Source organism: Larus michahellis, chromosome 2 (assembly GCF_964199755.1).
Source record: "Larus michahellis chromosome 2, bLarMic1.1, whole genome shotgun sequence".
NCBI classification, from domain to species: Eukaryota; Metazoa; Chordata; class Aves; order Charadriiformes; family Laridae; genus Larus; species Larus michahellis.
The window spans coordinates 154,786,396-154,858,133 of record NC_133897.1 but is presented as its reverse complement, the minus strand read 5'-3'; the positions used below and the strand labels follow the sequence as shown (position 1 = coordinate 154,858,133).

The 71,738-nt window shown below is 43.5% G+C and overlaps 2 protein-coding genes across 3 annotated transcripts in view; both read right to left on the bottom strand.

Annotated features, from left to right (window-relative positions):
• Window positions 1-16,393: 16,393 nt before the first annotated feature.
• On the bottom strand, window positions 16,394-41,149 carry MAL2 (mal, T cell differentiation protein 2). Of its 2 annotated transcripts, XR_012585789.1 has the most exons (6): window positions 39,587-41,149; window positions 37,241-37,411; window positions 31,996-32,154; window positions 19,168-19,246; window positions 17,945-18,064; window positions 16,394-16,517 (listed from the first exon to the last, which is right to left on the bottom strand). XR_012585789.1 is itself a non-coding variant. In XM_074577719.1 (4 exons), exons 1-4 carry the CDS (start codon window positions 39,719-39,721, stop codon window positions 29,509-29,511), a joined length of 537 nt encoding a protein of 178 aa, XP_074433820.1. In that variant the 5' UTR covers window positions 39,722-41,144; the 3' UTR covers window positions 27,642-29,508. The 2 variants fall into 2 exon arrangements, 1 of the variants encoding a protein (XP_074433820.1); XM_074577719.1 differs by lacking the exons at window positions 16,394-16,517; window positions 17,945-18,064; window positions 19,168-19,246 and adding an exon at window positions 27,642-29,580 and having other exon boundaries at window positions 39,587-41,144.
• A 15,547-nt stretch (window positions 41,150-56,696) lies between these two features.
• The window catches only part of COLEC10 (collectin subfamily member 10), a 20,744-nt gene continuing 5,702 nt past the window's right edge, over window positions 56,697-71,738 (bottom strand). The window contains exons 2-6 of the mRNA XM_074577718.1: window positions 65,037-65,108; window positions 64,016-64,087; window positions 61,952-62,005; window positions 60,589-60,684; window positions 56,697-59,108 (exon numbers count right to left, since the gene is read on the bottom strand). Coding sequence (XP_074433819.1) covers window positions 58,717-59,108; window positions 60,589-60,684; window positions 61,952-62,005; window positions 64,016-64,087; window positions 65,037-65,108 — 686 coding nt within the window. The 3' untranslated portion in view covers window positions 56,697-58,716. The remainder of the gene's footprint in view (window positions 59,109-60,588; window positions 60,685-61,951; window positions 62,006-64,015; window positions 64,088-65,036; window positions 65,109-71,738) is intronic.

Genomic DNA, 71,738 nt, shown 5'->3' with positions numbered 1-71,738 from the left:
ATTTCCAGTGATAAATTGTCCACTAGTCTTTGAAAAGTTTGCTTAAAACTCTTTAATACTGTCAAGTGAGCTATGATCAATAAAATAGAAGTGACATTTAGTTGGATGTGGAGACTAAATACTTGGTGGTGACTATTTAAATTTTCATTTCTCATTCACAAAAATCAGAGAATGGCCCAGCTCATCATGACCTGTCGTTTCCATTTGAAATGACTGCGTATGATCGCCACTTTGATATGAAATGGCTTCTGAATGGTTTTTGTGAAAGTGGTGCCAAATCATAAAAATCGCCATAATAAATGACACACTTATCAGCCATTTTGTCAGTCAGAGGAAGGAATTTGCTGGCCAAGGTAGGTGAAATTTGTTGCTGGAAACAGAGTTAAAAAAGATTAGGCAAAACTGTTATCTGCTCTCTCAAATGTATAGTTTGGGAAAAATGTAATAAATCATAGAATCACAGGAAAATTCATGTTGGAAGGAAACTTAGGAGGTCTCTATCCCAACCTCCTGCTCAAAGCAGGCTCAGCTCTGAGATGAGACCGGATTGCTGAAGGCTTTGAGCAAGCCCAGTCAGGGTCGAACCCCCCCCAAGGAGGGAGACTGCACAGCTCTGGGTAACCTGCTCCAGTGCCTGACTGCCCTCAGGGGGGAAAAGTCCAGAGGTCTGAACATCTCCTTCAGCTTATGTACACCCAGAGTCTCTCATCCACCCACCAGGCACAGCTGTGAAGACCCTGACTCCCTATATTCTTGACGGCCTCCTAATGGGCACTGGCTGGGGGCTGCTGTTAGGTCCTCCCAAAGCCATCCCTCCTCTAGACTGAACCAGCCCAGCTCCCTCAGCCCCTCCTCAAGGACAAGTGCTCCTTGGTGCACCTTGGTGGCTCTCAACTGAATTCGCTCCAGTTTCCCAATGTCTTTCGTGTGTTGGGGTCCCCACATTTGGATCTCAGTAATATATCTCAAACTCGGAAAATGATTTCTGCCTTCGTCTTCCCCACTGTAGAAGAGCAGCTCATGAGGTCACCCTCTGGAACTTTCGTAAGGCAAATCAGGTCTCAGGTGGGGTACCACAGGCTTTGATTCTAGGTCTAGAGTAATGATTTCCTTTTATTTCCGCACTGATATTTCTTTTCCAGTTCTTAACACTCACACTGTTTTTTCCCCCAGACCTGTATGATAAAATCAGGTCAGATTTCTGTCTACCAGTGGTACTGCAAATGTCCATTTTCAATTTTCTTTTCATTAACCTGCCCCCCTGATCCCAGTGTGAATCTTGCTCTCTCATCATGCATCAACTCCCCTTGAGAACGGCAGAAACAGCAGTAGCCAAACAATATTGCTTTGCTTCCAGACTGTCTGCAGAGGAACAGGACCTTTATTCTGTTGCCAGAACTCAGTGTTCAGTATCCTAACGCTGGCCTGACTTTTGCTGTCTTTACAGGTAGTGGAGGGTAGAAGGAAAGAAAATTAGATTGAGCAAGACTTGTTTAATCAGAACTACTTCAGGATTTTAATAAAAAGTCAGTAGAAGCAACACTATCATGACTGCTTCAAAATAAAAGCAGTCCAAATTTGTCCACTTTTTAGGTGCTGTGCCTCCAAAACATGCTTATTTCAGAGTCATTCTTTACTTCTTGGTCTTTCAATGTCAAAAAAAACCCCCAAAACAACTATGTAAGGTCACTAATTGCGTTGACTGACTCCATGCGATGGAGAACACACTAAGTTTCTGTAGCTGGACAGGCCAAACCTGTCCCTGACCTGCTGAAGTGGCTTGGCACATGCTGCCTGGACTTGCTTCCCCCAACCCATGTGGCGGGAGGAGATGCACCTTCAAAAAGCTGTAGGACCGAGGGCAGATCTCAAACTCGCAGCAGGAAAGTGCAAGCAGCTTGTGATGGGCATTGTGGGAAAGGAGGCCAAGGAAAATCCCTCTCTGAAATCAATAGGACTGGAAGGAGCCTAAAATTTCACCTGTGGGTGAAGGGGCTGGGTACAGCATGGGGCTCTGTCACAGCATTGATCCCTGCCATGCTGTCTCAAGCCATCGTAATTTCATAGAATCATAGGATCATAGAATGGTGTGGGTTGGAAGGGACCTTAAGGATCATCTAGTTCCAACCCCCCTGCCATGGGCAGGGACACCTCCCTCCAGACCAGGCTGCTCAAAGCCCCATCCAGCCTGGCCTTGAACACTTCCAGAGACGGGGCATCCACAACTTCCCTGGGCAACCTGTTCCAGTGTTTCACCACCCTCATAGTAAAGAATTTCTTCCTAATATCTAATCTAAATCTACCCTCTTCCAGTTTAAAGCCTTTACCCCTTGTGCCATCACTACATGCCTTTGTAAAAAGTCCCTCCCCAGCTTTCCTGTAGGCCCCCTTTAGGTACTGGAAGGCTGCTATAAGGTCTCCCCAGAGCCTTCTCTTCTCCAGACTGAACAGCCCCAACTCTCTCAGCCTGTCCTCATAGGAGAGGTGCTCCAGCCCTCTGATCATCTTCATGGCCCTCTGCTAGACCTGCTCCAACAGGTCCATGTCCTTCTTGTGTTGGAGGCTCCCGAGCTGGACACAGTACTGCCGGTGGGGTCTCACCAGAGCGGAGTAGAGGGGCAGAATCATGTCCCTCAACCTGCTGGTCGTACTTCTTTTGACACAGCCCAGGATGCAGTTGGCTTTCTGGGCTGTGAGCGCACATTGCCAGGTCATGCTGAGCTTCTCATCAACAAAAAATTTGTCCCTCTGGATTACAGAAGGACCCTCAAGTAGGGTTGACTTCAGTAAATGGAGGTAAAGGTAATACAATCTACTCCACTATTTTTGTTGTATTTTAAGCTGCAGAGGAGCATTATTGTCATCTCATCTGGCCTCCTGAATAGCCATGAGGGAGAAAAGCTGACTGAAAACAGTGCGACGCTAGTCTGAGGGGTGAGAAACGACCGCTCTTCATCGGATCGACGCAAACTGAACCTGAACCTTTTCACATTTCTCCATGACTATCGTAATTAATATTTTGTAACTTTCTATTTTTTCAAAGCAAACTAGAAATAGAAGAGCTGCACGGGGAGCTCAGTGTATGCCCCACTGGTGACTGAGGTAGCTGCACTTCTTTCATGTGGCCATGCTGCCAGCCCACTGTCCAGAGCTCTACAGTAGAGAGGTTTCTTTTCTTGGCCCCCCACAGGGGTGGTTTAGCCTGCAGGATTTTCCTAATCTTGATGCATTTATAGTCATAGAAGTGGAAAAGAAATTCTTTGAAAAGGGAAAGGGGAATGTTATTTCATACTGTGGTGCAAACCATAAAAAGCCTCCTATCTCTGCATATATAGAGAGATGATAATCTTTGCATGAACAGGGAAATTTTTAAAGATCTGTGGAAGAACAACTTTCTACCTATGACAGCAGTTTACAGCTGTTATATTTTTATTAGCACTCTGGTGTAAGTGCATTTCCTCCCCACCCCAAAATTGTCTACAACTAGAAACTCAAATCTGAATCTTCCATTCACACAGAGGTTTTCGTAGGATCCTGAGCTTGGACTCCCATGCAATTCCCATTTCCATCTGACACCGTGCGCTGGAGAGAGGCTGGGGTGAAGAGGGTGCTGTGAGGAGGAGATTCAGCACTGCCATCCTCTAGGCGTAAATGATAAATAATCACTATCCGTTCACCAACCATGTAAGTGACTTTTGAACGGTCACTAGAAAATGTGTTTATTCGTTACCTTCTTATACAATCATCTTTTAGATTCACATTTTCACGTGACCGTACTGGTTAGCGAATGATCCCATGAACCCAGCTGTCCCAGAAGCTGTGCCTTTGGGGGAAAAGAAGCAAATGTTGGGTGACCAGTGATAAAACTGCATTTGCCTGAGCTCTGGAGTGAGGCTGCTCTTCGTGTGGTCCTGGACTCCTCGTGCAGAGGGAGAGTGAACCTGCCGCCTCTCCTGCAGCACGGGGACTTTGGCTTCCGCGTTCTGGAAGTGAGGTGGGGGGATGGACATGCATCCCGGGCCTCATCGCGGCACAGAATGCAGTCATGGCCGGGTTGGACGTGTGGCCTCAGGGGTGAATCAGAGTCCTGAGAAAGACATAGTCTAGGAGCAGGAATACTTGTCACCTGAGTTCAAGCGACGTGTATAGAGTTAGGAAATAAAGGTTACATGATGGACTGCAATAAAATCATTTTCAGGTTCCCAAACGAGAAAATGAAAAGACTGTGGAACATAAATGTCAGCCTTCTTGGGAAATAAATGCCTAACAGTATATAACAGGTTAGTCTTATTTTAATTTCAACAGTCTTTGATGGATTTTCCTTTGTTATGTTAAGAAGTGAACATAAGTATTTCCCAATTCCCTTTACCTGATTTAAGTGCCTTGAGGATTACATACAAGCTCAGGAGTACTGTGTTCCAGGTCCGTAGTTAAATATTGGTCTGGTTCTAGTTATATTCTTCCATATTCCACCAGCAGGAAAATTTACCCTCCACAATTGCAACCAACAGATACATGAGAAAAAGAACTTCCTGTCCAATATGGACCTTTCCTATCTCCTTTAATTTATTCTTTTTTTTTTTTTTTTAAATATGGTATGGTATACAGTGACACCCACTTTGAACATGTTTTCCCATCACTGCTCTACCAGCTCGGAAAACTGCTTTTGTTTGGTTATTGTTATTATCTGCTAGAGACTGATAGGAATGCGGAGTCACTCACGGGGAAAGGGAAACATGGTTCTCATTCAGAAGGAATGCAGCTTCATCCACGCAGTTTACAGCACAGTTGTATTTGAAGTCGAGCCGCGGGATCTTGTGGCAGTAAAAATCATTGTGATTTATAGGAAAATGTCACTCTGGCTGTCTCCTCTATAAAAGCTTTTTACTACTCTTGTTGAATATAAATCAGAATAATGTGGCCAACAAAATGATGGTTTTGGCAAAATGTTGTGAAGACAAAAAATAAATGGGTTTGAATTGTCTTGGCTTTATTATGCAGAGAGATATTACTGGAATTTATTGCCTTGCCAAGATCAATATCCTTGTCCTTAAAAATAGGTGTGTGTAACTGTATGTCTAAATTCATATCCAAATTAATTTAAGGATGTTCACCATGAAGTTTACCTTCAAACCGCAATAACGGTAGATCTTAAGTGCTTGAAATGAAGCTGATGATAGAATTTAAAAATCTCACTCTGGCCATATTTGTAGCATCAGACTTCGGACTCTTTGGGGTTTTTGTCTCCTTCTAGGGGGAAATGTGATCGGTCTCAGCATATCTGACTCAAGGTTATCAAACTTCACCCAGGAATTTAAGTAGGAGATGGACCTCCCCTCCTGCATTGCCTATGAGTTTCATTTCTAAGGAAAAATATGTGAGAAGAAATAAATGATCAATGAATTCCGCTGCTTGTCACAGTTTAGCGTTTCTGCCTCTGGAGTGAAGCCCGTGGAAATGGATGAGCATTAGGGGAAGGTGACAGAGGCCAAAGAGAGGCAACAAAGAGTTTGGGGCCCGTCCTGCACCACCTCTCTCAAAGGCATGGTGTTAGGAGGGGTTGCCAGCCTGTGGCATTTAAGCCACACAGGGTTCCCGGGTGTGTAGTCGGAGTCGTCTGAACCTGGCTGTGGGCAGACTCGGGCTATGGGCACTGCGGGTACAGCATCTCCAGCTTGCCCTGGGATCCCAGCAAAGTCCCAGCTCAAGCCCATTCCCGAGTGGAGCAGAAGGATTCATGGAGACCCAGGGACACCTCTCGCTCTTAATTGTTTCTTGACTCCTCTGGGGATGGTGAGTCTCAGCCAAATGAGGACAGGGGGGCAAAAGGGTTAGCTTCACCTTTAATTGCTCTACCAGCACTTAGGCACGATGTGAATAATGTTTGGAGAAACTCTGCTCTAGCAGCATACAGGAGCCTGGGCTAGACAGCAATTGTAACACTCCCTTCTGGCCTGTATGAATTTATGAGTTCACAGATCCTTCCTTGTACTTAAAAGACCTCTGCTGCTGGTAGCCGAGCACCTGTGCCTGTCGTCTGTTCGTAATTAGTTGTACAGCAGTTGGAACAGACAGCGCTCTCCTGACTGGTAAATTACTCAGCATATCCAGTTCAGAGTGGTGCCCTGATCAGAGGCACCGGCAGAGATGTACAAACCGCAGAAGAGCTTGGGTGTGCAATGGGAGGGCACACAAGCGACTCTCCTGTCCTACAGAACCAACTCCTTGTTTCTTAGAAGTCCACATCTCAAAGAATATTGAGCAATATGGTACAGGGCTGTAGAGGGGCCAGATAAACCACCACTTCCTTCTGTATCAATGTTAATAATGTTCTAAAAAGTGACACGTAAGGAGTAGCCCCAGGCTGGGCATAACCTTGTTCTAAGGCTTTGTTCTTTGTTGGATAAAGTATCATCTAATCCTAACTAGTTGAAAGAGTGCTCCACAGGTAGCTCACAAATGGCACAAAGCATATTTCCATCTCAAGTCATAAATAAAAATGGACTGCAGGATGATTTAATCAGAACTGCAAATCCTAATGCACTTCAGTCTGCATAATCCAGGTTGGACATGGACTTCAGAAGTAGTGTATAATAGCTATAGTATTTAGAAGTGTCAATATATGTGCTAATGATCCGTGATGTACTTCTATTCCATTCTATTCGCTGTGCATGAAAAATGCTGGTAGATCTCTCTGAAGAGTCATTATGGCATTCCCAAAATATACTGGTCAGTTTTGATCACTCTGCTGAATATTCAGGATTAAGTGATACAGATTTGGGACTGCTGAATTACAGGTATGTTGCGTGATGTGTTACATTTCTGCCTCAGTCTTCCCATCTGTGCAATGGAGGTAAAGCTATCTACTATCTTCCTTCAAGGAAGCACTGGTAGGATTAACCAATTAATATTAGGATTTTAAAAATGGAAAAGATGAGACAACCACAAATTGCATTTATTATAACCATGCCTTTCTTGCCTTACACCGTGAAAGGTGTTTCCCTTTGCCTCAATTATCAGAAGATTGCGACAGCCCAGAACATTCAGCAAAAGCAGTCCCAGATGTTGACTACACCCACATATTTCTGAAGCTTTTGGTGATAAGTACGCAGTCTGCATACCTACAGGAATAAGCACGTACTGGTTCCCATAGAAAATTAAGATCCAGCGATTTAAATCAAGTGCTGATGAATTGTGTCTATCCCCCTCTAGCTATTTGCTGCAATAAAAAAAAAATAATTAAATCAGTACTTTTACTTCTTCCTCCATAAGACAATAGGCTTTCATTCCTCTTTCTTGGAGCATGCCAATGTGTCAAAAATGTCAGTGTGGTATCTTTCAAAGTCACTTCCGTGGGATCAGGTATTGAAGATCAAAGTGAGAAAGAAACTGGAATGAAAATCATGTTGAAATTTGAATAATACAGAGAAGTTTAAATGTTAAAACTGTTCAACTCCTGGAGGTTTATAGTTTGCTACTGTATTCTTCTGAGGACTGCTGTATACACAGATTGTTAGCCAACACTTCTGGCAGGAGGGGAAGCAGGAATATGGAAAACTATTATAACATGGAGACCTATTATAAGAATTTCTTCAGTATTTTCAGAGACAGGTTCATGCTTAAATTTGGAGTATGATACACATGATGGATTAATATGAGCACACAAAATGTTCAAGTTTTGGTCTGTAAAATCCAGCTTTTCAAATAGAAGGTTTTATGTCTCCAGGCAAGCAGATTTCATTGGTTTGGAGGAATCAGTCGTTCTTAGACTCTGAAATTCAGAATGTATGTTTACTTAGTAATTAATTCCTGGGTTTGGGAAGAAGATGTTACTCCCCAAAATACAAAAACACTTGGCCATAACATAAAATGCATATGTTGTTTTCTCTATAACTGTCCTTGCTTTCAAGTCTCATCAGTGACAAGAGCCACATGAAACCAGTAACTCAAATAAGCTTTCTAGAACAGTAGTTTTGTGACCACTGAGCCCTTATTCTGCTGATAGGTCGCAAGGTCCCAGGTTCTTGTAGTCAGTTGCAGCCCTGGTCGAGCTTACTTTGCTCCTGTCTTTGCCCTGGCATTTATTAATCTGTTTTGGGCACACAGTTACCTTCCTTATGTTTTAAAACTCCTTCAAGTAGAAGAACCACGGCTCTAGTTTGTGGTTGCTGTCAGATTGCAGAACCTCTTTCTTCCTTCTGAGGATGGAGAGCCCAAGATTAAACCATTTTCAGGAGCAATGTCTAACTGTGTAAAGGAATGTGACAGCAGAACTAAATGAATTTATCAAAACGACTACTCTGACTACCAAAAGAAATGTACATATGCAGGTAAAATAACAAATGCAGAGGTGTCATCATAGGTCTAGTTTCTTTGCCATTGGAGAGTGTTTGGGGATTTTGAATTAACACACATTACAGAGCTTAGAATCCCTCCCCTTCCCAATATGTTATAAATGGATTTTCTGGTAACATCTCCCTTGGTCCAAAAGGTCAGATGAAGAATATTTTAGAAGAATTTCTCTTATGCCTACGTCAACATTATACCTAAACTATCCGGTCTAGAAACAAGCCTACAGCCCACTGTGCTTCCAAGGCCTACAAATTCTTATATATTCATGTATATATATGGATATACATATTTATATCTATATACACTGCTTTTGATTTAATCTCTGTTTATGAGACATAGGAAACCTGAAGAGAGGCTTCAGCAATCTAGGTGTCTTAGCGCTGGGTGTCAGGGAGGTGTCCTAAGAAAGATTTCCCCACTCCGGCTCTTCAGTGGGTGATCTTTCTGTCTGCTCTCAGCCATGAGGTATCACTGCAGGGGGGAAAAGCGCAGAGGAAGGGCGCACCGAAGGCTGATGCCCATTACCTTCAGTGTACCTGAAAGCAGAGCAAATAGCCAGGGAGTGGCACACTTAAAAGAATCCAATGAATTATCTCAGAAAGACCTCTGAAATACTCCCGAGGGCAAATAATGAGGATGAGTGTTGAGTTTGGCCTGAAGCCCAGCCTTCTGAGTTCTCTTGGGCAAGAGAACAGATGTAACCAATAAGTCTGTGGCTGCTCACAATCTTAAGTGCTTCGTGTTTAAGGAAATGGTAGAAGAAACAGTGAGAATGTAGACTGTCAAGATTCATGGTGTCTAATATTTGTAGAGTTTTAACAGAATTTGGGTTACTAGCAGATGACACCAGGATCTTCCAACTAACACTGAGGGAGATATGAAGATACAGATGGAATAGGAAACAACGATTTTTGCACAAAGTGCTAAGAAAGAAGAGAAATCACTGTGGTACCCTGGCTCTGGCCAGGTTTAGAAATGGCTAATAAATATCGGTAAGCACCTTATATTTTTTTGCTTGACCTTTTGGTGGGTCACATAATTGCAGTGCTTTCAGCTGTCCTGGCATTCCATGCAGGGCTGGGTAGGGTACACGTATGTTTTGCCATTAAAAATAGCCTTATGAGAAAGAAAATAACCTTTTGGAATCTGAACTGAAAGAAAAATACATGGGTTTTGCCATAAGTTGACATAATTTGGCTATCTTATTAATCTTCATAAATCAAGTTCTACAAATAGATTAGCAACATGATTCTGCTGGTCGAGGCAGTCTGGCGTGTGCTTGATAAGCATCCGATCTAGAGCCCTGTGTTTTCAGTGCCTTCTTAATTAGTGACTCAGTTTTTCATGCCTCCAATTACGCGAGCTGTGGCTGGGAGGAGTTCTGCCAGTGCTGGGGGCAAAATGTCAGAAGCGACAGCATGACTTCAGCTGTACCTACAGAAATCCGCACGTACAACCACACCCACATCCGTCTTTCACAGCACAGGTGATGGAATTGCAAAATGCATTACCTGGTCTGTTCTCAGGCCGGACATGAAAATAGGAGCCAGAATCTGAAAAGACGAAGACAGTAAACTCTGCAAAGCCAGGTTCCGTCTTTAGGCATAGGCTGTGAGATGGCCCATAACTTCAGTTTCCCTGAGGATCTCAGAGCAGGAGCCATTTCCTCAAGGTCTTATGGGTACGTAGCAAGCTTATTCTGCTGTCATGCTGACTTACCTTCATGGCCAAAACCCTGGAAGCAGGGTCGAGACTGCACCTACTGCCACAGATCTTTTATCAGCAAACAAGGAGCTGAGAGGACCGAGGGGGGTGGTTGTGCCTCCCCTGCTCTCTCCTCATTCACCGCCTACTATTGAGATTTGGAGACACAGTACAGGAAAGTGTCTGTGTAGTTTATGCCCCTTCGTGTCCCTGCAGGCTCTCAAAAGCAGCAGCCACAATATAATTCCAGGTTAAAATGCCATCTTAGAGATATTTGGCGAGAACTCTCGGGTGCTGCTGAGTCGCTTGACTTAATTCTGCCACCAATTCAAATGGAGTGCTGGGCTGCTTTCCTGTCTCTGTTTGGATTTTAAATCCTCTCTGGATCCTGCTGAAATAATCTCTGCCAGAGACAACTTATCGCTAGGTATTACTGAAATACTCCCAAGGAGCACATTTCTTTCTTTCTTATTCTTGGCCTAGACCAGGTCACAAAAAATGGCAGGAATTTTGAAGAAAATTCCCAGAAGTGGACGCCAAAAATACCCCTCTTTTTGCCTCCAAGTCTCATCTTCCCCAGGTTTAGGGTGAGCAAGCCAAGCATGGCTTTGCTTCACCCGTATCCCTGGTCTGTTTTCCAGGAACAAAACAGGCAGCAGTGTGCTTTGTGCAGGTAAGATCACCTCCCTGCCCGGGGACAGAAGTGACAGCATTCAGACGATGTGGAAGGCTGAATAGGCTCTCCGTTCTCCCGGACAGCCTGGGTAAAAACAGACGGATTGTTGCTGGGAATTCCCTTGTTTAAGATGTTGGCAGTAGGCTTCTACAGTGTTGAGATGGGGTGTGTGTGTATATATATATCTATATATGCGTATATAAAATAAGTATTCCACCTGCTGCATTTTTTAAAGGCTTTATGGTAACTAGTTCCATCTTCCTGTCTCCTCCACGACAAGTCCATGGCCAGGAAGCCTGTGCGATACATGAATTTAAGCACTTTTCCATAGCTGCCTCTTGCAGTGGCTTTTGCCAGCTCTGACCATTCAGCAGATCCTTCCTCCAGGGCAGGACCCCAGGGACAGCTGGTGTCGGCTCCACCACCCATCCTACCTCCGCTCCAAATCCCTGGACCCATAGGTGCGAGCGATTTGTTTCCTCTTCCAGCCTTGTCAAGCAGCTGGCTTACAGCTCGGAGTTTGTGTACTGAGCACTTAACCAGAATCCAGGATAAAGTATTAAATATTTGTGATACATGGTGAATGAATATAAAAGTAGGCGAGGGAGGACCATTAACAAACCTTCCTCTCGACTAGCGGAAAGAAAACGGCAAGGGTGAGTGGAGGATTTTCCTAGAGCCAGTACCAAAAAGCCAGAAAGTGTTTAAAGTAAATTAGTGATAAAGGGCTCATTATAGATACTGGAGAAATGTTCTTAAAATGAATGTGGAAAATTCCAGCTCTTTCATTTTGAGTTAACTCCTGCAGGAATACTTAGGTTTTTATCTCCTTTAGTATTTATCAGGATATACTGTATTTACAATGAACAGAGGTTTGTGTTCCTTGTAAAGTAGAAGGTGTTTAATTTGTTGAGAAAATTTGTTCTCAGAAAAATAACTATATGTGGTTTTATAAAAAAAGAGGTGATGTTTTTCTTTACACGTAGTAAACCAGAGTCATTAGGAGCAGCTGACATGTCCCATTTTCCCCACCATGTTTCTCAGTTCTTGAGGTTCCAGATGCTCCTATCAAAGAGCAGGAAAATGTGCCAAACTTACTGTTTGGGATGCCAGCTGGTAAATTCCCCCTGCCAGGAGCAATCAGGGATTCAGTCCCGGGGTCTGATCCTTGCACAGGGACTCGCTGCCCCTTTCAGAGCTCCGTGGAAAGCAGCAGGGAACTCTGCGGTTGCGAAGGTTTGGCATCACTTCTGATCTTAGACTTGCATTTCAGATAGTCTAAAACTGTGTAAGGCTGTTGTTTGGGAAATTAGCGCTATCTACCCACGAAACTGAAAGCAGTGATGCACATCCCTATTCAAAGTGGCAGGGGAAAAGGAGTTGCTAACTATTTTAAAGAAATTTAACCGTAGAAACACCACATTCTTGATTATTCTGTGGCATTCCTGTTCTTCCCCAATAAATAAACTAAGCTTTAAACCATATAAAATAGATTTTACTAGAATGTAAGAATGCATGGGAAAGTATAAACCATTTACTGAAGGAAACTTGAACTTCCTGTGAAATGGAAACAATTTGAGAGCAGAACATTAAGATCATTCATTGATTATATTCATTGGCCTTAGACTCTTTATTTATGGACAGGCAGAAAAGATGGGAGAGGTGCTAGACATATCCCAGCCACAGTGTATATATTTCCATTATTGATGCTAAAATCCAAGTTGTTTTAAAGAGGATTGGTGCCTTCAGCTCACCTTCTGCTTTTAATAAAAATAGCGTTTTCATAGAAAAAGTAATAATGGCTTCCCTTCATTCCTGCAGATTCGAATTTTGATGTAGACTTCAGTGTTGGAGTAGGCACAAGGTACAAGGTAAGACTTCCTAACGATTTCTTTTATGCCTAGCCATGGCAGTAAAATCATACTGCTTTTATATATGTGTGTATATATATACCTAAAATGTACCATATACTCTTTAAAGGTTAGGAGAACATTCCACGAGTTATTGATGTGGTGGAGATACACTACATACTCTGTGTATGTGCTCCAGACATATGAAAGTCAGTGGAAAGACTATGATGTTCCTCAGAGAGAACTGGATCAGGCCCCACATGATTAAAGAAATAGGTTAAATATTTCTGTTGCCCTAACTCACTGGCTGTCAAGAATACAGAAAATGCGTTTCAGTATTTTTCTTTGGTTAAATTTCACTTCATTAGTGGACATCTAACACAAAGCCTCTGAGTATTTTGTAGTTACTGCAAGAGATTAAATGCTTACACCTGAAGAAAAGCCTTCTAATAAAAGACTGGGACAGACAAAGTGTATTTTTGGTGATACGATCCCAACTTGATCAAAAAAGGGAGGAAAAACCCTCCATGGTAGAGATTTGGAAAAACTAAAAGAAAGAACCCACAAAAATACTCAAAGAATGATGAATCACTTGAAATTAATATGGCTTGCAACACACTCTGAGGGCAACAGTAGGACATATGGGTGGGAAATTTCCATTAGCATCCAGACCCAAAGCTGCATCCAGCAGTTCCTGGACTTTGCAGAGAGTATCTTGCTGTGATGAGAGACGATCCTTTACTAGATCAGGTTTCCTAAGTCCCATCCAACATGACCTTGAACACTTCCAATGATGGGGCATCCATGGTCAACTTGGTGTCCACCAGGATCCCCAGGGCCTTTTCTGCAAAGCTTGCTTTCCAGCCAGTTGACCACCAGAGTGTACTGGTGCCTGGGGTTATTCCTCCCTGGGGGCAGGGTTTTGCATTTCCCTTTGTTGAACCTCATGAGGTTCCTGTCTGCCTGACTCCCCAGCCAGTCCAGGTTCCTCTGCATGGCAACATGACCCTCTGGGACACCAGCCACTCCTCCCAGTTTTGTATGATCTGCAAACTTGCTGAGGGTGCACTCTGTCCCATCATCCCAGCAGGTCATTAACGAAGATGTTAAAAAGCCTACCAAGCTGTGATTGCTTTCCCAAATGATCAATCAGGTGACAAGACACTTAGGACATGCATCGATAATCTGTGATTCTAGGGATCAAATAGCACTTCACAGGCTCCTTGACAGAAGTCTCCAGACTCTCTTGCAGGGGGTTGGTAGCCTTAGCACCCCCCAGTATGCTCAGGGTTGACAATAGGAGCAGTGTCCCCTTCAAAGAAATACACCCACAGTGCTGAGTCCACCTTGAGTGACGCTGCAAATGGCAGGGCCGAGCGGACCCAAGCAGAACCTCAGGGCCGGGTGATGGTAACCAGCAGGGGAGGAGATGGAGAGCTGCACCTTGTGTGTGTCAGAGAGGCTTTTTGAGATGTTGCGTTTTCAAGGCAGTAGAAATGTAACTGGTGTGTTGGAGACAGGCAGCCAGTCACTGGGACAGTGAAAGTAAAGGGAAGGAGAGGAGTAAAGAGGTGCAGGAAGAGGAGGAAAGAAGAGGAGGAAAGAGGTGCAGGTTTTTGAGCCCAGAGCTTGCTGCAGGGTAGATTTTGGTGGGGGGTAGTTGACTGTTGCTATTTATTTCAGTTGTGACGTTAGTGAAAATAAGCTTTTTTAAAAAAACCTATTTTTTATAAATACGCTTTTTTTTTTTTTTCTTTTCTGAGCACTTACTTGAATCTTATTAACAGTTTCTCATTCTAAGGGAAATGAACCTTTGTGGCCCTAAGTATTGGCTAAGCACTCGGACTGAAAAAAAAAAAAGGTTTAAATTGTTTAGGAAAATGAATAGGATGGAGGATGAAACCTTACTGAAAAATAAACTGTAAATGGTAGCCTCTTGCCATAAATCTACTTCCCCAGAAGATTTTCTTCACAGTAGCCTCTAAAGACATTAGCAAATGCCAAGGACTTCATCTGTAGTTACTGGACGCTGTTTCCTGCTGTCACCTGGCTTGGACGTCCTCTGCCTCTGCCACGCCATCCATGTAGGAAGCAGGTTATCTGGCATTTTTCTCAACAGCCCTCTGGAATTGCACTTGACCAAATAGCAAATCCTGACCTTTGCTTTGTGGGAGGTGGGAGAGCATCAGCTCTTCCATTCCCAGGTGTCAGGCCCACCCGGCAAGGGGGGTACTCCCACGGGCTGCAGTGATGGGATGGGAGCGTCATTGCTACTGTGCAGAGCTGGCTCAGGTTGTGTAAACCTCATCTGGCCTGTCAGCTTATGGCCTCTATAAATTTTAGATTTTTTAATCTGTAACTAGAATCATAGAATCATAGAATGTGTTGGGTTGGAAGGGACCTTTAAAGGCCATCTAGTCCAACCCCCCTGCAGTAAGCAGGGACATCTTCAACTAGATCAGGTTGCTCAGAGCCTCGTCCAGCCTGGCCTTGAATGTCTCCAGGGATGGGGTCTCCACCCCCTCTCTGGGCAACCGGTGCCGGTGTCTCACCACCCTCATTTTAACTTCCTAATGTGTAATCTAAACCTACCCTGCGCTACTTTAAAACCATTGCCCCTCGTCCTATCACTACATGCCCTTGCAAACAGCCCCTCCCCAGCTTTCCTGGAGGTCCCCTTCGAGTACTGGAAGGGGCTGTAAGGTCTCCCCGGAGCCTTCTCTTCTCCAGGCTGAACCACCCCAACTCTCTCAGCCTGTCCTCATAGAAGAGGTGCTCTGCTATTACTGTACTTAATGCTAAGGAGCTGTGAAATACCAGGTGATTTCAGCAAACGCCATGTGGGAACGGAATAATGTTGGAACCGGGAGTCGGTTTTGTTCTGACTTGCGTGCAGAGCTGTCGGTGTCAGCCCCAGCGTGAGCGCTTGGCAGGGAAATTGCACAAAAAGGACTTGCCAGAGGCTTGCAGTTTATGCCTGCATACATTTCTGTGGTGAAATTTCACGCCTGCTAGCCAAGCCGACTTGTACTCAGCACTTCATCGGGAAGACTCCTCGCAGAGGCCTGTCGCCTTCCCGAGACGCCTGTGCCGGAGCCTTTGCCATGGGCTTCCCAGTGCTGCTTTTCATCCTGGGACACTCAGTGCCTCGGAGCATCATAAAGTGAAGTGATGATCATGATCATCAAGTGATCAACAGAAATGTCTTTTTGGCATTCCAGAGCGACATGATATTGCACAGGTTTACAGTACATAAGTGCTGAGCCTTAGAGCAGAAAATTCTTAAAGAAACTCCTTGTGGAAATGCACTTCACTAACCCTCTTTCCCTCTCATGGCTTCTGATTAACCTAAATTGGGAGATGCTTTGGGAAAGCCAGAGTACATTAATGAATGGATTTGCAAGCCTAATTTCTGTCCCTAATAATAAAAAAATTTCCCTGTAATGTCTAAAGGCTGGCTGTGCATTGGGAACTCAAACTAAGCTCAACGAAAAATCACAAAAAGATCATTTCTGGGGCTCACTGAATACTCTGCAAAAGAGCAATGAGGTGTCAGGGGACAGAGTGCGACGCACTCCATGGGGAGAGCTTCCTCTCATCACCGTGAGGTCCTGCAGCTGTCAGAGAGCTTGCAGCCATCCTCCGAGATAGTCCTAAGGGATTTCATGGTCTGCTTCCTACTGAGTCAACAGAGTCCATCCGCAGAGCAGCAGGGCAGGCATGAGCTCAGTCTTTATTAAGGTGAATAAATATCTTGTGCCTTGCTTGGTAGTGCAAAACTTCTCATAGCAAGTCGCACAACTCACTGCAGGTAGCCTCTGAGATGGGGTTGCTTGCCTTGAGAGAATCGTTCCCCGTAAGGGCTGTCTGTGGATACAGCCCACGAGTTGTCCCACAGCACGATGTAATCCTCCACCAGGGAGTTCTGCAACAGCCTGAGGGAAGAATTTGCTTCATTTAGCACCGGTCTCTGCTCCAGGTCTTCCAGTATTGCTCGAAACCACATGAAATTCAAAAGCTGGACCAGATGCCAACAGGGAAAGTGAAATGGGGTATTTCCTACTGTGCTGCACCTCAGCATCACTGCTGGGTGCTGGTGAGGGTGTGGGGACGGCTGCCCTGGGCATAGAAATATATGCACCGTCCTTGTTTGCAAGCAGGGGCATGATAAGGGTGAAACACTATGGGAGGAAACTCCTCTTGAGATTAAAGGGAAACACTGCACAGGTCTGTTCAAATTGGGAATAGAAAGGGAAGCACAAGTAGCAGCAATTGCCTTTTAGTCATTTGGTGTGTGCTTCCTCATCTCTTGGAGACTTTTCCAGTGCATTTTGTCACCTGGTACCTTTAAAATGAAGTGGAAATTCACTGTAAGCACAGCAGCGTCTCCCGGACACCTTACCTGCCCCGCACTCTGAATTCAGTTGGGAAACTCCAGTTTGGGCACTGAGCACCTGTATCTAGGTATGGAAATGTGCACAGCAGTCATAATTCAGGCCTCTGAGGAGCTGGCCCTTCATGACTTAAAAAAGCAGTGGGATTTTTAGGCTTTCACATCACATGGTTTTAAAAATATGCTCCCCATTTAACTCGCATGGCACGTTGCTACCGCTAATGCGCTGCATTTTCTTGGTAAAGTTTTCTGCTCCTGTGGATAAAAGCTGCGAAGGACTGCTTGAAAGATGAGCTACAGTCTGCTCTCCTCGTGGCAGCGTAGCTCTCTTCCAGCATCTTAGAAAAAAAGCAGCAGTAAATCTCAGGCCAAGTGTCATGTGAGGTAACAGAGTCTATCTGACATAATTTCTTTCTTAGAAACTTCCAGTGTTGAAAGTCTTTAAACTTCGGCACTTTGCCAAAATCCACAAGCCCCACCACAAAATTAGAAGATATCTAAAAAAGAAGTCCCTTTCCAGGAATGACACAAACAGAAATGAATACAGTGAGAGGAAAAAATCTCCCACTGTTCAGGACAGATTAGACAGAACACTTCCCTTTTAACTTAAAGGGCACCGGGGATTTGGACATATATTTTAGCGAGTCTTAGAGAAATTATTATTTTCCAATTGCAATTCTCAGACCTGAGTTCTGCTCTTCCCACAACTGATTATTTCCCAGAAGTCACATTTTTCATATTTCAGTTTGGTTTCTTTGATACTGAACTAGCTGAAACCAAGAGTCTGAATAGAATTAAAAACTAAGACACTTAGCTCTGAAGGAAGTCTTTTTCCCTTTTCTGCACTTACCAAAATGCAGTAATTTATCAAAACGGCTCATAAACACAATTTCTACCCAGCTAAATTCCATCAAGATTGACCATCACTCTGTTTGGTTGAATTTTACAGTATTCTTTTAGGCCACTTACTGTAAAAGAATCTGCTGCTGCAGAAACCATGATACAGCTTCAGTTCACATTTCCATTTCATTTGTTCGTGGCTTTCAAAGAGATGAGCTGTTTTTCTTTTCTTTGGTGAAGTTTATTATACTGTGGGCAAAACATCAAAGGGGAGAGCTGGACTGAGCTGTAGAGTAAGCCACAAGGGGCACACTATAACATTGGAACAGTCAATATTTTTCAAATGCTAAAGATAGGAAATATTTTAAATCCTTTTTTCCCCTTCCTGCTGGATGTGCTGCTCAGAACACCCTGCCCGTGTTGATGGAGAGAGCTCCCTTTGGGAGAGGTCCCCTCCGTGGGGCCAGCAGGCCGGGGGGGCACGCAGCAGCATCCCTGGCACGGGAGCAGCAGTCAGGGATGGCCGAAACTGCTGTTGGAGGCAAGCTCCCCTGAGACGGTATTGAGGGACACAGATCTCAGCACGCCCTGTGCTGTGAGAAGAATGGAACATTCATCCAGGCTGAGAGCGGCTACGGGCGCAAGAATTTGACCATGTTCTGCAGCTATTGAAATTTTAAGCTGTAGCCTTGTCAGGGATCTTCGACAGCTGTTTGGTAACGGAAGACAAGGACCCAACAGGAAAATGGTCATCCTCTGAAGTTAATCATGGCTGTCGCCATGTGAATGCAACACCCCTTTATTCACTACGGTGCAACTCCAGCGTGCGTGTGTGCATGTGAGCCTTTTCATCCTTGGGAGTGGGGTGTTTAAGGATCTCTTTTGACGGTGGGAGAGGTGAGGTTAAACCCCTTAGGGGAAGGGAGGACGAAAACAACGGTCACCAGGGGGAGAGCTTTTACCACAAGAGTGTTAATATGAAAAGGTAAAAAGAACTTCTCCTTGGACCTTGTTTTCAGTGAAATTCTTCCCCTCTAGCTACAGGCTTTGTTTATGTGTGTTACCAGCACAATAGCAGGAGCTAGAAGGTCACTTGTCTCCCTTTGGATTTACATGACATTATTGCTAAAGCCAGCAGGCTGGAAAATGGAAAGCTTTCCAGGTCTGCCTCGTCTCCTGTTAAAGACAATCCAGGAAGCTGTGCAGCCTCTGTGCTGAACACTCGGAGTTATACTGAATCCCATGCTACTTGCTACCCTTTAATGCATATTCAAACAAAAGATACTCTCCGAGGGAAGCGTGTTATTGTGAACCTCTCTGAAACACTGGTATTGGAAGGCTGTTCCCCTCACCTGCCCCCATACGCTTGTGTCTCTCTGGGAGAAATGTTGCTCTCATCCTCAGAGTTGTCCCTCACCCTCCTGGTGGCTGCTGGGTAAAGAAAAACAAAACATAAAGGTTAAAAAAGAACTTTAGTTAAAGACTAGGTTGGATGCTCAGCTGATATTGGATGGGGCCAGGTTGGATGGGGCTTTGAGCAGCCTGGTCTAGTGGGAGGTGTCCCTGCCCATGGCAGGGGGGTTGGAACTAGAGGATCTTTAAGGTCCCTTCCAACTCTAACCATTCTGGGATTCCATGATCCTATGATGTGAGCTGGCTCAGATGGACAAGCCAAGAGAGCTGCCCCACAGCAGTAGGAGGCGAGGCCTCAGCTTCAGACCTCCAGGAGAGCAGTAGTACGTATGCTCAGGGAAGGGGGGGGACACTTTAAAAGTGGCAAATACTTCTCTCACTCAGACAGTCTGAAAAACAAACCGCATTCTCATTTACTTCAGGAAAATGCCATTTAGATTGTAATTGAGAAAATTTGGTTGTAACAATGCAAGCATTTTTCAGTGATGATCATACAGCTGATATTTTGTCCAAAAAAGGCAGTGTTCCTTCGGTGTCAAGGGAACATTTTTGGTGTGAAGGGTTAAAGAGGCTATGGCTAGAGCAGGAAGCATGGCCTATCAGTAAGGAAACATAACACTTTTATTTGAAAGACTTTTTCAATTGCTTGTGATTTGCCAGATTTTAAACCAATTAAGGTGAAATTCTCCATGCTGGTTGCTTATTTTCTGCGGAACTGTATGGGAAAGGTTTCATCAGAAGTCATTCAATCCTTTCTAAAAGAACAGCTGGGAAAAACTGCACTGCTTTGCCTATAGTGGAAAAACAATCCTGTAACTATATTACTAAGCAGCTGCATGTTTTGCAAGGGAAAGGCAGATACCTGATGGCTTCTGAGGTCCATCACTCAACACTTGGCGCCAGTGGCATGCCCAGCGGCAGAGTGTAAGTAAGTCCTTGGTTACCTGAAGTCCCACAGCCACCTGGAGGACTACATCCCTGTCTTGTGTCCAACACAAGCAATGAGTTGGCCAAGGTTGACAACAGGGAAAATTAAAAAAAGGAGACGGGGAACATGCAACGAGGCAGGGATGAAACACCAGCAAGGCATACTGGGACTGAAAACACTACACAGAGGAAACTGGGACTGTATTAAAAAAAAAAAAAAAAAAAAAAAAAAGATGGAGCAAAGGGAATGGCTGAACCAGGATGCTGCAGGAGACAGGGAAGGGAATTAGATGGTGAAAACTGCAAGTGGGATGAGGAAGTGTGTGTGTGCATGCGAGCGTTTGCGTGCATGAGCGTGTGCATACAGGCAGCCCAGCCCTTGCAGAACTGTAGAAGAAAAGGTAATGAACGGGGGGAGAAAAACAGTAGCTAGGAAGCAAACAAGAAAATGTTGTTAATCTTCTTTTTCAATAACTTTGTACATATACTTAGTTTTGACAATTAGCTTTCAGCTTGTCACTGCTGAAAAATGTGTTTGAGAAAAGTCTGAAGAGCAGTAAAAGGGAGAACTTTCTCAGCTGACTTGGACATCTTGTGTTGTATCCATTTACTGTTCCCAAAACTGCGTGTAGGAGCATGACCTGATCTTACCTCTTGATCTTCAATTGCCTTGTGGAGGACCAAGAGCCAACACTGTTATTCATTTGTACCAAATTAAGCAGCTCTGTTTACACTAGGACACACAAGTTCTACCTTTTCCTAAAAAAATCTTAATTTGGCTGGCCTGATTTGAAACTATCAGCTGGCCTCAGGCCCAAGCCTGAGGATGAACTCAGCTTTTTGGTGATGTGGGAGGGACTGAGGGTGTGGGTGAGGCTGTACCCCGCAATGGAACTTCGCCATTTGGAAGAAGTCACAAGCTGCGGATAAGAGGTGGCCCATGGGTCACACCGGAGAGCCGTCTAGCCCACGGCTCTGTCTCCAGTGGTGGCGAGAGGAGATGCTGTTTAGGACGAACACATGAGGCTGGTTGTTATGTGCAGCCCTTTCCCCTAGTACACAGCATCCACAACTGCTGGATTAGGGATACTAGAGGGTACATTCCTGCCTCATCCTTTTAGCATACAGACCCATCGTTCATTAATTTGTCTAAGCCCTTTTTGAACATGCTGATACTGTCTGCCTCCAAAAGCTCCTGTGGCAGCAAGCTGCAGAGAGTCACTCCCCACTGTGTAAGCAAGCACCTTCTTTTATCTCTTTTACACTGATCTTTTGCCGGTTGCCTGAAGTGGCCCCTACATCCCATACCAGGTTCTGTAGGCAACAGTTATATGTTTGGTTTAACCAGCACATTCATCGTTTCATAAACCATGATTACATCCCTCCATCGCTTCCTTTGCTCCAGAGCAGAGTCCCAGTGTTTCCAGTCTTTGTAAAACAGCAGTTCCAACACCTCAACCATTTTTGCTGCCCATTAACTCTACCACAAGAATGCACCATTTTTTTTCATGTAGCAGCAACATTACACCCTCTGTCCTGTTCCTAATAACTTTCTTATGATTCCAATATTTTACCGGATTTTGTTTGCCGTTGCATACTGAGCTGGTGATTTCAGGGAACCATCAGCAATGGCTCAAGGATCTCATTCTTAAGTTGTAACTCCCAGTTCCACGTCTGATATAGATAATTTCTTCCTAGATGCATTGCCCTGGACTTATCTATATTAAAGTGCATCTGCCACCTTTGAGCCAACTCAGTTTGGTGAAGTCCTCATGGCCTGCGCAGAACTTGACTGTCTGAAAGAACCTGGTATCATCTGCATACTCTCCAGCAGCACTGACTCCATGGTATGAGCTGCTTCAGCTGCCATTTTAAATGAGTTGACTTGGTTAACTTTCATAACTCCCTAGCAAACAGAAATCCCTGCAAAATCTCTTCAAGGTTTGAAGGCTACTTTCCACTTCTCTAACCTAGTGGAGCTCCATGGATTTCACTCACAAATGATTTGTACAGGTCAATAAAGCCAACTGTGTCCTGTCGGGAGAAGATTGAAGGGTATTGTCTTCAGCTGACTCTTAGCTCCTCAGAAAAGGGACTTTGCTTTATATTAGCGTCCTGGGGTTGTTCTTGATAAATTTGAAATTTGCAGTATAACCATACTGACAGAAGTATGAAGTAGTGCCTGGCGCTAAGTTCTTGCTATGTCTGCTTAGAATAAAAAGATAAAAATGCGAGCCCCGTCCTTTCAGATGACTCACATAAGTTATAATGCGCATTCCTAATTGCCCTCCTGAGAGCTTTGCTTATTTATAACTTAGGGTATGTGGAAGCCCTGAAGTATGAGTGGGGAAGGGTGTCCCTACAGCGGGAGTGTGGAGGCAGTGAAGGGCTTTCTGTGGTTGTAGCTCCATCTACCGGTACTACTTGGCCTGAACTTCACCTTTTAGTCACAGGCTACAAGGAACCTGTTCTCTTTGGAGGTCTTTGGAGGTCTTCTCTAATGAAAAAAATTATGGTATTCAGGAAGGAGATAAATTGCCGTGACTCTCTTCTCCTGATACCTTTTCATCCAGCAGAGCACTCAGACCTCTGAGAGATCCTTGTAACTTGGTGGTACCGAGTAAGTGGTGATACTGTAGCAGTTCTTCAATTTTAGGAGTTTTATGTGACCTTACACCTCATACAACCTGTCCAACATTGCCAACCCTAAACCAATCACAACCCATGAGTCAGGTCCTCCAAAATAAAGAGACCTGACAAATGCTGGATTTTTATCTTGGTGCATTCACAATTTCTAAGTCTGCCATGGCCACAAAGGTTATTTTTCCCTTAATGGCAGAAGCTATTCCAGCAATAACTGATCCCAGCACCAGGATCCTTAAGAGAAAAAGCAAATGACACAAGGCCAAGGAAATTGTAATACCATTTGTTTCAAAGGTCAGCTCTATTTGGTGCTGAGGGAAAATTCTGTTCTTCCTTCCATTAGTGAAATTCCTCGCTGCTGACTGGACCTCAAAAGAAGTTGCATTTATATAACTAAAAGCAAAATTTGGCCTCTTGTTCATGATAAAATTTCTCTCTGAGGTAGCTCTGTCTTTTTCTAAGAACACTGGCTCCAGCTGACACTGGAGCTTGTTGTTTGACCATTTCGTTATTGGATATATTTACTTTTTACACTAGGTCAGGGACTGAACCTTGGGCTTTGGCCCAGGTACAGCTGTCACTGCTGTGGGCCAGTTCAGGCATGTCTTAGCACTCAGATGACACCTCTGTCCGAGTCCTCCTGCTCGTCCAAGCCCCATCCTGATTGGAGTCAGGGAACAGAGAGGAAGACAAGAAGTACTCCTGCCCTTCTTCCAACTCTTAGAGCTGGTACCAAATGGACCTGGGAAGTGGAGAACATTTCCCCTTCCCCTCCGCTCCTGAATTGGGGCTTAAGGCACCTGATGATGATTCACCTTCCCTCTTATTCAAACTGCCCAAGGCTCTAAGCTGGCCCTGCAGGTTCCCCAGGGCTTCAGATCCCCGGCCAAGGTATTTACAGTTTGAAAAACAGGTATATTAAGGAGTCAAGTGCTGGATTCAACGCCAGATCTAATACAGGGGATGACTGTAGCCAAGTACGAAGGTCTTAATCTCCTTTTCTAATCAGCAGGCCTCCCACTCCATTTCCTCATTTGCCATAACTTTGTATGTTATCTTGGTGGAACCACCTTAAGACCATCTGTGCCCTTTAGTGCTACTTAATCATATCCCAATACACCACTTCAGTTCCTGGGTTGTCCAGCCTGTCCAGATCATGCTGCAGCTCCCTGCTTTCTTTCCAAAAATAGGGAAGAGACAGGGAGAAGAGGCACAGAGCATAGAGCTGGACAGTGTTCACCTGGACCCAGGAGACTGGAAATATCTCCAGGTTATGCAATTTGGGAATAGTAAGACCTATAATATCATTAATTACATTATTTGTTTATGCTACATTATGTTTTCCTCTTGAAAAGTAAATCACAAAGAAAAATGGCTATGGTCTTTCTGTGGGACAAAAAAAGAGGCAGCACTGTTTATAGAAACAAAACACTTTTTGCCTCGTTGGTTTGTCTCGTAAAGCCTATTGAACCGAAAACAACACATGTAACAAGGTAATATTAAAAGCTAATAATTTGTGGGCACTGCGAGTGGAACTGCCCAAGCATGTAATCGGATCACTAGGAAACCCCAGCACCTTTGTACAGGCAACAGGCCTGCGTGAGGTCCTGGCTCCACAGCAAGAGGAGTGCAGAAGGAGCCTTTTCTCTCCAAGGAACCCCTCTGGGCTTCTTCTGGTCTGCTCTTTATTGTGCCACACCACAGGCCCAGTGACACAGGCCACACTTTGCTGAGATGGCCAGGAAAAGGTGTTTGGATGAGATTAAAATCTCCAGTAATTCTTTTAAGATTATTAGTAATGCTGCAATCACGTATGGATCCACAGGGCTCAGTCCCTGCACAAGGGCCTCCCTGGAGCCAGGCACAAGAGGTCTGACGCTCGATGTGCTGGGCATAAGTGTATGAATATTTTGTCCATAATTTCCAGAATCCTTACAGGTATTTGCAGTAATCACACAGCACGAAAGGTACTAAAACCACACCTAGACACCATCTGACTTGATCATTGTGTTCCCTTGAAAGGTAGCTCGACAAGTTAGATGCCAAAACTGAGCTCAGGTTTCTGAACTGAAAGGTGCTGTGTCCTGGCAGGCTTAAGGCAGGTAATATTTTGCTAACAACAAGAATTCAGGGCTTAAACATGTTGTATAGGAGGAAGTAGCTGAAACCTGCAGATTCCTGAGGACCTGGTTCCTTTCTTCAGACGCAGGACGTAGAACAACACCTCAAACAGGAACTCTAAGTAGCCTATTTACAATCGAACAATCAAAATTTAAGGTCAGAACACACAGAAACTACGTTTCATGTAGGAATGCCGATTTGGCACGTTAAACCTCCCTTTGACTCATAATCCTTCACAAACAGTCATTCTACCTTTAAACCCTGTGTACCTAATTGGCAGAGCAATACCACCGCGCCAGAGACAGAAGTGGGACAGGTCACATAGAGTCCCCGCCATACTGCTCCCTTCCTGCCCACAGCTGGGCAGGGCACCGACCTCTCACTTGAGAAACCAGGTAGAAACCAGGTTTCCTTTTCCCGCTCCACCACAGACCTCCTGCGTGAGGCCTTCAGCAAACAAGTTGCTTAGTGTCACTGTGTCCGAGTCTCCCACCTGTGCAATGAGAATAGCACTGCTGCTCTTTCCAGGAGCACCCTGAGGATAAACAGTGAATGCTGAGCTGTTCAGGTTAGGAGGGGGTTTAGATAAGCACCATAATGCACCACAAGAAACTTAACCCAGCGGGAGAAAGGGGAACAGTCATGCTGAACTCAACTTCTAAAAAAAAATTTAAATACTTTCCATTACTGTTTACTGATTTTAATACATCACATTTGCTTTTTCTTCTGATGGTTTTCTTTGTGTCTCGACAAAGACCAACGTGTCGTGACTAACTGTACAACATACAGCTAAGAAAGAAATACAACATCCTCTCACTTTCACCTCAGTTTGAGAACTCGTGGTTCACCGTTAACCCACAGACGAGACCCGGGAAGCCTTTCGGTGGAGCTTGGACAGCCTGGCAATGGAGTGTGAAATGCATCAGGACACCAGTGTTCAGAGACCAGTTACACAGTATAAAAATGAAACCAGAACAAACAAGCTAAGAGTTTAAAGCTCTCTCAACACTATTTTTTAAAATACAGATGGGAAAATGATGAATGTCAACATTTTTTAAAGTTATAAAGCAAATGCAAAAATACAATGATTAAAGGAAGTGCAAAGGGAGTCAGCATAGTCATCTGGTTTTGGAAGCTAAAGTCAAAGACAACACTGGTCTAGTAATTTTCCAGCGCTTTTTCTTTAACTTTCTATGCAGAGCACTGATTTGTGTCATCACTGGTTCTGCCTCTCACCTTTTACAGATGTTTTACAGCTGTATTTTAAAGCAGATTTTACAGCAGCCTAACTTGACTCACTTTAGCAGTTATGACCAATGTACACAGCCAGAGAAATCATGAGAATCTGAAGTAAGTATTAATAATCACTGCAGGACCTGTGTCACTTTATTTCCGGGGTTATTTCCAGGCATTCTAGCAATAAGCAACAAAACGTTGCTTCTCTCTGTACCCTTTGAAGGAAAGTCTCCTTAGAGAGAACTGATTTACCAGCAGCTACTACAGTTGTATCCAAAATACTATGAAATATCTTCTGATTCTAAGACTAGAGACCTGCATGGTATTTTAGATATTCCTGCACTGTAGCTTCACATCAAATAGAGAATTTTGATGAAAACACTATTTGGCATCTGTGGTCTCATTCCTTTCACCTTAATTTCATTGAGATAATTATCTCCCTATGCCCTCCCCAACTCCTTCCATTCTTCGGAGAGGTCTAAGCTTGCGTTCTTCAAGGTCATAGGCTTGGGGGAATTTTTGTACAGGGAAGAGTGAAACTTATTAGAACCAACTTGCATATATTGCCTATAATACCTATCACAAGGATTACGTGTTATTCCCGTAGCCGTATTTGCATCCCAGCACGCACATACCATTTCTGAGTCACACCTATCTTTTTAGCTCCCTGTATGGAGTAATACAAAATTAACTGCTGGCCTTCCCCTCCCCGCCCCCCCTCCTTTTTTTTCTCTTGAAAGAATGCAGCTGCTTGTTCTGGTGTGTCCTTCTTTAGATCTTCCTCAAAGTAGAGCAAAATTCCTTGCATACTAGCAGAAAATTTCCATTCTTTCACTCCTTTTTAGCTATGAAAGTCGTTCTACTGTAGTTTTTACCTTTATCTCTTCCCTGGCCTTTGTTTGTCTTTGATACTTAAGAGGGAAGTTCAGCCTTTCCTCACTACACAAACAGTTTCCATGTTACGCTAACCACACTCTGCTATCTGGACTTCAACAAGTAGCTTAAGAGACTTGAAGAGACTGATCAATCATCATCTTTACACCTTGGGTTTGAACTCAGAGGTTAGATACAAATGCCAACTAAACATGGGCCGCTTTTTAATTGACAGCATGTGTGGGATTCATACTCTGTAGGCTTAAATAGGCAAAAAATTAAGATCTTTCCCCCATCATCCCAGCTGGCTGCAGACTGTAGCTGTGGCATGCGTGGTCTATGGTGTGCAGTGCACATCCAGGTTGCAGGATGAAGGCGAATCCACACCAAAGATCAGCGCCCATTTGCAATGTCGTCATAGCCGACCTTACTCTTCTCCTCACTAATATTCATGCTGTGTCACATGGCAAACCGCTACACAAAACTAGCACCAATGTAATTGTGCCTTCTCAAGAAATCTTAGCCTTAATTTTATATGGCTAGCATCAGGTCAGTCAAAGCTGCAAGGTAGTTTTTTGATACTCTTTGAAGACAGAATTAATAACCAGACTACTGCCATAAATATATTAAGTAACTTTAATGCTGCTTAGCATAAGTCTTTGTAATATACTTTCATCCATATACTCCAGTGTAAATGCATTTTATACAATACAAAGTATTTTTAAAAGTCTATGGCTCTAGGTAAAACGTACACAAAACAAGTTTTAATGCAAGTAGAGAATCAGAAAAAAAAAATACATCAGCCAGCGTACAAAATCTTTGGAAGATAAAAATTTCAGAAAACAAGATATACAAAAAGATCCCATTGCAGTAATTCAGGATGACTGAGTGGTTCCAGTAGTCGGAAGGGCTGCCACTCACTGCTATGTCATCCATAAGAACCTGTCCTGGGTCAGCAGGGACTGCAGGGTGCTACTAGGGGTGGCTGGCTCTCAGAGATCCTTGTACCTGACAAGTTTGACAAAGGAACCTTCATAGCAGACACCCTTGTTGTCTCAAGGAGAATGAGTAGGCCTGGGAATGAAGAAAGTCCTGTCTTCCCTCACCCAACCACCACTGGTCTTTACAAAATATTCAGATGCACTGTCAAGATGTGGTGAGCAAGTTGTTCTATGAATGACAAGGAGCCTTCATTCCACCAGGTTATCAATTTGGCACTATTTCACAAGAGCAAAAATTATTTACTAGCATTATAAAAAAAAGTTTCACCATCTGCAAAATGGCATGACTGTTAGGGAGCAGACTGCAATGCTATTGTTAATTTTTGTTAAATTAATTTTCTATATGTAATATTGCATGTCATCATACAACAGGGGTATTCAAGAGAGGCTCAATTAAACTTCATTTGTGCCGAAAGCAAACTCCATAGTGGGTGGATCGCTTTACATTCCACTGCTTTCAGTAAGATGTTGCATAGGCATCTGTCCAAATAAAAACACCTTTACAACATTGCAGGTCTAGAATGCAACAAATAACACACTGCAAGAATCGAGGTCAGACATTATTCCCCATTTGGTAACATTCCATTCAAATTATATTGACTCACATAATAAGTAACAAATGCAGAACTTGAAGTAACAAAAACAAAGCTGTACTCCAACAAAGTAAAACAGTGCAAATATTCCTGTTAAACAAAAATATACCATGTATATACACACACAACACAAATGCACTGTTTTGTTTTGCAATATAAATAGATCTGATTGAGCTAAATTCCTAAAACTAATGAACTACTGACTGACAGTCCCAAACAGTTTCCATTTACTAAGGAATACAGTAAGCCTTAAGGACCAAATGACGCGAGCTGGATATGGCTATAAAAGAGTATCAGAAGATTTCACTGGGTGGATATTTAAAGTATTTTCTCTGTACATCAAAGCTAATAATATATATACTAAGGTGGTATCACAAAGTCAGCTTCGGCTCTGGTCACGCAAGGAGCAGCACACGGAAAACCCGTGAGTCCACAAGGAGCCTCAAGGCTCTACCTGTGAGGAACGCACCGTAACGCTGCAAAACACTGAAGGCCCAATGCCAGGACTTAACAAGGGGGGAGCTTTTTAGCTGCCTATGCAGTTAACATGTTTGTTTAGTTTCCATTTTCTTCCTCTTCTGATTCAGCACTAGAATTCTGTTATCTGCTAATGACACATCTGTCTATCCCTGAACTCTATAATACCATACAATTAGTGTGCTTCTAATGAGGACACAATAAAAGTAAAAAACTAGGAAGGGAAGAGATGGAAACTTGTTTTCTGTTAAGGAAATCCTGATTATGGGTTATTTGCATTTCAGCACTTTAAAACAGATTTTAAGCAAAAAAAAAAAAGTCCTTTTGGAATTAGATTACAGTAAAACAGACAAGTAGCACTTAATTTGATCTGAAGTGGAACACTCAGGCATTAACCTCTCTTCAACTGCTATAGCCTCCATCTCCTTAATGCCAGGGCTGTGCTGCAACCATAACAAACAGCTGTTGCAAAGGCAAAAATCTAGAGGAGCAGCAAGGAAAAAAAGAAGAAAAAAAGAAAAAAGTGAACAACACATTATATTGTTCAACATTTTTTTTCTATTATAAATGCATACAGGAACACAAATGATTCAAAAGTTACCTCCCCCAACCAAAATGTTTAAGGTAAAGATTAAGGCAAAGTTTTCTCATGAACCTCTCTGTTATAACCCCATGTTATCGCTTTTAACTTGCTTGCTTCAGAAGACATTTTGAAATACAATCTGAAACAGAATGTCTGCATAAGTTATGGTACAAAGTAATCATGTGTGTATGTAAAACACATTCAGTTTTCTCTTATGTAGACTGATGAAACATTAATCTTAGATTTGTTTCCAAATGAATGCCTTTACCGGCAAACAACTAAGATGACATCCCTCTGAACAGCAGAACTCTTACTCGCAGAAATACAGAAACAGCTTCAAATCTGGCCTCCTTGACCAGATAACCAGCCATTAGAACAACTTCCTGAGAAACGAAAAATGCCAGGAAGTTGCTATTGCTCAAGGGCTGAACTGAATAGGTTTGAACTGAAGGTCATGCCACAGCAATCTTGAATATATAGTGTAAAACAGAAGGAAGAAACAAGAAACTGAATTGCTGAAAAAAATAGTTTCTCATATTGTCCATCGCTAATGATGGATTCTGTCTCTTACAACATAGAGATTCAGACATAACAACCTATCCCTTGCTTTCCGTATAAGAGTTAATTTGACAATTAAAGTTTTGAATAGGTGCTACGCCTTAGAACTATCACTCATCTAAAATGAACATACATACTTTTAATCACAGTATACAACAGTAATTTTCAAAGACAAAAAGGTAGCAACCTTTTGGATTTTTCCATGTAGATCACAGGACCGTTTCAATGACGTATTTCAAAGGATTATATTTTTTTTTCTGTATGTCCTGACTTTCTAATTATATACTTTTGGAAAAAATGCAAAGACACTAAAGACTACAGTTACCTGATTCACCATTTCCCAGCACCTCTTAATTAAGAATACTGAGGCAAGTTACAAAAGAGTCTCTTCCTCCCCTATCTTGACAGGGATTTGAGGGGCTTGAAGAACTGAATTCTCTCTTGGAAAAATAGTATGGAAGGGGGAAAGGATCCCTTGGAGCCCCCAGTACCCTGTTGTCAGACAAAATGACTGAAGTGAACGTATATTTAGTGGGATCTGAACACACTGAACAAGGACTGAAGACCTACACTTAAGGGTAGAATTTCAGAGACTTGCTTAGTATAAAGCTCTCCCTCAGTTCAGGCACAGCTAACGAGACACCATGTCTGTTCTTGTGCCATATGGCCATACAGGGATCAGATGTGCTCGAGTGTGTTACTGGCAACTGGATAATGGTGATGCACTCTGGACTTGGAGACTGACAAGCTCACCTCACCCCTTCAGGGACTTGTTTGCTAAAGCAAAAGGCCTTTCCTTTTTATTCTCCTCTTGCAGAGAGAATGCGAACCTTACACCTTATGTTCATCTGGTTTTATCTTAAGATGAACTTAAGGTGTTTACTGTGCAAAATTTATAGTGTATTTAGTTTTAAGGACAACAGATACCCACAGAGGGTTTTTGGAAGCTTAATAGCTTCTAATACATACATACAGTGATTAGGTTTCTTAATACATACAGTTCCCTGAGGTATGCAAGACCCTCGGAATGGTAGAAAAAAATAAGAGCAGTAGTTTCAGTTAAGCCTCCTGGCACACCTCTACTTGTCCTTCAGGAGTCCATCAGGGAGAAAGATAGACTGACTCAGCCATGCACACCCACAGCACCAGATACAGTGATTCAGTGATGATGCAACTACAGTGAGAAAAATGCAGTCTGAGCTTAGGCTATCAATAAAAGCGCTCTAATCCTTGCCATAAAAGACAACAGGGCCCTTACAGATAACTTTTATGCCTGATGTAGTTAAGTATATATCTGGAGCTTCACAAGGACCTAGTCCAAGGTTTTTTCCCCATGGCATGTTCAGGACTATCTAAATGGTATAAATAAAAAGGCAACTGAAAGTTTGAGCACAGAAGCATAAATTCACATCTGGTGCTTTCATGAAGGCTCAGTTGTTATCCTTTTCTTTTATTCTACTAACCAACATTGCTTTTACAAAATATCTCATCTAAAAATTATAAGCTGCAGTAATCATATATTTAAAACACTCTAGTGAAGAGTAGCAAATGAGCACCTATGACATTACCATTAGCTTATTTCAATATTTTTTGCATGTCACTGTTAGACACTATCTGATGCTCTCAAAGACAATCCTTTCTCTCACAGCTCCCCTTTCTATTCCAGCTTGCTGTTCAGTTCCCAAGTTGAATGGTTGGCTACAAGGGCTTACAACAGACTTCCGTTCCCCAGATACAAATATTTGAAATACATACCGAGGCTGCTATGCTTATGTTATATTCATGATCATCTAGAATCTTCTCTTGTGTGGTGGAATTGAATTTGCGGGGAAAGTGATGCAGAGATGTAGTTGCTGCTTGCAGTAGAAAAGCTCCAAAATAAAAGACAAAAGTAGCCCCATGGAAAAGAAAATCCTGAAAAGCAAATAAACAGAATCAGTCTCGGCTGCAATACATGTTTAATTCTTCTGGTCTCAGTACAAACGAAACCCAACATTGAAACATGAAACGAGCACTGATAACAATAACTTTAGATAAGCAGGGTTAAATCCATCCGAGAGCTTAACCTGGACAAGTTTTCATAGCTGCGTGCCATTATAAGCAATTCACTAACATAATTAGTGACAAAGGGCAACTCTCCCTCTCCCCAAACCCTGTATTCTTTCAAATTAAGAGGCACATGCTCATCTATATGTATATATGCTGACCTTTTAGATCTCTTCAAAGCTATTAGAGCTTACAGAACTCTCCCTTCTTATGGCTTAGATAAAAAATAGGGGACATACAGGCCAACTTTATCATAATTCACGCAATACAATACAAGCTTGCAGTCCCCCCAGATCCCTTCTCAGCTATAACCTAAGCTCCAGAAGTCCTCCTCCACGCTTAAATTTTGCTTCTGTAAATACCCAGAAACACCTCAGCCTTGACACAGCTGAAGTTTACTTCCTGATACAATCAGAATCCGAGAATTGAGGCATTTCCCCAACTCTCTCTGACTTGGCTCTACCCAAAATACAGGAATTCGGAAGTACTTCATGATACTGTGGAATAAAATGTCTGAGACTTGAGATGACAACAGTTAGGATTTACTTTAAATATGCTTCTCTCTTGGCCTTCTCTAGGCGACTCCCTCCTCTGTGGTGAATCCTAGCTGAACACAAGGTTTAGACATCTAACTCTCATTTCTGGATTCCATTCCTGGAGCACATGAAAAAGCAGCTCTGGTGCCTAAATCTCTTTGCGGGTTTTATTTCAAAATCCAGTGTTCCACACAGTAAGACCCAAGATATGGTCCAGTACAGTTTTAAAATGTCTAAGATATTCTTCCAATATCATCTTCTGTTGTTGAGTCTGCAAAGCTGACATTTGCACTGCACTTAGCTCCTGAATCCATACAACATATACTGGGTTCTGTAACTATACCTATGCAGATCCGCAAAAGCCATAGACACAATTTTTAAAATTATACATAAGTATATATACGGGTTTTGATGATATCCACATTATATAGTCTATCTCCAGCAGTAATTAACTCTTTCTTCGCTTTTATTCCACTTGAGTGCAATGGACTACCTGTATGCCAAGAGTGAGAATCCAGGGTACACCATGTGAGTCCATCACAACAGCAGACAGCATTCATACGCACTAGAAACTACTGTTCAACATTCTTACCTACTGACTGACTGATATCAAAGTGAGAATGTGCTGCATTTCCTTGTTTAGAGAATTGTTTCTTCGTAGATGTGAAATTTTTCTTTTTATTGAATTTTCTTTTCAAACCCATCAGTTGTTCCATGTTTGATAGCAGCTAAAGCTACTTAAATCACACCTAGTCAGTTTTGATAAGTTACAATATAAGCTGTTACTACTGTTTCCCATTCCACTTAGATCAGAAAATAATTTTCTCTTAATTAAGAATCATTTGAGGTTAGGTCATAGTGTGTACTGCTTTTCTTAATAACTGCTCATTAGTGGGAATCCAAGTTTTGGCAAAAGAGCTGCAGTAATTTCAAATTTCTGGTTTTCCATCCTTGCTGGGTTGTTGGGGTTTATTTTCCATTTTTTAAAAACAACTACTTCCTCTTGGAGTATCACCAGGAGGCCCCACTTACATCAACAGAACTGAGAAGGGGACAGAGGGTGGCTTCCTGACCTAGCTAGATAGCCTTCATGTGCTAGCCTTGACAGATCTCAAGCTTTGGGCATAAGACACGCTCCCTCAGGCTCCAGCTCTGCTGTATGTCTGTACCTCATAGAAAAAAACAGCATGAGAGTGCTGAAGCATCAGAGAAGCTGCACTGCTCTGCTGCAGCTGGGGGAGGCACTTCTCCCCACCAGACGCTTACTATGGTGGCTTCCCCCACTCACTGGCGCCAGCAGACAGACACACACACATTTCATGTCACCGCCTACGTGCACCATGTCAGACTGTGTGCAGGTGTGTGTTCACTGCGTGACAAACACTGGACCTCCTGTCATGGCCTGACATAAACATTTCATAGCACAGGATTTCAGCAGCTTGAAAGGTCTGCGTAAACCCATAGGTAATCAGGACAACCATTATTCTTGGGCTGCTAAATACCTAGCATGCAACTATGTCAGTGTCACTGGCTGTACGCTTTTGCCACCACTGCTCATGAAGGAGCACAAATAGCTCCATGAGGAAGACAGTGGTGATTGCATACAGGAGAGGTATTTTCAGAAGACAAACTCTTTCATTTCCTTCATTCTCACGCCAAACCCTCTAATTTCCTTCTCCTGGCAGCAATTATAGTGAAGCTATGTAGCATCAGTAAGGTTTCATGCTCATACGTTGATGGTTTCTGTGACCAAAAAACCCCAAGATCTTACAAGGGAGGTTTTTTGGTTTTTTAGTAATTGTTAGCGTGGTGCCTAACTCCTCCCTGCCTCCACACTTGTATAATCATTGAAACCTCATACAAAGTGTATGTAAAACACTACCAGATCTGCATGATAGGTTAGTTCACATCTAATTTTGTAAATGAGTGTGTTGTGAGTCAGGCTATAAAGGACAGTATTTGTCATACCATCTGGCTTAATACAGTGATGTACAGAGTGATGTATCTCCATAAGGTCCGTATTTCCCCCCATCTTTTCACTCCGTACCATCTTATTTTTTAAGTACCTGTATTAGAATCAATGGAGCTACTTATGATGTTAGGTATTACTAAATGCAGGGCTGTTAGAATCCCATGCTATTTTTCGAATTTACATTTAAACTCCTGGAGTCTTAAACCACATTTGTTCATGAATCTCTAAATGAAGCTATAATGGTCCAATATAACTAAGTCATCACTCTTCCCATTTTTGACCTAATCTAATGACCTATAGCTTCTGAGTTCTATTGTAAATTCAATTTATACAATAGCAAAACCCACGTATTTATCTAAATAAATGCCAACCTGAAACAATCAGGTACACCTTTTTATTTTTAGTAATAAAAATAGTTTTAGTGTTTCTAGTAATTATTTATTTGCAACAGAAGGTAAAAAATCCTTTTGAAGTGCTGCAAAAGAGTTTACTGCCAGCAAGTTACAGAACATTTGGGTACCTGAAAATAGTGGTCAAATGATCTATCTAGTGTCATTTTTGTTGACAGCTGGAAGGGACTGGATTTCCGCTACCATGTTAGAGATAAAACGATTCACTCTGCATTTATTTAAGATGTTGACTTAGTTATGACAGCTTTTTAGATTAAGTTACAGAGTCCCACAGATGCAGCTTTTATACAAGCCATGTAGCAATTTCCTGACATGGGAAGTCTTTCAGTAATTTATCATATACAAGGGGACAAAATTAACTGCACAACAAATCACTGCCAGCATCAAGTAGCCAATGTGTAAGACAGGCTTACACAACTGCTATAAGATCACCATTTGTATAGCATTTTCAATCTCTAAAAGGCTATGCCCTCACCCAGCAACTCTTAAATAGATGCATGATTGTAAATTGGCAAACAGTTTCAATGAAACCCAGGACACTATTAATTTACTTAAGTTATGCACATGCTCAAGGGTTTTGTTGCATCATAACTTATGAGGATGTTGCAGCATAAGTCTCTGTAAAGGCCTCTGTAATTGTAACTCATTATTAGCCTCATTACTGCCTGTATTGTGCTGGAAAGCTGACACTGTATGTATGTGTATTCACTATCAAAGTGCAAAGTTTGTTCCAATAGAATCCAGTCTGTTACCACTGATGGGCTTTGAAGTTATCAGTTAGAGCACCAAACTCATGAAGCTCTTTGATTTGCTTTGAAAACCTTTTGTTTTAAGGGACTGTCTGTGAATAACTTGAACAGATAAATAACCACAGATGTTGATACTGAAGCATGCACTTCCAGCTATGATCAATAGAAACAGGAAAACCAAGCTGCACAGGAGGAAGGTGAAGGTGATCAGCAGTTACGAACAGCCATACTCTAATATTTTAGAAGTTCTGTTCCTTTTGGAAGATTTTTTTGGATGTTCCCATTCTGATCACAGTTTTACCAGCTCTTATTACTCACTTCCAGTAATATAATAGAGAGCGATACCATCTCGTACTCAACTACTGAAGTGCTAAAAACTCAAAACTAAAAAACAATTAATGACAACAGAAGAGTACACATATTAGCAGTCAATAATCTGAGGTATCCATGTTGTTGGTAAAAACTAGAGTCAACGTTTCCCTTTTTTTATAGGAAGGTTTAGCCTGTGAGAACTACTGGCACAAGCTGTAACAATCCATTACAGCAAGAATCAAGTTTTGTCTTCACAACAAAGAAAGGCTGAGCAGAGTATAATGGTATCTGTAGTCTCACTAGTCTTCCTCTAAGATAAATGTTAAGTTTCCTAAAAAGATGTTAAGCTATATCATACTGTAGGTGATCCTGTCTTTGACTGCCTAAGGTCTAACAGCCACCCACCAATGCTGCCCTAGCTTTAAAGAACTGACTCAAAAGTCAGCAGAAGACTTTCTTAGGAACTGGAGGAGACTTCCTGGGTGCTTTAGTCCAGTCTGTGCAATCTCAGACAAACACCACCACGCAATGTGTTCACAAATGTATCACTTCCTTTACAACATTAGATGTATCTTTCTATCCCCCATTATTCACAGGGTGTTACTACCACTTCTCTAATAGTCAGAAAATATTTTCTGATTTCCAGTCCACAATTATTTCTAGCCATTTAAACCAATTTGTTGTGATGCCTTGTTAAACTAGTCCTCTTCCTGCTGCTCATGCATTTCGTGTGCTCATAGAGGACAAGTATACTCCTTCAATCAAAAGTTTCAAAAGCTGGTCTCTTCCAGCTTCCATCATCAAACAGGTCCTGTAGTTCCTCTGTCATCCCTGTACTCTTTCCAGTTTTGAATTTCTCTGTTTTGAAAAACTTTTTGCTAAAACAGAAGTCTGGGCATTAAGACTTAGGATCTCATGAAATGATTTTCAGTTTATAAAACAAAGGGAATCCTTAAATAAAGAAAAAAATCTTACCGTCTGGTTCCAGTTGACAGCAATTCTATTTGCATAACCAAAGAGGAACACACAGAGGAATACAATGGACAGGAACCACGAAGTCACCGCTACAAACATTACCCATCCCTGCAGCAGCGGCAGTGGAACGTGAGTAGAAGCTACCAAAATCCAGACTATCGTTCCAAACAGCTGCAAAGAAAGGAATACAGACGATCAACTGAAAGATAACTTTTATTCAGTCCTTTCTGCCTAAGAATTAATATCACACATCAACATGTCCTCAGATTACTTTTAGGAACCAAGAGGAAGCACTTCAAAAGTACTCAGAGAGCCCAAGTGCAGTTCTCAGAAACAATAGGCACTAAGTGGCAGTAAGAGAAGCCACTCTGAAATTCTTAAAAGCTCTTAAAATAGTCTTGAAAATGGGATTTACAAACCTAGGTGACTTGCGTGCTGATGCTGAAAATTTTACCCTTGCTCTCATTTTGAGGGAAATAGAAGAGATGTGAAAACACGGCTCACACACACAAACATTTATATATGTAATCTCTTTATATATGCTAAAGTTAGCATGACAAGGACGTACACCAGATTTGGATTCAGTCTCATACTGTTTAGCTTTGTAGTCCTAATTAGATGAGATACAGAAAAGAGAAGAAACTGCATTCTCTTTTTCCATGCATTTGTAATAAAAAGCTGAAAGAGAACACATTAAGCAATAAAGAGAAAACTGGAATACAGAATAAGGCAAGTTGTAAATTATGTTGTAATGGCTAGAAAAACACACAGCTTTCCAGAATTTTCATAACCCAGGGAAGAATTCAGGACTGCCAATTTTCTTTTCAGCATACCGATTGCAGTGCATGAGTGGTGGGGATGCTGTGCTATGATGGGCTGATGGAGAATTTACACACTCTAAGGCTTGCCTGGTTTAATCAACTCTTGGCCTAATAGTTGGTACCATTTCTCCCTGCAAATCCTGCCTCTTTATAAAAAAGGATAACTGGAGAAAATCATAATTGCCTCTGAAGTATGTTCATTTATAACAAAAAGGTTTAACTTCATAATCCAACCTGCTGTGTAGTGACAGCCACGATCAATTTCCAAGCAATTTACTACTTTCCTGTTTAAATCCTACAGATTTACAACTACAAAGTCAGAGGTTACATTTTCAGCTTCAGAGAACTTTCTTTTGACTCAAGGTTGGATGAAAGATACCTTTCAAAAGATACCTGCTGTAAAACTAGTTGGTTCCTCTCTCATGTTACACTGCAGTAGCATGTATGTAAAGATGCATTGCTAGTCTCAGTTCAAAGCTCCCAAAGGTTTATGTATTAGCCTTCAAGTTGTTCTCTAGAATTCCTTTTTTAGCTGCTGTGAAGAATCAAACTTTCTCTCATTTCACAAGACTGCGGGTGCCAGTCTGTTACTCAGAGACCAGATAGTGATGGGCAGTGAGGAAGCTGAAGGGATAGCAGAAAGTGTCTGTTAAACAAAAAGCAAAGACACGTGGAATGTTTTCAGTATTTTGAATATGCAATCTTTCTTAAAAATAGATTTAGAAATCCAGCGTAGAGACTGCTAATCTCAGCACTCACTGTCGTGCCATTTCCCTCACACTACACCTGTCCACTTCAGCTGTATAATAAGTTGGCCAACCTAATTAACCTTTTGTTCCTCCTGACTCAGGGCCTGATTTAGCGCCCGGACCTGTGCTCTGAGCTCTTTGCCCAGGTGCAGTTTTCCAGCTGGCAGGGTGGGATCCATCTCACAGACTGGGACCTGAGCAGCATTCAGCTTCGACACCCAAACCAACCAATATTAATAAAATCAGGCCCATAACACACGCACACAGTCAAAAACCGGTGTAACGCTCCATGGGTCTGGGGCTTTGTGTGGCTCAGAGCCCTCAACAGGTGAAACAACCCCGCTGAAACCCATCTCCACGGGCCTCCTCGCTGCCGCCCCTCCAGGGCCGCCGCCGCCCGGCCCGAGGGGAGCAAACAGGCCGGAGGGAGCGCAGACGGGTCCCCTCTGCCCTTCCCGGCACAGCCCCGCGTCCCAGACACCGGCGCCGGAGCGGGGCGGCCCGGGGTCTCCCCGCTGCCGCCGCCTCGGTCGCCCGCACCTTTCCCGCTCACAAAATGGCAGGTGAGGAGCGCGGGCGACGCGGGGCTGCTGCCTGGCCGGCCCCAGGCAGAGGCACGTCGTCGGGTGTCCCCCGTCCCCGGGCGCCGGGGAAAGGAGACGGGCGCCAGGCAGCCGGGCGCGGAGCCGCGTCGGGGCGCTGAGGGGAGGGAAAAGCGCGGGAAGGCCAGTGGCCGCTGTCCCCCCGCCGCCGCCTCCTCCCGTCCCCGCACTCACGATCTCCAGGAAGATGACGGCTCCCGAGTAGGTGCGCAGTATGTCCAGGCCGGAGGGCAAAGTGACCCGGGGCGGCGGGAAGTAGGCGGCGGGGTTGGGAGGCGGCGGCATGGACGAGGCTTCCCTGGGCAACATGTTGCTGTGGCGGCGGCTGCCGAGCGCGGCGGGGACGGCCGAGCGGCGGCCAGGTGGGCGAGGAGGAGGAGGAGGAGGAGGCGGCGGCGGCGGAGGGAGCAGGTGCGGGCGGGCCTGTGCGCGCCGCCCCGGCCGCCTCCCTCCTGCCCGCCCCAGCGCCGGGCCCGCCCCGCCTCGCCCGGGCTTGGGCGGGCGGCCCCGGGGTACCGGCCCCCGGCCCGGCCCCGCTTCACCGCGCCCGGAGGGAGGCGGTGTGCGGGCAGGGGCAGTCTCTCCCTAAAGGAGCTGGGCCGCGGCCGGCCGGTGGCTCCCGGCTTCTCCCGGAGCGCTGTGAGTGTCGGCAGCGGTGTGCAGCCCTCCTCCTTCACAAGCCCTGAGTCGAATCCAGACAAACTTAACGGCGTTATTTCTTAAAGCCAGTTTGCGAAAGGTTGCGATTTACCTTCTTTACTGAGATTCTGGAGCGCGTCCAGAGAAGGGCAACGAAGCTGGTGAGGGGTCTAGAGCATAAGTCTTATGAGGAGCGGCTGAGGTTGTTTAGCCTGGAGAAAAGGAGTCTGAGGGGAGACCTTAACGCTCTCTACAACTACCAGAAAGGAGGGTGTGGAGAGGTGAGGGTCGGTCTCTTCTCCCAAGTAACAAGTGACAGGACAAGAAGAAATGGCTCAAGTTGCGCCAGGGGAGGTTTAAACTGGATATTAGGAAAAATTTTGTTATGGAAAGGGTTATCAAGCCTTGGAACAGGCTGCCCAGGGAAGTGGTGGAATCGCCATCCCTGGAGGTATTTAAAAGACGTGTAGACGCGGTGCTGAGGGACATCGTTTAGTGGTGGTTTTTTCAGTGTTAGGCTGATGGTTGGACTCGATGATCTGAAAGGTCCCTTCCAACCTAGACGATTCTATGATTCTGCTTACAGATATTTGAGGCTTCAAAATTACAAGGTTACGCCTTTTTTTTTTTTTTCTTTAAAGGAACTTAATAGGTCACCCATTCAAAATACCCAAACTATTTAATGCGTATATTCTTTTCATTCAATCTGACTCAACCATGCACAACTACTTAAAAGTAATAGAAAATGTTTGTCTGATGTAAAAAGTTTTGGGTAGGTGCAAATCTAGAAAGGTATGTGTTCATCAGACCACTTACAATTCATTTTCTCATGCTTCTTAGTGTAAATATCTTCTCTGAATGCAGGAATTGTTATCATCCAGCATTTTTGCTATTTCTCCTTGTGTGGCTTAGGATGGAGTGTCCTGTCGCTGTGACGACTAAGCACAGCTTCAGCCTGTGTTATCCCATGCAGTGTTTCTGAGTGTTTATCCTCAACTATTTTAAAGATTACATTTTAAGAAGGTTTCATGCAAGTCTATGCAGCTGCTCTGGAGGCTGAAACAGCTGGGGCGTTAACACTGTATTCCTTTATTTTTAGTTGTGTGATGTCTCTCGGTTTTTCTTTTATGATGACAAGAAACACCCCGGCCTGCGATGCCTGCCATCCCCACCCCAATCCGAGCTCTAGGTGGGGAGCAGCTCCTCTAAACACAATACATTCGTGCTTCCAGCACACCTTGTACATAAATAGGTTTGGGACACTTCTAAAATGCAGTAATTGACACTTAACTTTTAAATCATGGCTGCTCAAGGATGTCCTAGTTTGCCCAAACCACAACAAAGGAGGGAGAAGCAACAATTTGTATTCTTTCTTGTGCTCTCTCCTCAGCCCTACACCCCTTGCAGCTGGATGCACTCTTAAGAAGTGGGAGATGTGGGATTGAATCCCTGTTAGGCTAAGGAAGGCACCGAGCCTGGCCTCCCCTGAGTGCCTTACCCCATCGGTTATCAGATAAGAAGATGGATACCACTTATTCCTCCTCCAGACCTATTTTAAAAGTGGACCTTGTGTCCCATCCATTTATCTTCAGGGAAGGGCTCCAGGCTCTGGAGGCACGTGCCTACAGGTCCTGACTTGGGGGCGTTTTGGAAGGGAATGGGATTCAGACTTGTGCCTAAGTGATGAGGTGTAGGCGGTTCATTCTTGGGGGTGCATTCTGGAGACCATATGTCCAATTAACTTCACAGTCTGGCCCTAAATCTGTTGAGACTGCCCTGCAGAGGGAGAAATCTGAGTGGGTGAAAAACTGGGTGGATCAGTTTATGATTCGGAACAAGAAATATGATTATCCTTATCTTATACAGAGGAAGTACAAATAACACTTGGTCATAAAGATTTCCAGTTTTATTATCCAGCCACGCAATTAATCTGTGTGAACTCCAGCAGCAGTGGATTTTACTGATGATTACATACCATGTGCAGTCATTTTTTCTTGCTTGTAAATACCATTCCTTTTAACTTGTACATTCCTTTTAACACTGATTTTCTTGAATTTTATGAGGTTTTCACAGTAAAGTCTAAGTTTCACTGTTAGATGTATGTATATACAAAAAGCCTTAAAGTAGGTTTATGGCAATACTTTTTCCTAAATCCTGATTGTTTAAATGAAAGTAGCTGTTTAAATTATTTTTAGTGGTAGGATTTGCTTCAATTCCATGTGGGATTCTTCATATACTGTTTGAATCTTTAAAAATCTGGATTCTTTAAGAGACTGGTATCAGGATTGCATTTTTAAGTTTCCATGGCAAAAACACATGTTTGTGTTGGACTGCTTTTTAATAGCATTTTTATGGAAGTAATTGCATCTTGGCATGTTACAGGGTAAACTAATGCTGCTGCTTCAAGTCCACCAGAGTCAACAAGTAGACAGGAGTATATTGATTCACTGTACATAGAAAGGTCTGTCTATACAACCAGAAGGACTAAAAAGTCTCTTAAATGACTGTTACATAAAGTTCAGTCTTTTTCCCTTTCATGTTCTTATGCTTTTGGCAGCCTAACATACAGTTGGCATTGTAGCAGAACTGCAAAACACAGTTGCTATCATTTTTAGAAAATAAAAATTATTGATGATTTAAATTCCAAGTGTAGTGATATAATATGTGCATATCTTCAATATATATTGAAATTAAAATACCTGGTTCTGAATGTTGTAATTTTTCCCTTCCCCCAAATGACTAATCGTTAGAAAAATGCATTAAATTATGAAAATCTGTGGTCAGCTATTAACCGTCACATATAGACTCAAGGGATTAGAAGTGATAAATTAATATTTTGAGAAAACAGACGTACATCATGCTGGATATGAAAATTGCTTATACAGCAGTCCAACGTTGCAAGATTCAGACTACCTTTTGTGATGTATGGCATGATACTTGTGGAAGAGCTGAGTGTTTTTAAGGACAGTAGAGTTACAGGTGAAAGTAACGTCAATATAAGAATTCATGGTCCCTAACACCGTATCTGAGTGTGTTACCAGAAGCACCTCTGGAAGCAGATGTAACTGTGCTCATCTCATGTCTGGTGTTGCAGCATGCACAAGGGTGGTCTGTCAAAATAGCCAAAGGGGTGGAAAGTTTAAAAACAATAAATGACAGTAACTCTATTCTCTACCCATGTGGCTCTGTTTGCTCACAGGCAGATCTGCACAAACAGATCTCCCTAAGCCAGAGCTGAGCAAGGCTTTTCTGATAGTATCATGATCTGCTTCTTTCTTCCAGTTACTTTCTTGATCTGTAGGAAGCTGCCCCCAAAAGCCCTATGTGTTTCTTTTAGATTTGCAAAGCTGCTCTTTCTTAAGAAAGAACACAGACTCTCTTAATCCCCTAGTTAGTTATATATCAAAAATAGAAAGCCTGAAGTTGATTATGTAAAACACAGAGTGTTTTGTTTAAGGATGAATTAATTTAATGTGCTCCTGGAAATTGCATGTAGGAGTCTAATCTCATACTGGTGCAATCTCAGGAGTTATTCCTCTTTAGCCAGTGAAATTAAATAGGCATAAAACTGGTTTGCATAAAGTGAATGATAAGGAAACCCTTTAGCGTCATTTATATAGTGTATTGACTCAGTGGTAACAGAATTTCAGTGTCATGGTTGGACCAGTGCATATTATGAATTAGAGTGCAAATACCACCACACTGTTGAGGTTTCTTGGGAGGCAGCATGACAGTTTTCACTTCAACAGGCAGGGCCAGGCTTTTGATTGCATGCTGCCCCTTTCTGCATCATCAAACTAAGGGAAAAATAACTGTTGAAATCACTTGCTTGATCCAGTTAAACCAAGCTTGGGATGCCTGCCAGAAAGAGGAGATGAAGATAAATGTGCCACCTGTTTGGTCCACCAGCCCCAGGGATGGCTGGTTACCAAATCGGTCCCCAGAGTAGCTTAAAGTGGTCTCAGAGCTGCTCTAAGGAGTGATTTTTGGCTGGCGCATTATCCTGTGGTGGTACTTTGGATGTGGCCTCTTCCTGCAGAAGTGTCTTCTATGCCTAGAGCTGTGAGAGGAAAGGCATTGACTTGGCTACTTTGGCTCTCCATGGTCTCAGGGTGCCTTTTAAAGCAGGGAATCCTTTGCTGGCTGGTTAAGGGAGTAGCGCAGGCAGGAGGACCTGCTGTCTAAGTGCTGCCAAGGCAGGAGGCAGCACAGCACTGTGCCATTAGTACTGCTGGTAGCATGGGGTTCTTCTCACTCTGTCATCAGTCAGGTCTTGATGTATGAATCTTTAATCATAACGCGTTGGCTTCCGATCTTATCTCTTGCTGGTCGGGAGTACGTATCTAGTGTTTTGACGAACTATCAGTGCTGACAGGGAGTCACTTTTTTTCCTCCATTGCAGTTTGTTTGCTTTTTGGGGGCTGTTTGTTTTATTGAGCGAATTCCTGGCTAAAAATCCAATAAAAGGCAAAGGATAATCAGGCAAAAGAGAGTGATGGCTTCTTTCTGTGATGAATGAATTCAGGAAGGAGAAGCGGGGAGACAAATTAAAATATGCTTGCATACAAATACTCTGTTATGCTTTGAAATAGCATAAAACCATTGTTGCAAAAGGAGCAAGTCTATAGTTTCAACTCACTCTGAGTTGTAAATTCAGTTGTAAATAAAAAGGATGTATCTTAGTTTTAGAATATATACACATAATTAGGCCTTATCTGATGACTGGTAGTAGATGGTAAAGAGCTATTTGAATTTAAGTACAGGCATCATTAAGTGAATCATAAATAGCCTCTGTATATTTGTAGTTAGTTTCAGTTTGCTTACAATAGCAGGGTGTTATTTTACTGGCATCTGTTGCTACTTACAGTAACTATTCGAGTTACAAGGCTGAGAGGAAGCTCTTCAACAACAAAATCGCTGTCAGGGCAGACCTGTAATCCTTTTACTGACTATGCTTCATCTCAAAACTGTCTTTGACCCCAGCCTCTGAGAATACTGTGCCGCTGGTGTTTATGAGCTTTCTCGTGGTAGTTAAAGCCACACATAAGCGGGTGTAACTGAGCTGCTGCCAAATTAAATGATCCTCTTCCCCCAGCTGTGGTTTCCCTCTGCATCCTTTGCATCAGAGCTAGTCAAAGTGAGGGTACAGAGTGGGGCAGACCAAAGCAAAACTGTTCCTTTTTTTCTCTTTGATTGGTTAGCCTTGTGCGGAAATTAATTAATTTTCAGTACTAACAGATCAGTTTAAAAAAAAACACAAAACTTGCGATCCAGATACACTGCCATGTGCTATGTTCTTTATGGAATGTACAGCACACGGACTTTGTTTCTCTTTTAAGATGATATATGGAACACCATTATTATGATTTTTCTTTTAGATAGAAAGGCTGACGTAGCCTCTAGAAGCCTTCTTGTGGTGTGAGCTGCGCTTCTGCACCTGTAGACACCTTGTGCTGCTGTGCCCATATTAAATAAAGGGAAAAATCAGATAATCACAGTGATTATCTGTTTATACTGAAAGAATGTTGATTTCTTTATGAAATTCAAATGGTTCAATTGAAGATTCAAGGTGTTTGAATGTTCTTATGTACAGGCGGGTTTTGGGAAATTAGTATCTGGAATGTATTTTATTGAGTCAAGTTTACAGCGTTTTACATCCTGGCAGACTCCAAGAGTCTCAATAGAGATGAATGGGTCACAATATATCAGCATTTGTCTCATTTTTTGTTACTTAGATTAAGCAAAAATACATGTTCTGTAACCTTGAATTTTAGATTATGAGGTTGCCTGTCCTCTGCAATGATAAACTCCCATAGGGCACTCAGATGTTTGCAGGAGCTGGATGCCCCTTACAGAACACAAACCCTATTTCTAATGCACAATTTTCTGATGTCAGATTGAGAAATGTCATCCGCTGCTGTGCTTACATCCTCTGAGAACCAGTCCTGATGGCAAGTTCTAAAGCGTAACTGTTTCTGATTCACCAAGTGCTGAAACAACATCAGAAGTTAGTATAACACGTGAGAACAATGTATTTAAAAAAAACATGAGTTTGTGAAAATCCGTGGTTACTCCCACCTGCATGAGATTCCCATTCTGGGGAAGAGGCTGGAAGAATCTCAGCTGCAAATGCAATGAACTGACAAGTATTTATAAACAGGGAATTCCTGTGAATATATTTCTTCAGGCCTACCTCAGCCACTCAGTTCCTACTGAACCCAGCCTCAGGTTCTTTCACAATGTTTTGGTAAGTTTAAGCATTTGATCAAGTAGGTTTTGATTCACAGGAAAGCAAATAGGCTTGAGGTTTTTTTCCTTTCTTTCATAAATCCTAAACCAGTTAAACTGCATTCCTGTTAGCCTGGCGTTCTTAGTGAAGAAATATTACACAGATTATGTATGCAATTTCTGCATAGAAAACAACCTGCGGTTCTGCTAGCATCCTTTAACTTACGAATCATTAAGGAAGGTGGTTTGTGCTGTCCTCACGCTGCTAAGTTGTGGTTTAGACTATGAAAAATAAGTTAAAGACCAACTATCTCACTTTCCCTTTATGATTTTCAGTGTGACAACCACAGAATTTACTCACACAGATAATGTTAATGAATATTTTAATTCAGTCACAGCTGCTAATTGTTCCTTGTGTTCATTAGTGTCTGACTTTGTGCTTTGTTTCCTGATATCTATCCAATTCATGCTCTTCTTATGTAGTGAGTGTTTTCATCCTCTACAGTAACTAACTCCTCACAGTGGACTTGCACATTGTTCTGAGAGATGCTGGATGAGGGGGGGGAAAGGGTTGATGAATTAGCTACCAGGAAAATTTTGTCATTTATTTACAGGGCAGTAATTAAAAAATAAAACCAAACAAACTGAAAACAGCAGCCTCCCTGCAACTTTAAACAAACTTAACTCTGCTACTCTGGAATCTGATTTGGGATGGGACCTTATGTTCACATATCCTTCTGAGTGTTTACAGTATGTAGCAGTGCATTTCAAATACTTGCCTTGCCATTTTCTGCCTAACAGTAATTTTGTGGAGCTGTTTAACTAGCTTAAATTTTAATCCACAGGTATTTGGAAGAAGGATGAATCAGTGGTCAAAAACCACAGCTCATTAATTTTACCTAATAGCAAAAGAATAAATAGGTCAGTATTCAGTGCATTATTTTACTGATAGTATATTCTGATTGCTGTGTATTTAGTGTTTATGTGGCACTTTGAAGATGTAATTTTTTGTACAGGACTAATGTTGTCTTCATACACTTCCAAATCTAGCTATACTTGGAAAGAAATAATTAACCTTGCTTGAAGTCCCTTTGGGTTTCTGGTGCACAGTGAAAGAGATCAGGGTGGGATTCAGCTGACCAAGTGCCTATGTGTATCTCTGAGCTACCTGGCTAGACCCCAAGTAAGAAATAGCCACCTTTGAGAAACAATTTATTTTCTACTAAAGTAAGTATAGAAAATAGATCCTTGAATCATTTGTGTCTGCTTTTTGACTGCAAAAGAAGTTTGTGGTGGCTGGGCCTGATGTGCACGTCTACTTTATAGATAACTAAAGTTAGGTAAGAGAAATCCCTGGACTAAACTAGTTCAGTGTTTTCTGTAGTGATTTGGAAGTAAATATAAAGGCTGCTTAAAATGACTCAAATAACAGTCTGGGCTGTGTTTGTCTTTCTTTCAAAGCCTAGCAGGGTAACTTCCTAGAGCAAACCTATCCAGGCTTGAAGCCATATCAGCCTGCCCTAGCTTCCTTCCAGAGACTTCTGAGCTCCTCAGCCTCTCACGCCAGTCAGTAGTGCAGGTGATATCTCTAAAGCTGAGTCACAGTCTCACGTGATCTGTGGTAAGGTAAACACAAAGTAAATATAAGACCTTCCTTCCTTCTTGGATCTATGGTGGATACAAAACTCTCTCCAGCCTCCTGCACACTAAACTGATTGTCTTCTGCCGAGAGTCCTTCCAGCCCCACAAAGTAGTTGTTCAGGGGATCAGTGGCATCCACATCTACCCACGTTTTGGTTGCCTGATACTGAATGGCAACTTTACCTCAAGCCTAAACAACCTCTTTTCTTCCAGGGACATCTTTGCATGTCCCAGTCTGGCTGTTCTATAGAAAATTTTTATTTTCATGTTTTTGCTAACCTTATTAGCAAAATTCAAAACATCTTATCATAGAATCATAGAATGGTTCAGGTTAGAAGGGACCTTAAAGATCATCTAGTTCCAACCCCCCTGCCATGGGCAGGGACACCTCCCACTGGACTAGGCTGCTCAAAGCCCCATCCAGCCTGGCCTTGAACACTTCCAGGGATGGGGCATCCACAACTTCTCTGGGCAACCTGTTCCAGTGCCTCACCACCCTCACAGTAAAGAATTTCTTCCTAATATCTAATCTAAATCTCCCCTCTTTTAGTTTAAAACTGTTACCCCTCATCCTGTCGATCTAGTCCCGTATTCCCTCCCCATCTTTCTCAGTGTAGGATTGTGTTGTGTTCCTGCAAGGTTTTCTATACCTCCTTCCCCCAGCATTGGTCTCTGGACCAATGCTGGGCTGTGCTTCTCAGGGTCTCTCTTCAATGTTTTCCAAATCTCTCCTCTAGTTTCCATTTTGTTCCAACTAGTACAAGCTGCTGGCCCTCATTCCCAGCTTTTCTAGCAAGCCTCAGCTGCATTGGACTAGGAACAGGCTAATACCCTTTTCCATGCACACAGAAAATTACCTGTCTGTAATGACCAAAAGAGGATGAATATAGGGACTGATGATAGAATATGCACTGTGACATCTCCGTTACGAATCAGATCCTTATGTGTTGGGAGGAACCACGGCCTGAATCCTCAGAAGTTAATGAGATACATGTAATTAGAACAACTGGGGATGATAAGCAAGGATACCTGTCTTTATTCTATAACCTTCCCTCCTCTGTTTCCGAAACTCTCTTGGCTACTTGGATAGTTTTGATGTAGAGTTCTTCTGCTATTATTCTTACTGTTCTGTTATTTTCTCTTTTATGAGAGTCTTTTAGTGGCATGGCATGCACGGTCTCTGCCATCTGTCACACACTGTGCTGTCCAAGGAGAAGACAGTGCAGTGCAGTGATATACATTCTTTGCTTAAACTTTAGTGGGTCTTCTGGTATGCGTCTGCACCGGAAAAGGTTCATATCTGAGAAAGCAGGAATGGAAAAAGCCTGCCTTTCACAAGGAAAGGCTTGTAATTGTCCTTGGTTTTGCAGAAAATGTATTCTACTTCTTCAGGTCCTGATAAACTGCTTTCTCTTGCATATGGGAACTTGCAGAAAGCTCTGGGGTTCCTAAGCTATTGAATTAAGATTTCTGTTTGGATCTACTGACAACCTTTTAGATTTCCTCTGACAAGATTTAAAGCATTTTCAAGACCTAGAAACTGGCTCACAGTGGGAAATAAATTCCACAGTTCACATGCCAGGCATCCGCCAACTCTGTATTCACATTTTTCTGCACAGTTTTACTTAATCTTCTACTGACTGATCATCATTGTTGCTCCTTCCACCCTCCACATGGTAGAGTACCCCACGTGCTCAGGGAATGTTGTGGGGCAACTGATATAAAGACTTCTGTTGTATGAAGTTGGGAAAATTAGCATCTCTTGCTAGACAATTCACTGCTGAGAGGTTAATAAGATAGAAAAGGCTTGAAACATCTACTCAGGGGAAAAAATAAACAGGGGATTCATGACTGAAATCTGTTTCCAAAAAAACATTACTTATATTTGTTGTACTTTTAAGGATTGAACTGTGTCTGAAAGTAAGACCAAAGTAATAACTGGCATCTGTCTACTTTAAGAAAAAAACACGTAAGCAAAGACAAATGCAGTTTGTGTCTGGGTGGAGAGAGGAAGATATATACTGAAATCGCACAGTATGAGAAGGTCATGGCTCTGCAGATGTGCTCATGCTGTACTGCATCGTACCAATGAAGAGCTACAGCCCCTTTACTGCCCCAACATCTGTAGATTTGCACTTGATTAGGTGCAGGAATTCCATGGGATTTAAGCGTAGGTATAGCACCAAGGATGTTAATGGTCTTGGGGATTCAGAACTCAGAAATGCACGTGATCACACACACTTCCCAGCCACAATGATTTTTGTGTGGTTAGTGACTATGCTTCGGTAGGCTGCTATTGCTGCCTGCAAAACAGGGCGATGCAAGTTCCTGGTCCCACCCACTTAACAAAAATCAAGTGAAACTTTTCCTCCCTGTGTTGAAATCTCTGCATGGAGAAACCTTTCCAGGCCAGGAGCGGGTGGAGCCCTGGACGCACTGCACACAGCAGGTAGGCAGAGAATTCTTCTACCATTTGCTGTTCTCCCTTACCACACAAGCATAAAAGTGGCCCACATTAAGCCGTTGCTTTGATCTTGCTCATTCTTTCTTATGCATGTTGAGTAGGTTACATATGACTTTAATAAATAAGAAAAGAGAGAGGAAAAAAGAAATGACAATTCATGGCTTTTGTACCTGTGCAAACGTATTAAAACAAGACAATCTAGAGCAATGCTTTCCAAATAACCATAAATTATAACCATATGTAACCTCTCTCTGTGACACGTTTACTATTTTTATCATCATACACAGTGTCAAATTACATCTCTTAATAACCATTTCAGCCAGTTGAACTACAACTACAATTTAAGACTGTATGTGAAACTAAATATACTCGTGTGATTATGATCAGGACTGTGGCACTCCATTGCTCTCTAGATGCTAATTTATTTTTTTTAAGGTGATTGATTTAAGGTGATTAAATGCAGTGAAAGAAGTGGATTTGCTTAATGCCTGAGTGGCATTGTTTGAAATGTTTGAGGAAAATACATTCTTAATGGGATATATTGATTCTGTAATCATTTTTATTAGAATTACTTTTAAAAACATTATATTTACCATGAGCATCTGTATTTTATGTGCATTCTGGACCTGGGGAGGGCAGGAGTTACTGCTTGCACTGAGTGAAGTGACAATCTTCAGAATATAGGAGATCATAAAAACCTGTCTCTCCAAGAGCAGGAAGAACACTGAAGATCAGGAAGAACACTGAAGTATTCCTGCTATGACAAAGCAAGATCTTATGCAGCTGTTTTGTGTTCACTGTACATCTACAAGCAGATTTATCTGTAGACTGGCGTGGCTAAGCAGGAAGCTGGTGGAGCTCTAATGTAAAAAGGCAGTATGGAGGAGATGGAAGCAGGGACAGGCTGCAGTGGAAGAATTTAGAAACATTGCTTGAGTATGTAGTGGTAGCCTCAGGAAATCCAAAGCTTAAATGCAGTTGAGACTTGGATGGGAAGCACAACAATCATTGAGAGCAGCCCTGCCGAGAAGGACTTGGGGGTACTGGGGGATGAAAACCTGCACATGAGCTGACATTGTGCACTTGCAGCCCAGAAGGCCAACCGTACCCTGGGCTGCATCAAAAGAACGTGTCCAGCAGGTCGGAGGAGGTGATTCTGCCCTTCTGCTCCACTCTGGTAATACCCCACCTGAAGTACTGCACTCAGCTCTGGAGTCCTCAGCATAGGAAAGACATGGACCTGTTGAAGGGGGGCCCAGATGAGTGCCACAAAAATGATCAGAGGTCTGGAGCACCTCTCCTCTGAGGACAGGCTGAGAGAGTTGGGGTTGTTCAGCCTGGATAAGGCAAGGCTCTGGGGAGACCTTATTGCGGCCTTTCAGGACTTAAAGGGGGCTTATAAGAAAGATGGAGACATTTTAGCAGGGCCTGTAGTGATAGGACAAGGGGTAATGGTTTTGAACTCAAAGAGGGTAGATTCAGACTAGGTATAAGGAGGAAATTTTTTACAATGAGGGTGGTGGGGCACTGGAACAGGTTGCCCATAGAGGTGGTAGATGTCCTATCCCTGGAAACACTCAAGGTCAGGTTGGATGGGGCTCTGAGCAAGCTGATCTAGTGGAAAATGTCCCTGCCGATTGCAGGGGGGTTGGGCTAGATGACGGTCCCTTCCAACGCAAACTGTTCTATGAACAAGAAGAGCTTACACTGCTATATTAGTGTAAAAAGGCCGAGAAAGGGAAACACACAGAATCACAGAATCTTCATGGTTGGCAAGGACCCTTAAGATCATCAAGTCCAACCAAACAACCTACAATCTCTGCCACTAGAGCATGCCCTGAAGTGCCACATCTAGACGTTTCTTAAACATCTCTAGGGATGGTGACTCAACCACCTCCCTGGGCAGGCTGTTCCAGTGCCTGACCACTCTTTCAGTAAAGTCATTCTTCCTAATATCTAACCTAAACCTCCCCTGCCGCAGCTTCAGACCATTTCCTCTGGTCCTGTCATTATTCACCTGGGCGAAGAGGCCAACACCCACCTCTCCACAGCCTCCTTTCAGGTAGTTGTAGAGGGCAATGAGGTCTCCCCTCAGCCTCCTCTTCTCCAAGCTAAACATGCCCAGCTTCCTCAGCCTCTCCTCATATGACCTGGTCTCCAGACCCCTCACCAGCCTGGTGGCTCTCCTCTGGACCCGCTCCGGCACTTCAATGTCCCTCTTGTACAGAGGGGCCCAGAACTGAACGCAGTACTCGAGGTGAGGCCTCACCAGTGCTTAGTACAGAGGCACGATCACTTCCCTGCTCCTGCTGGCCACGCTATTCCTGATACAAGCCAGAATGCTGTTGGCCTTCTTGGCCACCTGGGCACACTGCTGGCTCATGTTAAGCTGGCCGTCCACCAGCACCCCCAGGTCCTTTTCTGCTGGGCAGCTTTCCAGCCACTCTTCCCCAAGCCTGTAGCATTGCTTGGGGTTGTTGTGACCGAGATGCAGGTCCCAGCACTTGGCCTTATTAAACCTCATACAGTTGGCCTTGGCCCATCGATCCAGCCTGTCCAGGTCCCTCTGTAGAGCCTTCCTGCCCTCAAGCAGATCTACACTCCCACCTAGTTTGGTGTCGTCTGCAAACTCACTGAGGGTGCACTCAACCCCCTCATCCAGATCATCAATAAAGATATTAAACAAAACCGGCCCCAAAACTGAGCCCTGAGGGACACCACTGGTGACCGGCCGCCAAGAGGATTTCACCCCATTAATCACAACTCTCTGGGCACGGCCATCCAGCCAGTTTTTAACCCAGCGAAGAGTACACTTGTCTAGGCCATGATTCGCCAGCTTCTCCAGGAGAATGCTGTGGGGGACGGTGTCAAAGGCCTTACCAAAGCCGAGACAGACAACGTCCACAGCCTTCCCCGCATCCAGAAGGCGGGTCACATGGTCATAGAAAGAGATCAGGTTGGTTAAGCAGGACCTCCCTTGCCTAAACCCATGCTGGCTGGCCCTGATCCCTTGGCTGCCCTGCACTTGCCATGAGAGCTCACTCAAGATGGTCCTCTCCATGATCTTTCCTGGTACTGAGGTCAGGCTGACAGGCCTGTAGTTCCCCGGATCCTCCTTCTGACCCTTCTTGGAGGTGGGCGTCACATTAGCCACCCTCCAGTCAATTGGCACCTGCCCTGTTGACCAGGATTGTTGATAAATGATGGAGAGAGGCTTGGTGAGCTCTCCCACCAGCTCCCTGAGTACTCTTGGGTGAATCCCATCCAGCCCCATAGACTTATGTACGTCCAGGTGCAGAAGCAGATCATTGACTACTTCCTCCTGGATTATGGGTGGGTTGTTCTGCTCTCCATCCTTATCTTCCAGCTCAGGAGGCTGAATACCCTGGGGATAGCAGGTCTGACTACTGAAGACAGAGGCAAAGAAGGCATTAAGTATCTCAGCCTTCTCCTCATCATTGGTTGCAACTTTCCCCCCCAGCATCCAGTGAGGGATGGAGATTCTCCCTGGCTTTCTTTTTGTTGATGTATTTATAAAAGCTTTTTTTGTTGTCCTTAATGTTAGTGGCCAAGTTGAGCTCCAGCTGGGCTTTTGCCTTCCTAATCTTCTCCATGTATAACCTAACAAGATCTCTGAGAGAGATCTCGAGATCTAATGAGATCTCGAGATCTAACATGACCATTGCTGGACAGAGGAGGTGATATAGTGACAGCAGACACAGATACAGCTGAAGTATTCAATGATTTCTTTGCCGCCTTTACCAACAGGCTATCCCATTCCTCTGTGCTTAGGGAAAGGGCTCAAAGAGAACTACCAGCAGTAGCTGAGGCTTGAGTAGGGGATTACTTGAGAGAGTGACTGGAAAGCTCCATGGGATCAGACAGACCACATCCAAGGTGCCAAGAGAACTGGTTGATGTCTCTGCATGGCCACTCTATCATCTTTGAAAGTTTATGGCAATCATGGGAGGTTCCTAATGGCTGGAAATAGGTAAATGTTGCAGCCTTCAAAAAGGCAACTAGGGAACTATAAGATGATCAACAGTGCTTTGCTCCTCATGGAACTTAATGGAGCAGGTCCTCTTGGAGCACATTTCTGGGCATATGAAGGAGAAGGTGATTGGAAACAATCAGCATGGCTCTACCAAGGGGAAGTCGTGCTTGACCAGCCTGATTGTGTTCTATGATAAAATGTCTTCAACAACATTCTTGCATCTGAGTTAGGATTTTATAGTCTGGATGGCTAAAAATTGGTTGGATGGTTGGGCTTGGAGGAGAGTGGTTAATGAGTTGCTCTCTACCCAGGGGACAAGTAGAGTGCTACAGGGGTCTATATACTGGGACTGTCCTGTTTAACATCTTCACCAATAACCTGGAGGAGGTGATGAAGTCCACTTTCATCAGGTTTGCAGATGACACCAAATTGGAGGGAACGGTAAATAAGCTGCCAGGCAGGAGTGCCATACAGAGGGACCGAGGCAGGCTGGAGGAATGGGCCAACAGGAACCTTGTGAAATTCAGCAAGGACAAACACAAAGTTTCCTTTGTCTGGGAATGCCGAGCCCTTGCATCAGTACAGGCTAGGGCTGACTGGCTTTACTGAGAAGGCTCTTTCCTGGCAGACAGCACGCTGCCCGTGCATCAGGAGCGTGCCCTGGCAGCGAAGAAGGCTAACAGCATCCTGACTGTGCTAGAGGGAGCACAGACAGGAGCTTGAGGGAAGGGATTATCCTCCTGCTTAGCACATGTTGGACCATGTCTAGACACTGTGTCCTTTTGAGCCCCCAGTACAGGAAAGGCATTGAAAAATTGGAGCCAAGTTCAGCCGAGGGCCCGCAAGATGGTTGGAGCCAGAGCCATGTGAGGAGGAGCTCAGGGAACCGGATGGCTAAGGAAGCCACCTGGAGAAGTGGTGGCTTCAGGTGGACCTCATAGCAGTCTTCTAGGACCTATGAGGGTGTCTTCGAGAAGACAAAGCCAGGCTTTTCACAGTGGTGACAGGTAGGTGGACAAGAAGCAGTGGGCATAAACTGAAACAAGAAAGGTTCAGACTGGAAATACTGAAAAGAAAAAACATGGGAAAAACATAATATTGCGATAGGGTAAAATGGTTTGGGTGCCGAGCTGTAACAGACCATAAATCCTAAATAGTCAGACGCCATTTCCTGTGCTCCTGGCTCCATCCATTTCATGTAGAAACCAAAGGTACTTTACCCACCACAGTGAATTTTCATTGGCTAACAGTGAAACCTGTGATACAGCCCAAGTTCTTAATTATAACATGAATATTTTTTCTGCAAAACAGCTATAATATTTGAGTTAGCGCAGGCTCAAGCTTGTGTCTGCACGGCATGGTGCAGAGCTGTATGGACCTACCTGCCAGGTTTCCTGTGTGGAATAGCCTCTTTTATTTGGCTTGGCCTGTGAGTTAGGCTTCTTGGCAAAATTTATTAACTAGGACCCAGTGCTGCAGGAAGGGGTTGCATGAGCACCTGATCTCACTTATGCCTGGCTAGGTCGAACATCTGTGCTGTGCTTCTTTCCTGCCCCTCTTCTGTAGTTAGCAAAGGAACAGCCACGCCAGGTCTGCTTGTTCCAGCTGGTATAGCTTTGCCCAATGTTACATGAGCACATAGTGGGTAAAAGGGTTGGTTTTGTCTATTTTTTCTGTTTAAGAAAGGATGAAGCTGGTGTGGTCGGAGAGGTGAAGGATGGAAGAAACGGGCAGTTCCCACCTTTCCATTGCAGAAACCCAACAGAAGTTATTTGCTTTCCTCAGCCATGCAGCGAGAGACTGCAACAGTCATTCCTTCCTAAAAGAGACCAGAGTTTCAATTTAGACATGTATTCCCTGATATTGTACGTGCAAGAAAGTGCCTGGTCCAATCTCGGGCAGACCTTGGTCTATTGCTCCTCTTCCACTTTCTCCCAGCTCTGCGTTTCCTCCTAAAGATCAGGAAAACAGCCTGTTCGTGACAATTATAGCATTAAGGACACCTCTGGATTTTGTCAGCCAGTGGTCTTGGTGTGTCCAGAGGGTTCCAGAACTTGGACCCCTGGTCTGGCAAGCATATTTTAATGACTTTTGGGGACAGAAGTAAAGATGAGGGATGGAGAAGGTATCAGTGTGATTGTGCCTACCCACAGGGATGTTACCATGCCACTTCTGTAGGACTAGTAAGAACTGACCCGCTGTGAGTGAGGCTAGCAGCCCTAGGCTTGAATTTCTAAAAAGCATTGCATTTCCTCAAGAAACTGTGCCTTGAATTAGTCATTAAATCTTTACCCATTAATGATTCTAACACCAAAGTGTTTAGCTTAAATGAGTTTATTACTATAGATCCTAAAAAGTGTAATTCTGCTTAATTTTGGGGAATATCAATTCCTAGGAAGGGAACAATTCAGGGTGAGTTATGTTGTGCTAAGTGAATCTCTTTACCCAAATACTCTCATAGCATAGTAGAGGAGTGATAAAAAGAAATGTGGTCCCACCCTGTCATTCATGGGTCTGATTAGTTCCCTGGAGGGTGTGTAGCAACACAGATAATTTACTGCTGGTAGAAACAAGTGGTTTTCTGGAGGAACAAGTAGCAGAGAAACTGGATTACAAGAGTCGTTATGAGTCACAGAGTCTCCTGGGATACTCCTGCATTGGTCATTGCTCAGAGATGAGCTTGGAGTCAAACTAACAATGAGCTAAATGGTTTGGAGGATTTTCCTGTTGAGGTTGAGCTTGAGGAAGTATGACTGTTGTCTAGTTGCCATTGCAGTGCTAGGCAAGTGTAGAAGGGAGACTTTGAGCTGACCCTCTGCATTACTAGCTGATGGCATGTCCAGCTTTTCACATACCCAGAGGAAGACTATGTGCAACTGGCGCTCAGAGTGAACCGCAGGGTACATTGCTGCACCGTGCCTAGTGTCTAGCATTCTCCTTAGCCTCCAGGTATCATTCCTTCATTTTTAGTGTCAAGTGGAAAAGAAAATCTTTAGACCTTCATTGCAGGAGCCCTACGGTTTCTCCTGACATCTCCTGCTGTGAGGAAAGGTGAACCATGACTAAGAACAGGCTCACTTCTGAAGGCAAAATAGTTATGTCTGAAGAAAAGAGCTCCTTCAGTATTATCAAAGATAGGAAAACGTAGGCATAGTGGAAATTGTGGGCATAGTGACATGGAGATCTGAGTATCTGGGCAGTGACAGTAAAGCGTTCATGCTTACTGCTCATCATTTGTGGAGAGTCCCGCTGAAGTTCATGACCAAGTTGCTCAACCACACCTGAATCTGGGTTCTTGGGGATAAAGCCTATTCTGTAGCTGCTTCCTGTTTCACAAAGGTGCAGGTGATTTTAGCATTAGACATGAAACTTCACTGGCTACTGAGTTAGGGAGTTAACGTGTTCCTAGAATCACTTCTTAAATGAGCAATGCACATTGTTGCAACTGAAACTACATGTGCCTGCACTACCTACAGCAATAGTGTTGCTCCCTTTGCACTGTTCTCTTTGTGCTATACTTTTCTATATTTTTCACAGATTTTGGGGTACATCAGAGGCTGGAACTGCTCCATCTGTTCTCAAGTTGCCTAAAATCTGCGCAGTCTTGCATGCAGAAGTGCCGTTGCTAAGTTAATTCCTCACACCTCAGACCAGCCTGATGGACGATGGAGTGGGAAGCAGAGATAAGTGAGTCCTTCCCTGCATATCAGGCAATGTAATTGCACAGCCAAATTAAGGAGGGTATAACGACTTCTAAGTTTGAAGTTGTCCCTGCTTTGCATAGAAGATTCTACCAGATGACCTCCAGAGATCCCTCCCAACTTAAATTACTCTATGATTCCAACAAGGATATTTTCAAGAGAAACTACAAATTTGCTCTTCCAGCTCTGAATTCACCAGAGAAATTATTGGGACTTCCTTTGTAGGTCAAAGATGAGTAAAGATCACACTCTTTCCATCTGTGGACTTTGCGAAGCACATCAGTAAGTAGTACACCAGTGAGTTTACTATTTCTGGCATTAGTGAAATCTTATTCACCTCTACGTGCTCTGAATTTGCCCCTAAATTACACATAGACATGCCCACCCAAAATTACACACAGAAATGAAATAAAAATTCACAACTGTCTGGATGCCCCCTGCAGACCTGTGCTGACTTTATGGTCACTACCATCTTAACAGTAATCACTCTTGCTTAACTCGGTGAGGTGAAGCCCTGTACTTGTGATTGAGGGGCTCAAGTGATTGAGCCCTGTACTTGGTTGTCTGCTGTCCCTACAGTGCATGAACGAGGAGGTGTTGTATGTACAGCAGGTGCCAGGCACATTCTGTGGCACTTTTATTTCCTCTTCTTGAGGAATTCACAGACGAAGTAGATGGTAACTTGGCACTCAGAGTCATTCCACTCTCCCGTGCTGAGCATTTCCACGCAGTCCTCGCGGCCAGCTGGGTCATGAGGCTCTCCTTCCTTCCAGTTACTGTAGTTCTGCATTGGGCTGTTGTCTGCATACACAAACTGTCCTTCTTTTTCCATGTCGTTCAGGCCAATGAAGGCTCGGAAGAGGCCGCTGCTGGAGATGTAGTCAGCAATCAGGGCGTTGGTTGCCTCATCTTTAGGCATGGCCAGTGTTCCTCCTCTGTCCCTGCAGTGGATCAAGGCTTCTCTATAATTCTTCTCTTCTTTCACAATGTAATAGAATTTCTCGTCTGTCTCCCTGATACCTGCTATAACTTTAAAAGGGGGGAAAAAAAAAGCTCAATGGCACATCAACAGATACTGAAGGTGCTTCTGTTCCAATATGACAATGAGACGATTTTTACATTTGAATTAATAAAAGGGAGAGAGGAAAAGTATTCCCACCACTGCATTTGTGATGAATGATGAGAACATGATCAGAGACTGATGCTACTAATGGGCCCGACAAGCACCTTGCACACGTTAGGACAAGAACTATTCAGTCCTGATTGGCATGTGTCTCCTGTGACACTTAAGTTTTACTTCACAGGTATCTAGTACTAATCAAATTTAGGCGTGCTAAATGGGCAAATAGCAATGTCTAATTCTCGATCACTCCCATTGCTTTGCATGTTTTTCAATACAGATTGTGAAAGAATGCCCTGGGACAGAAACACAGGGGTGTAGGTAGCTTTTCAGGCCCTTTCCATGTAGAGGAAAATCAATGTGACTGCTAAAATAAGACATTTTAAATACAGCCTGGTATTCAGAGCTGCTGTAGGCACTAAGTGGAATTGTCTAGGAACAAAACTGTGGCTGCTCAGCATCTCTAAAAGGCAAACTTCTCAACCAGCATATATCCTAGTGAATTAAGCAGTGCCAAGGCGCATGCCTGGGCAACTGGAAGTTGATTGTCCCTGCTTATGGATCGCTGGAATAGTCCTGAGCAGAACTTTGGCCTGGGGCAACTAACACTCACCCAAACAATTCAGGAGTTACTCCAGGCACAGTTTAGGAGTTAGCAGAGGGACACTCCTGACAATATGGCATTCAGTTTTGTAGGATTTAATATTATAGATGAGGGCCGTTCTGTGCTGGTTGCCCACAGTGCCAGAGAACAGTCTCAAACACATTAAATTTACTGATACAGACTTAGTCCTAGAAGCAGTGGTGGAGCCTTCTCAAAATCTCTGCGATGCAGGGAAATGCGCTTCCTTCCTTGCAGTGGGGGCAGTTTTCACTGTCCACCTGCCAGCGCTCTCTGCAAACATGGCTTCTTATAACCCATGTGTTGGTCCCTTGTTACGGGACAATGATGCTCGCACTGAGGGGAGCACTCGGAGTGCCGTGTCTGCAGCCTTCCTGTGCAGCAGAAAGACCAAGAGATTCTTATTGCTTTTCCCACCTTTCTGGAGCAGATTTGCACAAGCGTTTTCCTTTCATTGCCTGAGTGGCCGCTGAGCCTGAGCAGACTGACAGCGGTGGTTAGCAAGCTGTGCCTTGTGCTTTTCACAATTCTTTATGTTGTGCTGTTGATCACTTCTGTATTGTTCTTGCTTTTATTCATCTGCCGCTTACCGCTTATATCCTTACATGTGCAAGACTTTTCTGTGTGTTCTTGGAGTGCTTTGCACAGTGGGACCCTCTCTCTGGGTCATCTATGGATTCTGCCACAGAGCAGCAATGGTAGAACAGCAGCACTGATAAATGTTATAGGAGCCAAATAAATCGCATCAAATGCATAATGATTCTTACCGTTCTTTAGGAACTTGATGGATGTGTTAAGTCGAGCAACATTGATAGTCATTTGTCCAACAACTCTGCGGTATCTTCCACAGTCACAGACCGTGCCTGATACAATGCAAAGGACAGAGGATTTATCTCTTCAGAAGCATTTGTGTGTGTGTGTGTGTGTGTATGTGTATGTGTAGAGGGTTGGCTGTAGCCCACTTCCAAACCTTCTGAAAACTTGGCCTCCACTTGTGGAGAGCCAGTCTCACCCTGTCCCGCTGGCCATACTTCTGTTGATCAAAACACTTTATATTTTGTCTCTGTACACTCCCATGCTAACTGGCTTAAAGGTCCCTACTTTAAAAAAAATGAATGGAAGAGTTTGCCATCTTCCTTCCACCCCCATCAGTGTAGGATTTGCACATCCTCTGCCCCTCTCGTCATTGATTCCATCTAGCTGTGGAGATGTGGCTTGTCATGGTCATCACTACAGTGTTACATCTGAATGCCAAAGGTCTACCTTTGTAACCACAAACAGCGCTGGTTCCCCGGCCTTTTCATAGGAACAACAGCCTCCATGAAATGGGGAACTGCTGTTTTCTCAGTGAAGGAGTTTTGTGAGTATGCACAGAGGTGGGACTGGCAAAACTTTGGTAGAAGGACCATGTTAGTGAACTGCTGCATGCAGCTGTGGCACAGCAGAAATAGTTGATACCAACTCAAATAATCAATAGATTTCAAGCACTGAAGTCTCAGTTATATTTTTGTTGGTAAACTGAAATTTGGCTTGGTATGGGGCTTTTTTGTTCCTCTGTTATTCTCAGGAAGAAAATTTGTTGCTGATGGTTTCCCATTAAGAACTAAACTGGCATTGGATATGAAATCTCTTAAAAACAGAACGTTCAAGGCAGGAAAACATGCAAGGTTATTAGGACTGAGAAGAACTTTCTGGGTCATCAGATCCAATTCTCTTTCTGTAAGCAAATGCTCTATCTACAGTCACTTATTTTTTTGTCCCCATGCTCCTATTAGGAAACTCTTAGAGGACTTCATTGCTTTGGTATTGAGACACTTTCTTCTAGTTTCCAGTATAAATGTACTGCCGGCCTGTCTATGTGTTAGTTTTTACGATGTCAAACATTGTCCATTAATTTAGGTAACTCTTGTCCATATTTTGTGTGTGTTGGTATATTCATAGGCATCAGTCATGTCCCTACCCAAGCCTTCATTTTGCTAAACAAAACTTTTTCAGTCTCTTCTTGTTTGTTTCATCTATTCTCAGATTTGTCCATGGGCCTCAAAATTTTATGAAACTCCAGACAAACCAATCCTGAAATCAAAGACCCAGCAGACTTGACCAATCTGCAGAGAAGGATACGTAGCATACCTGCTTTTCCCTTTTTTCCAGAAACCCCTGATAAGCCTTTAGCTCCTTTGTCACCTGAATAAAGAGGAAAATATAAGCTCAGATCTCAGACAGTGCACATGTCAGGGGAGCATATCTGAAAAACCTGTTTAATAATATATTAACAGCGTGCTTCTGACAGGAAGGCCTGATGTATTGTACTGGCAGATGTGCCAAGTCAAACAAACCGTGATTAATTCTGGTGTATGAAAGTAAGGAGAACCCTTTAATAGCTAACTCACTGATAACACAGGCATCTCGTGTGCTGCTGGTTCCTGGTACCACTTGCTTAAAATATAAACTGCACAATGATCCTGAGAGGCTCAAAGCACTCAAGAAATCTACGGGAGGTGAGACCTGGGTTTTCTCATTGCCTTGCAGGACAGAGCCCTTCCCTGGCTTCAGTAGCTCCGTGATGGGATGAGGCACCAGATGAGGCTGATGTGCAGTAAGCCAGTGAATTCACGTGTGCAGCAGGTTACGTGTGCGGGCAGCAGGTAACACCTGCACAAAATGAGGTCAGTCAGGAGCAGCGTTTCATTTCAGATATACTTCATGGAAATGTGATTTATTGTCATCCAACTGCTTTCCCCTTCTTCTATCAATCATAAAAATGATAGAAATACTTCTCCAAATGTTGCGCTTCTATGTAAGTGGAGATGACCAGCTTTTTAAAAAATCTCAGCTGTAATTTGGATCAGCAACAGCTGGACTTCATCTGAAATTCATGTCAGCTCTTTCTTTATCAATTAAAACCTTCAGAGGTCAAAAAACGCTAATGTTTGCTCTGCCTTTTTGATGGCTGTGTTTTGATGTGCCTTTTCCTTTATGTGGTTGCCTTTTTTTAAAAGAAGTTAGGAGTTGGCTGTCACTTTAATTAATATTGTTTGGCACTCTGCGCACTTATAAGCTGAAATTTCAGGGTTGCTTCATTAACAAATTGAATATTTAATGGTAGATTTAAACAGTGACTTAGTGACCTTTGCTTCTGCAAATAAAGAAAGAAAATGACGAAAACTACAAGGGGACAATAAATTGTACATTTGAGTCGAGAGAAAGCTTGATTTAAGGGCTCAGAGCATTGGTTTACTACAGATAAAGATAAGCAATTTGTGGCATTCTTAAATTCTAGTCTCCTTTGGTGATTGAAGATATCTTAGGAGATAACAGTGTTTTCAGTCGTCTAGGTACTTCTGAAAATGAGTCCCTCAAGCCAAATTCTTTTGTTCTTCTCTGATATTGAGGCTGGCTAGAGGCCATCAGAGGTTCATTAAAAACACTGGCTTGAGAAGCTCTCAGGAGAGATGGTTCCACCCACTCACCCACATGCCTGGGTTGATGTGCTGGTTAGAGACCACAGAGTTCCCCTGGGGATGGTGGAGTCCCTGCTCTGCTTTCAAGGCAGGTCTCCTTGTGGCAGAAGTAATATTCCTTCTTAAGTACCTCTTTAGGAATACCGGAAAGGAATGGCTGAGTCTCTTCTCAGACAACCAGAGGATAATTTCATGAAATTATTGTCCAGGTAGATTTGGAGTCTATATTGATTTGCAAGGAGTAGTTGTCCCTGGCTATGTGAGTGCTGTCTTAAAACTCCTAAAATCCTTTCCTTTCCTTACCTAGCTGTCCTGTGTATTGCTTGCTCATGTCTCCCACAGCAGTGCAGGTGACAAGGTGTGGCATCCTCAACAGCAGCAGAATATTGACTTAGGCCTTCAGCATCCAAAGCAGAGGCAAAAATTTGGCTTTCTCTTTTATAGCATTCAGAGAACTTACTTCACAAGGGCCAGATTTCTCCCTACCTCTTTTACCATCAAATATGATTGATATCTTAACACATAAAGCAAATTATTTTAGCCAAATAAGTATATTGCATGTGGGAAATAAGAATGTCTCAGTTAACTCTCATCACCTATCTTTATGCATAACTTTACTTGGAGAGAGCATTGGTCACAGCTGTTATTTGATATTACTCCATACATGGAACGCTCACAAAACACATATTTACCTTGAGGGAAAAAACAAGAAAATTCCCAGACCAGAGCTTACCCTTTCCACCAATTGGACCGATTTTCCCAAGCATTCCCTGGTCACCAATATCCCCCACAGGTCCTTTGTTTCCTGAGAGAAGAAATAAGAGGAAAAGAGTCTCAGTTTGCACACTGAATTTAACATCATTAAGATGCTTCGTAAATGGTTGGTTACCTGATTCCCTTCTATGTTATCTGATCCTTTTAAGGTAAGAAGCAAAGTCATATGAATGCACTTAAAAATTGAAAAGTTTTTTTTATTCTAACAATAGTAACAGGGTGATTTTGAAGTTTCTATAAAAGTAAAAACTTTCCTGATTAGTCTTTAATGCGTATCCATGGTCTTTCTTCGTTGACAGTATCATTAAACTCTAATGACAAATTAAGCTTTTGAGTTACAGTATGCAAACAAGGCTGACACCATTGCATCTGGTGCCTCCAAATGGTCTGCCCAGCTCACTCTTCATATGGATATGGGGTATGTTTAATAGGGCTGAGTCCTGAGACATCTGCAACTCCTTGTTCTCAGTTCAGATGCTGCTTGATCAGAGGAACTTTGTTTCTCAGTGTATGCCTCTGTTTGCTTTTCTGCAAAATAGGGACAACTGAGACCGAAATTTGTTGAGCATCCTGATGTATTACTAGGAAGTAACTCGAAATTCAGTTTCAAATAAAGGATCATTTCAGTAAGAGAGCAGTAATCTTTCTGATTATACTTATGAGCTGGGTAATTATTATACATATGATCTGGGTCTTCTGGATCTCACTTATGACAGCCACTTGGGAGAGCAGCAATAAATGTACTAGTTTATTACATGACTCTAAATTTATTGCTATATATAACTGTCTTATGTATTGGTAGGAGTTGCATCAAGCTCTCTGAGTATTGTTGGGTTCACTGATTAATGTTTGACAGGATTGTGAAATCTACTGATGCAACAGGAATGAAAAGCATTAAACACCAATGATCATATGCACCAGTAGAGTGGTGTATAATGATATTCATATACCAGTAATAGCCAACAAACTGTCATAAATACCTTTTGGTCCTTTTGGTCCAACCTTCCCTTGTTTCCCCACTTCTCCTCTATCTCCTTTTTCTCCTTCATCCCCTTCCAAAAAAACAGAAAATAAAGCATCATGGTACATTTCTCTCAGAGCAGTAAGTACTATATGTCCTCAGAAAGTAAAGTTCTCAGTTTTTTTTTCTACTCATTTCTTTTTATTTCACATTGAAGATACAGTAGCCGTGGGATAAATTTCCAGAGAAGAGCTGATGGATCTGGCCATCAGCAGGAAAAAGTAAAACTTTCAGAGAGGCTGTTCCAACATAAGAATTATACAATACCAACTTCTATTCCTGCCCTTTAAACCCTATTAGCCATAAAGCAGATAAATAAGCCAGTCTTCCTCTGTTGGGACACCTGTACACACATGGGAGAACTGCCAGGGGAGGCAATAGGAATTCAGTAATTGTTCCTAGTGACTCTGTTTGTAGTGACTCTGTGTTCAAGGTATGCAGATGCTTTTGGAATGGGAGGAATGTAAATATGTTGAAATAGGTCTTAATGTAGACCTTAGCACATAGTATAGAAGTCTTGCCTTCAGTTTTTGACAGGTGAGATTTATATGTTGATATGGCAAATGTGTTTTGCAATTACTCCAATGCTTTATTTTCAAGATATCATACACAGAGTATCTGTAAGAGATAAATCATTGCTCTCATTTGAGAAATCTCTCTTGCTCTCACTTGGAGAAATCTCTGCACTACTGTAATAATAGAATCATAGAATCTTCATGGTTGGAAGGGACCTTTGAGATCATTGAGTCCAACCATACACACACCAAAAAAAACTAACCCCAAAAACAAACAAACAAAAAAACCCCACAAAAAACCCCCACAAACAAACAACCTACAATCTCTGTCACTGGAGCATGCCCTGAAGTGCCACATCTAGACGTTTCTTAAACGCCTCTAGGGATGGTGACTCAACCTCCTCCCTGGGCAGGCTGTTCCAGTGCCTGACCACTCTTTCAGTAAAGTAATTCTTCCTAATATCTAACCTAAACCTCCCCTGCCGCAACTTCAGACCATTTCCTCTGGTCCTGTCATTATTCACCTGGGAGAAGAGGCCAACACCCACCTCTCTACAGCCTCCTTTCAGGTAGTTGTAGAGGGCAATGAGGTCTCCCCTCAGCCTCCTCTTCTCCAAGCTAAACATGCCCAGCTCCCTCAGCCTCTCCTCATATGACCTGGTCTCCAGACCCCTCACCAGCCTGGTAGCTCTCCTCTGGACCCGCTCCAGCACTTCCATGTCCCTCTTGTACAGAGGGGCCCAGAACTGAACACAGTACTCGAGGTGAGGCCTCACCAGTGCTGAGTACAGAGGCACGATCGCTTCCCTGCTCCTGCTGGCCACGCTATTCCTGATACAAGCCAGAATGCTGTAGGCCTTCTTGGCCACCTGGGCACACTGCTGGCTTATGTTAAGCTGGCCGTCCACCAGCACCCCCAGGTCCTTTTCTGCCGGGCAGCTTTCCAGCCACTCTTCCCCAAGCCTGTAGCGTTGCTTGGGGTTGTTGTGACCGAAATGCAGGACCTGGCACTTGGCCTTATTAAACCTCATACAGTTGGCCTTGGCCCATCGATCCAGCCTGTCCAGGTCCCTCTGTAGAGCCTTCCTACCCTCAAGCAGATCAACACTCCCACCCAGTTTGGTGTCATCTGCAAACTCACTGAGGGTGCACTCAACCCCCTCATCCAGATCATCAATAAAGATATTAAACAAAACTGGCCCCAAAACTGAGCCCTGAGGGACACCACTGGTGACCGTCCGCCAAGAGGATTTCACCCCATTAATCACAACTCTCTGGGCACAGCCATCCAGCCAGTTTTTAACCCAGCGAAGAGTACACTTGTCTAGGCCATGATTCGCCAGCTTCTCCAGGAGAATGCTGTGGGGGACGGTGTCAAAGGCCTTACCAAAGCCGAGACAGACAACGTCCACAGCCTTGTGCCTTTTAAACCGCTTTATATTTTTGGCCCCTATAATATCCTCTGTGAAAGAGGTCGATGATTTAACTATGTGCTGAGGGTAATCATTCCTGATTTACCTTCTCCTGCTTCTGTAGCCATAGGTAGCATACCATGGGCTGTTCTGTGGGGTGATGACAGATGAGAAGTGGTGCATATTAATTGCAGCATATAAAATGTAGTATTAGCTGTTTGGCTCCTTTCCATGTCAGTTATGGGGCCTGAGCTGAGTCTTTCCCTGTATGTCAAAAGAACATTCAGTGTTGGGACTGTTTCGTGGAGGACAGACTCATGGCGTCAGTCAGGATGCCCTTTGGGGGGGATGGTCAGTGGTCCAAGCTGAGGAAGATAAAGGGCTGAACTTCAGTCTGTGTTAGAGGGAGGAAGCATTTGCTAGAGGGATGGCCAAGGAGAAAACAAGACACGGTTTGTGTGCTGGCTCACTCAGGTGCTTTGGTTGTTTTTAACACCAGCTGCTATGGGACAAAGTAGGAAGGGAAAAGGCTATAAGCAGTCAGCAACAGAAGTTTTAAAGATCTCTGTTTTCAATGGTTCTTAAAAATACTGGAAAAGTCAGTATCTATTTCCAAAAGCCAAGCTCCTTAAATATCCAGCTGAAGCTGTGGGTCTGAGCCTGGAGCTGATGGAAGGATGCCTGCTTGTACTGGGTTCTTGTCTACAGATCATCAAACAGAGAGACAGAGAATGTATGGTTTAATTTTGCTGTTGACCTCTGTGCTAACAACATTTACAACTGAGAAACCAAGAAATTGTCCTTTCCAAACCCATCTAGGAAACCCTTGAGAAAAGTGTAAAAGTCACTTCTTGGTAGTTCAGAAATTCAGAAAAGATTCCCAGAGGCTGACAAAGGGCTTGTGAAATGAAATTCCAGGAGAAGGTTAAGAGCTGATCTGCTCACGGTCTGCAAACCCATACAGGGGGAGAAATGTGTGATAATAGAAAGGAAGCAGGGTGTGATTCAAAGGCTGGAAAAGCTGGATGAGTCCTGACTAGAATGCAACATGGGGATATTTAACAAATGGACTACACTCTCCAGAGGGAAGGGAGACGTAGGAGGCTTTTCATGTCCAGCCTTTTGCAGCGCAGTGAATTCCATTGTGTAAGATACGCCGTAACTCTGGGTCTGGTGTAGAAACTTCTGAGGGAGTTTCTTTGGCCTGTGTCATGCAGGAGAGCAAACCAGAGTCCTGCTGATGTTCCAAATCAGGGCTTGTCACTCTGGCAGTCCTCATCACCTCTCTCAGGCTAGCTAATACATTCCCTGTGGCTTGCAGGCTGCTCTGTTTGGTTAAAGGCTCTAGAGGGACTGTTATTTGCTGCAGAAGGAAGACAGACCTCTTTGCAAGAAAGATGCCTTTTTTGGGGGTAAAAAACACTGTTTAGACAGTTAATCTTAGATACAGAGCCAAGGAGAGAAAGTCAATATACGAGTGGAGAAGCTGTGATTACTTTCCAAAGATGGTCTCTTCTAATCTCAGTTTCAACATTTCGAGCCACTGAAAGCTACAGTGTCTTTTCCTGAGAGACTTTGGAGCAAGCTTTTCATGCACAGGGCTGCTGGAGATGAAGCTAGGGGTTGCCCGGTGTGGGCCATCAGGCTGAGAGTCGACACATAAAAGGGCTAAAAGGTGTCGGAATGTTTGTTTTGGAGATTTTGAGACATTAGGGAGTGTCTCAATTTTTATTGCTAACACCTTATGTAGTCCCAATTTTTGCTCAAGCCCTCTAAAGGCCTAAAGGAGAGGGAAGGAAGATCTGTTACCTGTTTCATCTTGGTGTAAAGCAGCCTACCACACTCTGCCTTAGTTTCCCTACTTAGGAAAATGGGAAGAAGAATAATTTGCCTATCTGTAAGGGAGGGAAATCCGCCTTTCTCCCCATATTGCAGCTGAGAATGGGTAGGCCATTACAAAGCACGGGTAGAAGCAAGTGTTAATTTAAGACTGGATTAAGCCCAATGCTTGATAATATGGTGGTGTAATTATAAAAGCATGGTGTCCCCTTTTAGCTGTTGTTTGAGGCGATCTCAATTTTTTGCAAGAAACGTGAACTCTTGGGTTATGCTCCCCCCTTGTGGTCTCTCTGTGATTTGCAACGAAGTCGGAGCGATTGTGAGAGCTTGGTTGACTTTGTTTTGGGCAGGGGTTGATTTGGCTCCGTCTCTAATTTATAAGAAGTATTTCTCCCTTTCCTCTGGGACTTCATGTGGACAGACAATCCTACTATATTAGCCACTCTTTTGTAATCTGGCAGCAAAAAAATCTAATTCCTGCCAGCACTCGGGACTGGGTTTTTGAATTTTGTACTACTGTGCTTTGTGCAACAGGAGTTTTCTTACAGGAAAAAAACCCCAAACCTCTGATCCCTGACCTCATATGCTTGTAGTCTATACCTAGAGGTTAACCTCTCCTTTGTGCTGCTTTACACTTGGATCAGTGTCAGGTTAAGTTTTAACCTAATTAGCAGATTGTCACCTTAAAAACTGTGGTTGCAAGGATGTCAGATAATGCACTTCACTGGCATTTGAAGCATGGGTGAAGCACTTGGAGCCAGCAGCTGAAGCAAGAACATTTCTCAACCTTGTTAGTATTCCCTCAAGCTGATTCACTTCTTCTGTGTCACTGATTTAAAATACCAGACTATTAAAATGAACACATGGAACAATAAATTACTAGACTCTTGCAGCTTGGGACTGTGCAAGACAGAAGGAAAGCAGAAGCCATACGCGGTAAATGACTTTTGCAGCCATTAGAGAATTTTAATTGTAATTGAGAGGGAACCCCAGTCCTTCCTTATCTTATAAACAAGCTCAGGAAAATGCTGAAGGTCTAATAATCAGCAGGATTTTTAGGCAGTTGAAAGGGGCTCTGCCTTTTTAGGAGTTTCACTAAACAACACGATGTTGAGAGCTTACATTTGGTAAGAATTTAATTAGTAAGAATTTACTGACCTTCAAGTGACTTCGATTTCCCTGCTGAATCTTTTGTAGGCAATTTATCTAGTTTGTATTCATGAACGGAGGAAGTTTTCAGGTTAAATTGTTCACATATGTTTAGTGACTCTCCAAGTCTTGTGATCAAGGGCTGACCCTGGTCCTTGGAGAATCGGGGTGTAATTTTGGAGGATTACGGAGTCCACACTTGCCTGTAGAGGCAGCCCCGCATCAGGATGAGAGCATGTCTGCAGACTGCCTAAAGGCTAAAGCTGGGAGGAGGCTCCTAGCTGGGTTTACGCATGTGTTTCTCTGTGAGCATGTAGCCTTTTCACTTGGCATTCAGCTGAGAGACTCCCTGGCTCCACGCAGGGTTTTACTGAGATACTTTGCCAGGTGTGCTGGCAAGTCATGGCCTCAGGTCAGCTCCAGTTCCTGTCTCCTGACCAAAAATACTGCAGAAATGTTAATGCTCTCTCAGCCTCTCGTCTGCAGGTAGACCTTCCTCCACGCTCCAGGGCATCCCCACCCTTTCAAATGATAGAAACACCACTTATGCTGGGCTACAGCACAGTTGTCCTCCTACATCAGATACTCTGAATTCAAAAAAGCCCACCACCGGCCAAAAAGTCCTTGAGAAGCCCTGGGGGCATGACTGATTTGCTGTGATGGAGGGAAGGAGGGTTAATCTTGACTAGTACGCACATGGATGCTTTTCACTGCTTGCCTTGGGATGCATTTAGCACTCCTAGGCATAGCCAATGTCCCACCACAGAGGCTTTGTATGGAATCCGTTACATGGTTTTACCCTCTGATCATGCATGACAGTTCTGCTGAGCTCCATGTTTCACGCTTGTAGTTCCACCTGAGGTGGCACAGGGACCCTCCCCATCTCCACAGACAGAAGCTGAAGAGTGCAGGTGATTCTGTCCATCCTGGATATTAAACTAAAGGGATAAGGACATGTGCGTAATTCTGAAGCTTTGAGAGTCCTCCAGGAGCAACTGAATGCCTTGCCCTCCTGGAAGAGGCCTGCAGATAGCCACAGGATTAGCTCTGCAGCCTATGGACACGGAGTGACCCTGAGCACAGTGAACCTTTGCAGCATTTGCACATGCACAATCTCTGTTGAGAGGTTTTGTCACCAGAGGGAGTTGCAGACTCCCAAGAAATAAGCAAATACAGCCCAATTCGCCTTTCCACTGTACGAGCACGTCACAGCTACATCAATGGAAAGACTCAAAATTTCCTCTAATTTCACTTTCAGTGTCCTTTAGATCCTTGGCAAATTTCCCATGGCAGTGGGGATTCTTGCTTTCAAGCTATATATGGCTAGTGAGGACAGGATTTCTTGACATCTGCCTATCTGACACGACGTCTTCTTCCCTGTCCTTTCTCCTCCCTTCAGCCCCCAACTGGCCTGCACGCCTCCCTCCCCTCTGCCTGATGTTGAGCACTCTTCTGACCCTGTGTTGAAGGAATTCAACTCACTGATCAGAGGAATATCAGTAAGGCAAACACGTTTTTAGTGAGTGAGATGAATCAGCTCAGTGAAAAGTCTGGTGAGTAAACAGCCGAGCCAGCACAAGGTGAAAGAAGGACCACATGGTCAGATGACCAAAAACCCTCACAGAATCGTGCAGCTGTAGGGTGCAACTGCACCTATAGCCACTCTCCAGGTGTCCTGAAGGAACGTGAAGGGCTCCACAAATTCCAATGCAAGAAATGAAGCATTTTGCTCACAAGTTCTTGGAC

Bases quoted from the DNA above. Each gene is read 5' to 3' on its own strand.
- MAL2 (XM_074577719.1), bottom strand. From the start codon at position 39,721: ATGTTGCCCAGGGAAGCCTCGTCCATGCCGCCGCCTCCCAACCCCGCC. The intron at 37,412-39,586 runs GTGAGTGCGGGG...CTTTCTTTGCAG, and splicing joins CCGTCATCTTCCTGGAGATC to CTGTTTGGAACGATAGTCTG. The intron at 29,581-31,995 runs GTATGTATTTCA...CTGCTCCTCTAG, and splicing joins ACATAAGCATAGCAGCCTCG to ATTTTTGCCTTTGCAACAGC.